Source organism: Perca fluviatilis, chromosome 23 (assembly GCF_010015445.1).
Source record: "Perca fluviatilis chromosome 23, GENO_Pfluv_1.0, whole genome shotgun sequence".
Classification (NCBI taxonomy): Eukaryota; Metazoa; Chordata; class Actinopteri; order Perciformes; family Percidae; genus Perca; species Perca fluviatilis.
Window position 1 is genome coordinate 15,544,668 of NC_053134.1, and position 72,089 is coordinate 15,616,756.

Here is a 72,089-nt window from a genome sequence, read left to right on the forward strand (position 1 = left end):
AGCCACTTTGGATTTTAACAGGTTTCTGGATATGCGTAAACATCGCTATGCTGACCTTTTCAAGAAGCTGGTTGAAGGAATGAAAGAGGGTTGCTGTGTTCGCACGGTCCAACAAGTCCACCACTGCTGGAAAACATCGTATTTTCCACGGCAACATGTAAATGGGAATATTAGTGGAATATTCACTTTCATTAGCCATGTAAACAGCTTAGTCAGAATATCGTCTTTTTTGGAATAAGGGCGAAAAACGGAATATTATGTGCATAGAAACGTAGTCAATGTTGCAGGTGTCAGGATCTAACTGATCAAAATCATGGTACCTGATAATTTTTATTTCCCCCCTGCCTTTATGGCCATGAAATTCTCAAACCTACTGCCACAGTCTAAAGCCATGTTTGTTGCCTAAATCCTGGAGATGAAAGGCTCCCATTGTGTTAACAAATCCATTAAAAACAGCTTGTCAAAGACATCCTGCTGTCTCGACTTATGTAATACATCATGTTAAACAGCATGTTTATTGCAGTTTTTCCATGACATCTTAAAATCATGTGAGAAACATGAAACAAAAGCAGTAAAAAAAGACTGAAAATATACAGCATTAATGCTTTGAGAAAAAAAGAAAATGTGTGCCGGCATTATTATTTAAAGTAAAGTGAATGGATAGTCTTTGGTCGACAAAACAGACAGGATTCTTGATATATTTTAGATACTTCATTCTTTTACTGTTGCATAACAGAGCCAATGTAGCCTTTTAAAATAGAACATTTTGAAAATAAATAGAATGGTGGAAAAAGCTGTTTTTTCCCACGTATTTTGCTCTGCTCTACAGAGCTTTGAATCCTCCGATCAGGGCAGAGATGGTATTCCCAGCACAACACTCTAAACCACTGAGCCCACCAGGGTGCCTGCAGTAAACCAGGAATAACTGATAAAGATAAGGAGTAGTCAGCAAGATCAATAGTTGAGCACATCAATGGCTAATCAAAGCTTTCACCACACAGGAGAGACTGATACAGAATGCATTTGTCTCTCAGGATAAACCAGGTGTCAGATCAGCTGGATTATGAAACCAGCTGCAACCAATCAATATTGTCACTGCTAAGACAGAAAAAAATCTACTTGAAAAAGACACACATCATATATCTGTCTTGTAATGGTGGTTCCAAAAGATAATAAAAAGCAAGAAATGAAATCAAAATTTGTAGAAGGTACATTTTATTTAGATCACATCATGGAGCATTTGGAACAAATCTCTTACAATGTAAACACATTTCTTTTTCAGTTATTCCAGTTAATTATTAAAGGGTTTCATTCAGATTTTAATAGATTCATCAACCTGACAATCTTTCAGGTGGAATTAATGGGAATCATGAACAATATTTTTTAAAACACACACCTGTGTCTCACTTAGAACATCCTAGAAAGCCATTGGCTCCTCTCATTCATATGCCATCTTCTTCCCATCCCACAGATGAGCACTTACAGCCTCTTTGTTTCCTGCCACCCCATCTCCTCTGTATGAATTCTGTTCCAATTATCTCAAGTGTTAAATCTGCATTGGGACTGGTCCTCTGAATATTTGATATCGCTAATCATACATGAGTTGAGCCACCCTTACTGTTGCTGCTACAGCTCTGCGTGAGCTTTCATTCTATATCTTTATCTGCCGTGGTATGTGGTGGCAGCAGCAAAATAAAGCAACAGCAACTTAATTGCCGAAACCACACACTGGTTTCTCTGCTTGACTAACAATCGGTGGAAATGGGGTGGTCTAGTGGCAAAAGAGACACCTGGGTAATAGAGTTGATCCCAGATGTATCAATCACCACTTTTCCTGCTATATTAGTCTTTGAGCAAGACATTGAACATTGCATACAATATAAAGCTGGGCGATATGAAGAAAAAAAATCTAATTTCATGATATTTTTGACCAAATTCATCAATTCTTGGTGCTTTCTCAAAATATTAAAGGTCCAATATGTAATATTTGTACTGTAATAAATCCAAAAATGACACCAATGCCTCATCAGATATTAAGGAAACATGTTAAACTGAAATACAATTTTTTCTGACAACAATGCTAATGTCAGTATTTTTTCTTGGAGATGTATTTGAAAGATGGAGACAGCTTAGATCCCAAAAGGACGCAGAATTGGCTTATTTCCTCCTGAACAGGTAAGGATAGCTTCAGGCTAATTTATCACAGCCACTAGGGACGGGCATTTTATGTCATTTCAACATTTGTGTACTCACATTGAATTATATAGCTACAGTACCCGAGTTGGTTACTCGAAAAAAACAATTGAGACACAGCCAGTAAAGTGATCCCGACTGGTCCTGGCTAACGCCGCCATGCTAACCCTGTTAACTGCTAACGTTACCGGGAGGACCAGGCAAGCAGCCCATGGCTGTTTACAACGTGTAGTTCAGTTGCTGGAGCCGACAACGGTGAGTTATTTTAAGCCACGAGAGGGGGGCTGTAAATCGGGAAGAGAGGACTGTGAGTTTGCAGTGTGTTTAGTGATTGTTGCCGTAATTCTAAGCCAATGAAGTGTGTTCCGTCGGCAAGGTAGTGGTATTTTTAGCGTTTCGTATTGTAATTCTAAGCCGAGGAAGTGTGCCTGACTGGCGTGTGGAGAGGACGGTGAGGTTGTTGTGTTTTTAGCGGTTCATACTGTAATTTTAAGCCGAAAAAGTGTGTCTGTCAGTTGGTTACAGAGCTCCGCGTGAGCACGGGCTTTTATGACTGTCAATATAGCCAGCATCTAACGTTAGCTACTCCGGCCATTGACATATATAAAGACTCCGCGTGCTGTGGAGTAATGTCTGGCTATGTGAGACTAGCATCTAACGTTAGCTACTCTGCTGTGCTGTGGAGTAATGTCTGGCTATGTGAGACTAGCATCTAACGTTAGCTACTCTGCTGTGCTGTGAAGTAATGTCTGGCTATGTGAGAAAAGCGTCTAGCAACATTGTTGTGAATGCTGCGGTCTCAGCCTGGCAACCCCCGTGAACTTCGAGTCTGGGCAGGAGGGGGCGGGGGAAACGACTGTCCAGTATTTTGAATTGGTAGTGCAGTAACTATTTTAACCGCTAGCTGCCAGTATTACATACAATATTACATATTGCACCTTTAACACAATGAGAGTTTTGATAAATAATCACCAATAATCACCAATAATGCCAAAAATATCACCAAATGTGAATACAATGACTAAGTGGGTAAAGGCAAATAATAAAACCAGGAAAAGACAACACTTGTGTCATATCACGATATTACGATATCCAGAATTTAAGACGATACCTAGCCTCATTTATTGATGTTGATATAATATCTACAAATTATATATAGCCCAACCCTAATGCAATATGCAATAAAGGTTATCTTTTCTGAATGTTCTGGTGTTCTGGTAGTCTCGCATTGCCAGAACTTCCTCCGCAGCACTGCGGAGGAGGGTCTGTCGAGTCCACACAGCATTCCGGTATGGGAGAAAAACATGCTCTGGTTTATTGGCATTTCTTTAAACCAATCACAATTGTCTTGGGCAGCGCTAAGCGCCGCACGGAGCAACGGCAGTTACGGTGCTTCTGCAAAATAGCCTCGGGAAGGAACTTGTTTTGGTGGAACATGTGTACGTTCAAAGATTGTTTTAGCCGTGCGGAGCAGTTAACCATAGTCCTCACAAATCAACCAGAGTTTAAAATGCCAACACAATGAAAGCAGAAGGTAATGGACATCCAGATGAAAGACATCCGTCGGAATTTCCGGCAGTACTAGACTAGTGTTCTGGTAATTTATATAATCTATATCATCTAAGTGAGTAAGAGCAGAAAAGTTTCAAGAGGTTAGATTTGTAGTGTAAGTATTAGTATTAAGTAATTCAGTTGTACCAGCTACGACAAAAAGATAGTGGGGAAAGTTCTGTGTTTGAGGCTGACTGAAGATCCACAGGAGTACAGTTCGTTGTCCTTCATGAGGAAAAGACAGTGAAAAATATCCATTTAGTTAATTAGAAGTCTGAATGAGCCATTAGCGCATAATTGAGGCTGTGAATAGAGGTTTAATGAATGGAAAATTATCATGTCATTACCCTGCCCTAGTCAGTCATGTATTCTGTAGTAAGACACAACTCATGATTGTGCTGCATATTAAAATGTATGACAGAGTTGGCTGTTGTTGGCCAGCAAACAACACTGATCGATCTGCAGGTCGTTCATTCAACACTAACTTAACTGGAGCAATAAGAAGTGAATTGCCATCTCATTCAGCACTGAGGTTTTTCCACATGGTGGGATTAAAATTAGCAGATTTCCACACTCAGGCATGCTTACCTAGCCTGGTCCTACCAGACTCTTGTACATTTCATGTAGAGTCTGGCCACGCTCCATTGACAAACACTTGTCAGACAGAGTACCCGCCTTCATGGAAGTTAACACTAACTTCCACGAAGTCGGGTACTCTGTTGAAGTTCAAAACTATTGGATCTGCCCAGAACAATCTGGATCTGCCATAACCAATCACTAACGTTTGGTCGTGACGTTGGCTTTGCATCACTAGCGTTCACCTTAGCCAACTCATTCCCCGCTAACGGAGCGAGCTGGAAAATTAAACTTTTCCTGAACCCCGTGGGGAGGAGGGCCTCAACATCATGGCTACCAACACAACTCAGCAAAGATTGTTCTTGCTCGGGCTTTAACTTTTGGATATTCGGCAGCGTTGCCACAACGGACCGAATGGCTTCGCTCGCATCTTTCTCCGCCGCCATTACGGAACTACAACTCAAACTAGCGCACAACCTCAACATCATCGTTCTCAGCCACTCCCTCTGTTCGCTGATTGGACCGTAAAGATTTGACCGGAGAAAACCCAATAATATACTGCAAACCCAGACATAGTACCAAAGTAAAATGAAAATTGAGCGGAAGTACATGTGGCTAATGCTTACCCACATGTAGGCTACATTCAATCTGGTTAGTTAAAAAATTATGTATACATGAAATAGCCTACATGCAATATCCCACCCACATCATGTTCTTGAAGTTACCTAAAGCAAAAAAAGAAGATTATTTTTTTATTATTTTTTATTTTATTTATTTTATTCATTAATTATCCAGCATCTCTTAAATTTCTAGTCTGCAAAAGAGCATCATTGAAGTACTAAAATCGGTTGTTAACTGCTACACTACATAGTGATAGTGTTGAAGTGGTGTGCATTGGGCACTAGCAACAAAGATACCCAGTATCTTATGAGTTTGGGGAGTTTTATTATTATTTTTTCACCTTTCTAAAACCAAAAACACAAGCAAAATTGTAACGAATATATTATCTGATAAATGTTTATTGTAAATTAGGAATATGTTTGTCTGCTCTAAGGTAAGTTGCTGATTTTAGTATCCCAGATAACTAGTAACAGCATTACTCCCAAGGCCAAAGACTGTCATTGGCTAACAAAATGGATGCGGTGTCAGTCAGTATAGGCGTTTTGTTAATTTTTTAACGGGGTACGGATTTTGTTCAACAGCGCCCAGTTCAACCAGCAAAATTGATGGTCATCGGCTAAAAATGACAACCCTGCTTTTGTAAACCTCTGTGTGAAATCCGTGACCCACTGGTTCATAATTACAACAAATTTCAAGTGGCAAATCTACCACCATAAACATTGTAAACTGCATAGACTCAGTAGCTAATGGGAGCGGGGCTTATAGTAAATGGTCAGTTGAGGTGGAATTTTTAAAGTCTTAAATGTATTTTTAGATTGATTGTTAAGGTCTCATCTATCTAGACACGTCAAAATGCTTAATTGATTAAGCCACAGGCATGCTTCTTTTCTCTTAAAATGGATGAGTATGAGAATTTCCCAAGTTGTTTTTCTTTTTTTTATAATGGCCCACTGTATAATCACACTCAAGGACACACACACACACACACACACACACACATCCTGGCACGTCGTCTAAACCGGCGTCTCAGTAAAGAACACCTGACTTTGTTTCTAGTCCTGCTCGTTCGCGTCTGCTTCAAAGGTATCGTTAGATTAAAGAGAGCCAGGATACCGCACTTTTTCATCTGTGCTACTGTGCAGCACTAGGCCGCTCAGCTGTTGGAATTTGAATGAGACAGATCCAGACGAGAAGACTGGTTGAAAAGGAGTCAGGATGTATGGATTTTACATATTTGTGTTTATGTGAAACACAAATATGTTGATATATGTTGATAATGTGAATAAACAGCTGTAAAGTTTCCAACAAACACCAACCTAACTCTTTCACAAACACTAATTACAGTTGCAGAACCTTTGCACTTTTTTATTTCTTAATGAACATTACCTGACTAAACCACTTTTTTATAGGCCTATATAATATTTAGTATTTTGTTTTGCTCTTTTACTCAGTTTTTTACTAAGGCTGTTTGTTTTGTTCTTGTGTAAAAGGGTTGGTGGGTTTTTTCCTCAAATTATCCTCAGTTTGACATTTTGGGACATACACTTATTCATTTTCTTGCCGTGAGTTAGGTGAGAAGATCAATACCACCACAAGCACACCAAAAATATCAAACTATTCCTATTTTTCTTTTTGGAGAAATAAGACTGGGCTTTCTGTGCTTATGTCACAGTTATAAAACACCGAAGCAAAGGCAGTGCTCCTTTGAAAAAGCTTATTCCGTGGCTGGGTTGGCTCAGTTGGTAGAGCAGGCGCATATATACAGAGGTTTATGCCTCGACGCAGGCATCCAGGGTTTGAGTCCAACCTGTGACGATTTCCTGCATGTCTTCCCCCTCTCTCTCCCCTTTCTCACCTAGCTGTCCTGTCCATGAAAGGCAGAAAAGCCAAACAAAATAATAATAGAAAAAAGCTTATTCCATTTTCACCTGAATTAATATGATATTCTCTTTTGATATCATGTATTGACGCGAGAAGCTTGCATGCAACCTAAGCCTCAATGCCTTAGCATTAAGCTATGTATTTGGTCATGCCATTGTGCTTCATACATGTATGGAAATGCAAGCCTATTTCAGCGTAGGCCTCCACACCATACCACTGTAACGGTTCAACATTAAATTATCTTTGCTATGCACATTGGGATTAATCATTTATAATACTAGGTTGACTGCAACCATTTTTTTCCCCTCAGTTCCTGTGCCACTTCTGTCAGAGGTTGCACATTATTTCAGGGAGATGGTTAGCTGTGAGAAACGGGGGTGCAGTGCTTACCTGATTTAATATTATGCATAAAAGCCCTAGCGATGGGGATGCCAGTCTGATGTCGCTCATTAATTCTGCAGCTCACTGGGCTGTGGACAGACACAGCAGATTGACAGGGGATGAGGAGACTTCACCAGTGTCTCCTTAATGCTTTGAAATGGGAGTATAGTTAAGCTTTGATGCCTCCTATCGCTAAATGGACGGAACCCCCCCTCCCACACACACACACACACATGCACACCCACCCACAGACACACATGCACACCCACCCACCCACCCTCTCTGCACCCGTATCCTACCCCCCATACACACTGTCAGTCAGTCATCCCAGTATGAATACATGAATACTGTAAACTGTAGCGACAGGGTAAATTACTCTGTGTGCCATCAAGCCACAAAATATCAAAATGCTTTGTGACTTCCTGTGAGTGTGAATATGGAGAGCAGGAGGCTTGGTTTGGTACAGCCAGGAGGCAGGTTGGGTAATTTTTCCAGGTGCAGCAATCATTGCAGTCCCATTTAATTCTCCCATGTGTTCAATTAACAATTAACATTTCTTCAAATCACTCCGTATTTTTAGAGTGTAGTGATTGCACAGTATTGATCAGTGGCAGCACTTACGTAGATGTTCCTGCATTATGTATCTTAGATTAATGACTTGACAGCCTCCGCTCAAGTTTTTCTTGCCTGACACCACAGACACACGCACGCACGCACGCACGCACGCACGCACGCACGCACGCAGGATCAACTATGTTCTCTGACAATACATTTTCTTTGCAAAGACCACATTTTTTATAGAGCAGCAGAGAGATGCAAGTGTTGCTTTTGTGCCTCTCAAATCCAAAACATGTAAACTGCTGGCCCCAGCATGCATAATGCATGCTGACACATTCAAAGTGAATCACTGAAAACTTTGTGTGTTTGACACCAGAGGGGAGGACAGCAGAAACATGATATGGCTGCTATGGTTTTTTCAGGTAAGTTTTTGCATTTCCACAGAAAATGTGTCCTTGGCACTGAAAAGGCTCAATGCATAGAGGACAAGATTCTACAGGCTCCGTTAGGCTGTACCTAGACACAGTGGTGCAGGGGCTAAATGCTAACATGAACATGCAAAGTTTGACCTGATGATGATGGTTAAGGAAAAGTCAGGAAATCACTAAACGTATGGCAATTTCTCCTGAGGAGAACATGGCACCAAACTTAATGGATCAAAGTGATGGAACAAATGACCATTGCCACGCCGAGCCATGCTGCTTGTGAGGCTAAAAATCTTGATTGTAAAGATTTATATTGACATGACAAAAGACAAGTGTTCAATATTTTTAAATCTTTTTTTTAATCAATATTGTTTTATTACAAATATCACAATGAACAAATACTGAACTGAAAGGCCTCTTCAATGAACTTTACAGTGAAAAGCAGCAGGTTTGAGTTGAAAGGCTGCAATATTATACATATTATTGACTTGTCTTTCAAGGGTAGCCACTTAATGTGAAACATTTATCAGACAGACCATACAAATTAATTTACAATAAATAGAAATAACAATAAACAATATAAATATGAATCTATTTAACATTTAAAACATAATTCACACATTCATGGTTTATAGTAAGGGTTTGGGATTGACTCATGGCTTAATTAAGTCAACAATTGAATTAACCAGGTATTCAACCACTCGATAGATCAGAGCTTTGACTGTCAAGTGAGGTAAAAGTGTTTCAAAAAGCCCTCCCAGCTCATGAATAATATGAGCTTTTGTGATAGCATAATTATATTTTTAGTGCTTTCAAATCTTCCGATGAAAGTTTTCTCTAAGTTTGTCATTTCTCAGGTCTGGCATACAATGCGGGCCACAGTACACTCAAATAGTTTCAACTCTGACCATGATGGTTTGGTGATAGAAACATAAATAAGAAATTACAATAAAAATGTTTACAGTACATTGACATTCAGTTTAAAAAAATCGTTACAAAATGTTACTGAGTTTACAAAGTGTGAAAAATATTGTATTTTCCCAATTATAAAAAATGCCACCTTTAACGAGGCAAGTGAAGTCGCTTCATATGCAATGAAACCCAATAATATGGAGTATGGAGAGACAATACATAGTGTACTTGAAGTTATTGTGTTGGTCCTTCACTTTCTTTCTGTGAATCAGTTTGAACCAATATGCTACCATCTGCTATCAGAAGCCAGTGCATTGCCAAAAATCCAGTCTAAAAACAGTGAAAGGTTTTGAATGGCTGAGGTCTTGTAATGAAAGAGTTAAAGAACTATTCAAACATTCGTAAAGTGATAGTTACAAAGTTGTCTTAGCAATACTACAGAAGTCCTCAGCAGTGGCATTTTTATTTGAATTTTACAAACAGACTTTTTTTTTTTTTACATTTAGCAGTAGTTCCTGAAATGCAGGCTACCGGATCTTAAAGTGTTCAGTATTGTATGGGTCCGCTAAACAGTTGTGACAGATAGGAAGGCGTTATGTACTTTGGAGCCCTCCGGGACTCTAGCCCCATGGCTCATCAGCTCCTGGATGGTCATCCAGTTATCCAGGATCTTTTTGTTTCGTTTCTTCATCATCTTTTTGTGACTGAGCTCCAAGATATTGATCTCTTTCCTGCCCTCAGCTCCACTGGCTGGCCCCTCCTTTAGACACTCGAGGCGGCTCTTTTGCATGAATTCCCTCCTCTTCCTTTGCTCCCTGGCTCGCGCCAAGTGCTGCTTCCTCTCCTCTTTGCTCCAGTAGCGGCCCATCTTCATCTCGCTCATAGCGTCGTCATCTGTGGTCATGCCTCCGCTCCTCTCCTCTCTGATCCTTAGTGCCCGCTCCCTCAGGATGCGGTCACGAGCAGGCCTCCGGGCAACGTAGCGTGTGCCGTCAGCCCTAACCTTGACCTTCCACTCTAAACGGGGTTCCCCAGGGCGTCCGTTCCGGTGCACAGGATCTCGACAGACACTGAGCAGACTCAGCTGGCTCTGGGAATACTCCAGGGATGAGTGCTGTTGTAGCAGCTGCATGTAGCTCTGCAACACAGAGAACATTGTTAGCACAGAACTGTCTTCAGAGGTGCCTCACTCAAAGGCGTATCAGCATTAGGTTGACACGTCTCTTCTTGATACACCTACCTGCAGTTGCCTGGATCCTCCCTGGCCTTGATAGGGGGTTGTCTGATAAGAACCATATGGAAGCCCCCTCCTAGAATCTCTGGTCCTCCCTTTCTTCTTACACCTCTCATCGTCTGCAGGCAGGGCAGGGTCTGATTCGGACCGGGAAGGGTTGCTCTGGTCTGGGCTGCTGGAGATAACAGAGCCTGGGTCTGCTGGTCTGCTATGACTAGGTGTACCCTGGGGCTTGGGGATATGGATGGGGCTGGATGGTGTGGAGGAAGCCAGTCTGAGGTTTTTCTGGTTGGTGATGCTGATGTGTCTCTGCAGAGAATGATCAGGAGATCTTTCCATACCTAGTGGTGTCGACCTTGCACTCTCCGCCGTGTTGTAGGCACTGGAGCTGTCCTTCTCTCGGATCCTGTCGATGTCTGACCGCTCCGGGTACTCGTGGATGTCGGCTAACCTGCCATGTCGCTTGTGTTCGTTTTTGGGGCTCCGTCCTGGCGAGCAGGACGCGGGTTGTGAGGGGTCCAGCTGGTGTGCCTGGCGGAGCTGGTGCGCCTGCATGATGCTCTGGCACTCAAGCTCAATGCTGCGCAGTTCCTCATTTAGCATCCTCAACTCCTGCTCCACTCCATTTTCTCCTCCAACACCATCTACGCCATCTTCATCCACTCCATGCTCAGTGAGACTACACTCTATACTGTGTCGAATTGAGTACACCCCACACTCGCCTCCATTCCGGATTTGACACTTGAGCTCAAGGAGTTGCTCAAAGCGATTCTCTAAACCTAGGATCCCGCCTCCACCATTGTGAATACTGACTACCCCTTCATGGCCTTGGCCTTTGGACAATGTCCTTGGACTCTGGGTGTTCTGTGGCACTACAGTCCCCCGTCTTGTGTGTGGATGCTCTGCCCGCCATCGCTCCCTCAGGCAGTGGGCTGGGGTCCTCCTGTGGAGTCTAGCCAGCAGTGGTTGGTGCTCTGGACTGTCTGTACTGCGTCCAAACCCACTGTCTTTGTCTTGATTGTTGGAGGAACAGGTGGCTGTGTCTGTTGTTATGTCTTCTTCACCTAGATGCTGGTGTAAAAAGACAATTAATCCTCTTCAAGGTCAATTTCATTCACTTGCAAGACCTTGTGTGTGTTTAAGTTCAGGATTGTGTTACACAGTGCATTGTGAAGGGAGAATGATCAGCCAAGTATCCCTAGGAATTATGTCCATATATGACAATTCTGCACCTTAGGATTTGTGTCCAATGCCAATGTTCAGTGCCATTGCAGGAAGCAGTATGCCCTACATGTAGAGAGGCTGAAAGTTAAGGTGGTTGATGTGTGTTTAGCAAGTCTGATTTTAATGCTGGAGACCAGCGTTTGCATCCCGTCATAGACCTGCAGTTAAAGCTTGCCCTTTCATTTACCATAACCATGATCTTTCCATAACCATAACCAGGTGCTTTGTTTGCTCAACCTTTACTAACCTAACCATATCCATGATATTTCCCTAACCAACATGTTGCCATGCGCAGATATTGTAAGAAACTTTAAAAAGATTGTCATTGAATTTAATCCAGGGTTTTGTAGAATTGTCCAATAGCAACGTTCTTGTGTTGGGGTTGGAATCCTGTGCTCTTGCTATCCTTCCTCCCTCCACACCTTCTTTTACAGTATTTAGTCTGTCCTTCCATCCTACCATGTAACCTCTCCTCCCACTTTCCCTGACACTTCTGCCTCTTTAATTGGACATTTTTTGTCTCCTGTGTTGATGCACTTCTCTCAGTTAACGCTCTCACCTCATCTCCCCTGTCAAATTTATGTTCCTTCTGCTTCCTCCTCTCCTCCAGGATCTCCATCTTCAGCTCATCCACGAGCTCCTGTTGCTCATCATCCAGCCATACCTCCTCCTCCAGCTGAAATCACAACATCTTGTCAGAATCCTGTCTCTGTGAGTGTGTGTGTGTGTGTGTGTGTGTGTGTGTGTGTGTGTGTGTGTGAACTCCAGACAATCACGCTGACAGTTCGAATGAAAGCAAAATGCACTTAGCAGGAAGGTCTTTGACATGACATAGGTTTTCAAGTTAGGGCAGGGGATTCTGTGTTGGTGTGTGAGTATTTACCTGGATTTCTGGTCTTGTCACCAGTAGTATGATGCTCCTTGCTTCTTCACTTGACAACAAGGCAACAGCTTTCTCTCTGTCTTGCACTTCACAGCCATTTATCTGTACATCAAAGACAAGTATAAATGGTCATGTTAAGAAGAGGGAACTTGTAGAAAGTCCCAACCACACACCCAAGAAAGGACCTGTAATTTTATCATCATCATCATCATCATCCATTTAACTGACATGAATGGAAAAGATGGATGTAATACAACTAACCATTGTTCTTCCAAGACACACCTTGACTAATCACATACTGACACCTTTTTCTCTCTCTCCTTCTTTCTGCACATCTTTCTCCCTCCTTTAGTCTCACACCTTTTTTTCTCAGATCTCTCCATCTGTCTTTCCTCCTTTCTCCCAACACTTCTTCCACTCCACACAATCCCTAGAAAAGGCATGGGTAGACTGCACATGCGGTAAGGGGAGTAAATTGCGAGTGCGTAGTTCGACCTCACAAGAGAGTCTGCTCTCAGCACACATCCAGACACACAATTAACTGTTCTCTGACAGGTGCCGTTCATCTTTTCCCTCACTAGAGTAATGGGGCTGTCAGAAGAAGATAATAGGGCCAGCAGTACAGCAGGCCCTGCTACCCACAATTATTCACACTACTACTATTACTGTAGTGTTACTACAGAAACGCTACAGAAAGAGAATGGAGGTAATCAGAGTGATACGTACAATATATATGGAGAGATGTTTTTTTATCCATCATGCTTTACATATGTTGTTTTCAATAACAGTCAATAGATTAATTTACATAAACTAACAAACATAAGAAATTTCTCATTTGTGTGAATGCCATTGCTCAGAGTAAAACATAATTGCTGTACTAGAGGATGATCCAGTTTGTGCTTTACTGCATGATCAAGTTCAACAATTTATTTTAATGCACTTCGTCTTAGTTTACGCTTTAAACGTTTTGTAATTTTCTATTTATCTTTTTAGGGACAACACACATTTTGCATGCATGCATAACGATTTGAAATAATATAGTGCCAAACATGCCATTGTTATGTAAATAAAAAACTTGGCATTGTGTGCATTTTCTTATTTGAAAAAAATGCATTGTAAGTGTGTACGGTACGTGAGGAGTACGTTGATATTAGAGATATGTCTAGTTTGTCAGTGCATATTGTCCCCCCCATACAAACAAAACCACACGACTCTGTGTTAAAATGGCCGTGTCATGCAGGAAAAGTGCCAGTGCACTAACAAAGAACTGAGAGACTCTTCAGATGCAAAGAGGTCTGTAAGCTGTCAGCACAACAGCACAACTTACAGACAGCACGGCACTGGAGGCTCAAATAGACTCTCAGGGTAAGGGCAACAGTCAATCAGAAGGAGGGCAGTCAGAGATAGAAGGTGTTTTCAATGACTTCATCAACTAGTTGGGTGAGGTCAGGCATACAAGTGTGTATTTGCATATACACACACACACAAATATGCACAAACAGAAAGAAATATGGGCTGAATTTCATAAATATCACAGCCATGGCTCACATAATAGTATTAAGGGCAAAAGTTGTATTCACATACTGTTCTGTGCAAAGGCTTTACAAGAAATAGACAACTTCTCATTAAGTCTTAACGAGGGACCGTTCACCTTAGCTAGACACACCTGGTGCCACTAATTGGTAAGTCTGGAGTCAAGAGTGCAACGCTTGACACTTTGTTAATCCTGTATTCAAGTGGTGAAACAATGGGCACTAAAACTGTTTTGTATCTGCAGTAGACTGGATACAGATAAAATCCAAAAGTAGAAAAAACTGTTCGTATACAAGGTTGCAAAATTTTAGCAGTATGTGTTTAGAGGGAACTACTAGGTGTTTTCACATAATGAGAAAGAGTAAGACTGAGACAGAGAGGAGTGATAGAGATGATGTAGTGTCTAGTATAACTGCGACTAAGGGCTTTAATTTCCCTGGTAAAACGAGGTGATTAAATATACATATGCTCGCCTGGACCGGAGACACCAGCTGCTTAGCTATCCTCTAAAAAGAAGTCTTAAGTCTTTCAAGCGGCTTGGAAGAGCTACCAAGGCACGTTTGTTCAACATAGAAAAAAGAAACAGGAAATAGGGGATTTTTTGTTTTGTTTTTTGTAAATACGATAGAAAACATCAAAGATAACCTTCTGCCAGTGATGTGAAAAATATTGAGGGTCAAACCTCTACATGTGAGTTCATAACATAACCTAGTGTGAATATACTTTGGTCTCTGTGTAGAAAATAAGCACCTGTAGAATTCGATCTCCTTCCTTGATGCGTCCATCTCTTGCTGCTATGCTGTTCGGCTCCACCTGCATAAAAGAACATGAAAATCAATGCTGACAGCCGGCCATTGTGTTTCTCTGTTTTCTCCACAAAAAACCCACTGATGTACCGCTCTCTAACCACTGCTCTCTCATCTTCGCTGTCAGGGAAAAAGTCAGTTCTTTTCCATAAAGTGAAGATGCTTATTTTCTCGCTGACAACCTCGTATTTTTCATATGATACATGTTGCATTTCACAGGTTCTTGGCACAGACATTTGTGCTTCAACCTGAGTTTAGTAGCTTGTGACTGACACTGACTGAGGTACATGCAAGTCCTTGACATATTAAAGAGTATATGAGTTATAAATGGAAAAACCCAACTAAAAGAGAAAAAAAAGTGTTTATGGCAAATACATGATTCTATTTTTGTTGAAGGAATTCACATCTCGTATTTTTCAAAATGCATCCCAGTGGATATGCAACAACACTACAAGCTCTCAATAGCCATTTCATACACTTGCATTGAAGATCAAGAGCGATAGCTACATGTGGAAATAGAGTAAGGAATCACACACTTCCCAATGTCGCAGCGATTTTATCCATACATACATTTTAATGAGGGGAATTAACATTTTTATCCTTTTATCAAACATACAAAAATAGATGCGTTCTGTCGGTGGGAGACTGCTTTCACAATCTGTTGAGGTTCAGCGGGTTTTGTATTAACATTCAGATTCTCCGTCTGGTTCAAGAAGAACAGGTGAAAACCAGAGAAATACCTGGCAGGGTTCACAGATTTATATACACTAGTGCAGCGCCTGTTCAAAATGTGCCTGTTCGGAACAGGCCGATTGCTTGGCCTCCTGTATTGCTGCTTGCAGCTTTCTCCAGAACCAATGCACCCCAAAATAACTTACAGAAGGCCCCTAAAGCACTTAATATGCAACTGTAGACTAATCTAACTTACTTGACTTGGCAACCAAGAGTGTATAATAAATATAAACACAGCAGTAACGTCTGTTAACTGGTGTTGATGTTTACGCAGTATGCTGTATTGAGGTCAACACGTATGTCGGGTGCAATCTAGCATCTACCCGTTATGCACTGCAGTTGTTAATATAGGAGTTAATATAAGTGTGCTGGCCGTCTTGGCTCACGCTGGTTCAGATTACCGAGCCTCCTAGTTTTAGTTTTATTATCCCTCTGCTACAGTAGTTAGCATGCATTAGCCCGGAGGGCTAATTTCACGTATTTACTTTTGTGACTGTCTTTGTCACCCTGAACGTATAGCAATAGTATAACAATAGTTCACACTGGCCTCCACGTTTACTACCATATGCCAGTGTGCTGCGCATGCAGGATGGACTTCTGGAGCACTGCCGCAGCGACGGAACAACAGAGACTTCTGCCTTTTTATAGATAGATGTAATTCTATAAAGACTGAAATGAGCTAAATATACTATTCTGCCATTTATATCCTTAATTACAGCATTCTACTCCTCATAACAGCTCTTACTTTTCAGTTCTTACCTTTTTTGTTCATAATGGGATTGAAACTGCACCTGCAGTTAACATTTTTCCTTTTTCAGTTTGTAGTGCTTAAAGCCCTCATAATTCCCTCATTAGTTCAAGTTTGTCTCGGAAAGTGCAATAATTTGTTTTCATTTAAAAAAAAGAAGGATCTCTGTAATATGCCCTCTCTTTATTTAGTGTGTTTGGTTTTGAGAGTGGGTACAGTAAATGTGTCATTTGACACACTGTGTGTGGGGAAAGAGACTGTTGTCACTCAGAGCTAATTAAAACCTTAAATTTAAACGAAAGAGGAGGAATGAGAACGGCAGGACGTGATTCACATTTCAAACCTGACTTCCTCTTTGGCCACGTGGGGGTCATTCAGAGTTGATACTGTATTTGACTGCAAAACACGTTTCTCTCCTTCCTCCCTCATTCAGTTCGACTTGCTCCCTTATTTCGAAAGTAAAGATGGAAATTCAAATGGGATTTCATGCCATCTTTTTTATAACTTCCTGCTCCAAAGAAACTGATCATGGGACCCTGAGTTTGATTTAACGAACATGCAGCCCTGTCTCCATCAGACAGATTATCAGTAATCAGTAATTGTGTGATTGGAAAATCAATTACCATTAAATGCTAAAAAGATGTTTTATGTGGTAACTATTTCTTCACCTTAAGTGTCAGTGTAGGAGGACCAAATAACGGGAACATCTGGCCCTACCTGGCTGACATAGATGCTGGTGTCCTCCTCATCGTCGGTCCTGTAGCACAGCGTCAAGCCAAGCTTCTCCTGGCTGTTCTGTCTGCACAGCTCCACCTCCTGTGTCACACACAAACAAACCAATAATGATTTAAACCAGAAATGTTTTCCCATGGTGCACCTGTTATGAGTGCACCTGTTTTTCCCAAGGGATCTGATGCATTCCAAAACCATATCATTTCAAACACAGAGTTTACCCATCTGTTATACAGAGCAGCTGAAACGATACCACCCATGGGAGATGAGGTCCAACTTGATTTTTATGCTCTACATCACTGTCACTAATCACTTTGGAAGTGTTTTGTTGTTCTGTAGTCATAAGTAGTGAGATTGCTTTAGGCAAAGGTGATCTATGTTCATTTTCTACTGATGTACAATTTCCAGGCAACCTTAAATGCCTACCTCTCTCTCTTTTATACAACACACACCCATTCATAGTTATATGCTTATGAGGACTGTTTCCTCATAACAATAACAACTACTGTACATGCCTTACCCCCAACATAACCAATTAGAGCACTGGTGCATTCGAATAAACGTTTAACATGATACATTTAAAATAAACGTTCCTCTTGGACATCATTTTTGTTGCATTGTTGCAATATAACAGGTTCTTGATTGCTGCAATTTCTCTTTATTTCTTTTAAACAGATTAGCTTATTTGTGACTCGTATCTTTAATGTTCTGGCTTTTAACCTGCATGAATTGATTTTTTGGCCACTTGGGGGGCAGCGCAACAAGCTGTAAACACAACACTGACATATTAGCACGGCTGACATGTCAGCAAACAGTTGTCTATTTACACATCCAGCAGGCACGGAGCATAATTAGAATTCATTTAGAATGATGATTGCGCTTGACTTTCTTTTTAGCTCTTCTTTGTGCTCCACCAACTCCTAACAGAAATTACACACACACCTGTACACACACACCTGTACACACACGCACGCACACACACACACACACACACACACACACACACACACACACACACACACACACACACACACACACACACACAAACACAAACACACACACAAACATAGCCCCAGCATGCGTCCTGTACATCAATGAAATGAAAGCCTGCCAGTATCAAACTAGACCCAGCATGTGGCAACATACAGGGGCAGGTCTTTGATGGCTATAGTGATGATATTTCACTGGCTGGTCCGTCCCACAGGAAATGTCTCTAAATTTAGACTGCCTCGCTACTGGCTCCTTTTGATTTCTGCTGTGTATAAAAGTAATCACATAAAGATAACTTAGGGGGTAATCTGTATTAACCCCTTGCTGCCAAATTCATTTCAGCGCTGTGAAGTTGTGAAAAGAGGGGAGTGGGGTAAAATGGAGGATGAAGGTTGTGGGCAAGAATTAAGTCCCAGCCCCCTTTTTCTGACATGGGAAACCACGATAGGAGAGATTGACAGGGGAAGTAATTAATTTCTGTGGCATTTAACCCCCTGTGCAGACAGCCCTGACCTTCAAAGGTTGAAGTGTGTTAGGAGTTTATAATATTCTTACACTATACGCTGGTCTGGACTACCCACACTCATCACCAGTTTAGTACACTGGCTGATTTGTACAAACCCTGACAGTGAAATAACAGCTACGTACAGTGGGATCAGACAGCGCTAGCGCCTTTATATCAGTGCACATTGGGTGGTACGCTGGATTACTGGAGTCCGTTATCGTTGTGTGAAGCCTACTAGTGAAGATGCGTTGAGCCATGGGTGCTTAAACTGTAGAGAGGCTCTATTAGTGATGATTGGATACTAATATGTGCCACAGTGGAGTTTAAATTATGGCACAGCGGTGATGTCAAAACTAATTTCATGTCGCTTACAATGCATTGTGACAATTGATGAGATTTATCGTCTTAATTTACAATATGTGGTTTCCTAATTTTAAACGGGAGAGATTGCATTTACCACATGTTACTAACGTATATAAGAAATGGAGACGTGATAAGAGTGGCATGCTGTCTTTTAGAGCCACATTAAACATCTGTTTGTAACATTTCAGTCTAATATGCATAGTTACTTCATGTTGCATTCAAAAGAAATGACTGCTGTGCCTAATGTTCATTGGCTCATTGTTTCCACATTGCAAATGATGACATCCTTTCAGCTGCCACTATTTTATAGTGACAGTCTTTACAGTGAAGTGATGATAATTTAGTCCGCCAGGAAAATAAGAGGTTTCCCAATGATACTGTGCTGCTGTGCCTTTTCAGATTTTCTCCTCTGTTTATGTGGTACTTGGTCTATGCAAACCTATTTGCATGGCGACTGACAAACTCAATAAACCATTTTGCTGGCAGGGTGGTATAACATAACACCAATAATGTCATCAGGGTTATCTTTCCTGGGTTAAAGACTGATTGATTGATTGATTGATTGATTGATTGATTGATTGATTGATTGAAGATTAAAGATAGATTTTTAACTGTAAACCTGCGTTACGAAATGGGGGTGTGGATGTTTAAAGATGAAGGCATTTATCATGCAGTGATAAAGATAGTATCTAGTTGCATCATGGTAATTGTAGCATCCAACGGTTTTGGTGCTTGGCCCATACTAGAGAGTGAAAGCCTGGATATCTTGGCCTGTGCTGCATTGGTGTTGACCATTCTTCATTTATGATTTATAAAGATTTGTACCACGTCTTTTTTTTCTTTTATCCCCTTTTTTTCCTTGCACTGACAAAGCTCAAAAAAGACTTTATTCTTGTAGCACCCCTTGCATACCAATAATTTTTTATTTTTGAGGATTAAAAAAAACAGTCTTTGATGTTTGGCACCCGTTGACAATCCATAATAAGACATGGTTTAATTTGATTAATTTGGCAAACAGCTAACTGGCTGCTTTTTGGCAGTCTGCTGCCGCTTCATTAACAGCACTGTGTAACCTGATAATCAAACAGAGCATTCATTAAAATCTGCTATTATTCCACATTACTTTGCCTGGGAAGTAGATATAAATATCCAAAAGGGCTTGCAACTGTTGAGAACATGATTAACTCAGATATCCATGACAATATTTTTAGTCTGGATATTGGAATAGGAATGGCTTGCTATTCCACTGTCAACTTTATTTTTCCTCCCTAACAATCAATATATATAAAACGGTTAGCTCTGAGACTCATTATCTACATCTACCGTCTGCTACTTGGCAATATTGTAGTTTGGTAGATTTGGCTAGAAGTAGCAGTAGTATTATGACAGCAGGAGTACCCATGTGGACAATCAGTTGGAAGTGAAGCTAAACCTGTCAGAAGTAACGTTCCTGGGAACGGCAGCCCTATTCTGTTCCATCCAAGAGGAAAGCCATTCATGTTTCAGTTAGATACACATGGATGGACAGAGGTAAGTGAGGACGGCTGATTTGATGTGTCTACATCTGGCGGGTGGGGGCTTGAGTGTGTGTGTGTGTGTGTGTGTATGTGTTGTAAAGCTGACTTTGTTCTGATACTACTGCTATTACCACACACAAGCCCTCCACCCCCCATCCCACCCCTGACACACACCGTAGATAAGGTAAGGCCACAGCTGGCAGCAGAGTAATCCTAATGACCCACAATGCAGTTCACTGAACCAGGAAGGACCTAATAAAGCAGGTGAACCACTGACAGTAGCAAACATCAGCCCATCACTGTCACCAAGCATGACCTTGAGGTCCACCATCTTAGTGGCATGATGCATCAGTTACAATGGAGATAATTGTGGGTAGACTGTATGGAGAAGTATTTTATTATGCAGTAGTAGTTTGGCAATTAGCAAATGTTAGCATGCTTACATGCTAAAGTAATGACGATGAACAGGCTTAAGTTATCTGTTTAACATCAGCATGTTAGCATTGCCATTGTGAGCATGTTAGCATGCTGACATTAGCTCAAAGAAGTGTTGTGCCTAAGGGCAGTGTCAAAGAACCTCTAGCATGAAACTGTCTCATCTTAAATATATCTACGTACGATATGTGTGTAATAAACACATGCTAAACTATACTAATAAAAGAAATGCAGCTGCTAATAATATTGATTTGTAAAGAATCACAAAGGGGCAGTGGTGGCCTCAGGGGTTAAGGAAGCTAGCTTGGGACCGGGAGGTCGCTGGTTCAGACCGGCAGGATAAATCTGGGTGGGAAAGTAAAAGAGCAGCGCTTGTCCCTCCCTCATTACCACCACTGAAGTGCCCTTGAGCAAGGCCCTTAACCCCGACCGCTCCAGTGGAGCTGCTCAGTGGCCAGCAGATCAGACTGTGGTTGTACTGTATGAATGTGTAACTGCGTGAATGTGACAGGTCATCGTTGCAAATGAGAAATTGTTCTCAATCGATTTACCTGGATAAATAAAGGTTAAAAAACACCAGACCAAAGTTTGGAAATGCAGAAGATAAGACTCATTAAATGATAATCCACCAGCCACAACTGAACATAATCAAATTCATTAATCAGTGCAAGGTCTTTACATTCTGTAACATTGGTCACCTAAACGAACAGTGAGTGCTTGCTTTTTACCACAAAACATTCACAATTTTTATTAAGCTTAAAATGGCTTTCTAAAGAGGGGACACAAATATTTCTGAAGGACAATGCATGATGAAAAGGAAACTAACAGCCTGTGAATGAAACCCAATGGTAATTCAACAGGGAGGCCTTTCAGACAGGGATTTTCTTTTGGTACGATTATATAAAGAATGTTCTTTCGGACTAAACCCAGGGTCTTTGCTATGCTACGCAGAACATTCTAAAGCGTAGATGCAGCTTTCACAAGGGTCAGACAATTTTCTTGTATTGTTGGGACTTGTGATCATCACACGCCAGGGCTGACCTTGGATTGTCTCCTGAGGTTGTGTATTACTGACACAACAGTGGCCTCTTGTCCAGCTGCATTCAGTCTAGTTGGAATAGCTTAGAAATCTGAAGCCACAGCAATGCCCAACATGCATTTATATTAGTAAGTATTGTGCTGTGCACATCCTGGGACTTCATAAGAGTCTGATACAGCATTATCACCATTCAATTTTTCATTGGAAAACTGAATACACTGTACGTATATCACTATCAATTTATTACATCCTTTTCCGCACCCATCAAAATATGGTTAAATAACAGCAGCAAAGGAAGGATAATGAATTGTCCAAAATTGAAAGGGTTCATCCTCTGGGGAGCATACGTGTTGTTGGTAAATTCCCTTTGCAACTTGCCCATTATGTTTTGATATTTCTGTTTTTTTTCTTCATTATTGGATAGCCAACAGTAGAGAGATGAAAGGAAAATAGGGGATATTTATCCTATGTGGACCATGACAATTTATACCAATCAAGTTATCTTGTTCTGGACCAAAGTTGTGGACATATTGACTGAAAGGCAAAAAAACATGTTGTACTGTGTCAGTACTTTAAAGTACACTAATACAGCAGGAAGATGCAAAACCGTACCTCATACTCATATTCTTCAGTCCTCTCCACCTCTGCTGGGATATTGGACAGGTACTCTGGACATTCATAAAACTCATGCTCCATGGTGTGGATGGAATGACAACTAGAGAGAAAAAAGAAGAAGAGATAGTTAAAGACCATTGATGTTCCCATATGTATGTGTCCTCGGGGTTGTTATCACTAATTCGAAATGAGGCCGATAAATTATTGAATGTCTTTGGCAGTGTGAGATTGATGTTAGTTTTATTAGATGCATGTTTTAAATGGCCTCTTTGAGAAAATAAAACAAAAAAAACCCATAAAATATTCTGATCTTTATCGTGTAACATAGCAGAACCCTCACATAAAAGTAGTTGTCTCATGTTGGAACAAAACTCTTAACAAGCAATGCAAACATCAACCAATCGCCATATAAAAGTCATGACCTCTTGTAAATTGTTCTGTGATAACTGCCTCTCCATAATCATTGACCCAGACCGGCAGATTTGTAGTTTTATAGGACAAATTGATTTCATCTCCTGCCCAGCAAAGCCCTATAAATAGCCACAGAATGGACGTTGCGCCAGAATGCCCGCTCTATCAGCCCATTGGCTTTTAATCGCCCAGCAAAAGCTTCCATTAAAGAAAATGGATGTAGCACACAGAAGCAATTATTGCATGCGGGGTTGGCTCCACATAATGATATCACAGGGACAAAGTACTTAGCTTTGCTAGAGGTTTCCACACTATGATACAACTACTTAATTACTACCATGAAATAACAGAGAACAACGGAGAAGCCTCAGGGAAGCTTCAGGTTTATTTGGGATGGAAAATGTATCCTTGTTCCAGTTTACAAAACATGAGGTAAACATTTTCAACCTATCCATGTCATCTCAGTGTTTCAGTAGATGGAAAACTTCTTGCAATGGCTACATCTGTATAGGAAGTGTTTGCCCCACCTGTCGGACAAAAGAAAGGGACAGATGTCGGGGACGGGCGGAGTAGCAGGCCGAAGCTTCGCCAGTGCCATGATGTGCTCGAAGGTAATGTCAGTTTGCGTGCAAACATCCACCACAGACACGTCCTGTTGCGTGCCGCTGTAGTTATGTCCAACAGCGTCCGTGGATCTGGTGGGGGTTCGCCGGAGAACCTGGACAACGATGGGGTCTCGCCTGATGGCCTCCACCACTGCCTCCTCATGGTCGACCTTGGAGAAGTTGCGCCCGTTCACCTGGGGGATGAGGAGACCAAAACATTAGGACACCCTGTCCTTCATATTGCATGTTAGCGTAAAAAAGATATCTGAATTATATTGTCAGTGACAACAATTACAGTATATACTGCCTCTTAAAAGAAGTGACTCTCTCTCAACTCTCACGCATTGGCCGTGAGACACACGCATTTGATTGGTTTCACATGCTCACACGCCACACCCACGATTTCTCATGCTGAAGTGTCAACCCGGACGGTCAAATGCCTGAAAGATGAGTTTATTTATAGATCTACCTGTTGAGCCACTCGTGATCGACTTGTTATGCTTTCTGAGACGGTGAGGGGTTCAAGAGCACTCCCTGTCTGTGGAATTTTCTAAATGTTCTCACATTTGCGATGCTACTTTACAAGCCATCCCAGGCGCATTTCCCCCCGAATTTCCCCGGCTTCATGTTTCCAGCATAAATTGATGTAGAAAAGGGTAGAAATAGATGAATACAAATTCAGTGTTTAATGCTTTCAACACAACACCTGCTTTCATAAAATGACCAAATACGTAAGTGGGGCACAGAGGATGAGGGCCAAACATTACTGGGCCTTGGCACAGAAAAAGTTTAAGAAAGGCTGTGATACAACACATGCACAAAATGAGCCATGATGTGTCTTTTGTCTTGCTGTTGGTATTTTTCAGTCTATTTTCTGCTGGACCTTGTGGTGGGGAAAGGCCTTGATTATAGAATGAATTTCCCTCACTGCCTAACCTAATGAGGTTTGGTCTTTGGGAGAACCACTGGTGTGTGTGTGTGTGTGTGTGTATATATATATATATATATATTTATTTATTTATTTTTTTTGGCTTTGTACGTGGCAAAATTTTGGTTGGCCCCACCAAATCTCACTGGGGTTTTTTGAAAAGTTGGCAGCCCTGGACTAGTCAGTAGAAAGTGAAAGGATACCTTGCCTCATTAAAGATCACAGCATTTTTTTTAACCCTCATTTATACAAGGACGATCTGACAGGCATGCATACTCTCTTCAGCAACAACCTGTTTCACATTCACACCTGGGAGCTTCATAGTACCTTTACACATCTCCTTAGTTAGGTGCTGGATAGGTTCCAGTAAAGTGATTGAAAGTTAAGTGCTTTTATAAAGGGCGCTTTGGCAGTAATTCTTGATGGAGGGAGCACATTGCATATTCTTCCATGTTTTTACCTACACAGTACACTTTGCCAGAAGGTTCAGACATGTTAACTGCTGACCAGCTACTCACAAATGCGCTTCTCTAACCTTTTGGCTGCTGCCAAATTTACACAGACTGTATAATATACTAGAGTGCAGCAGAGAAAAACTCTTTAATGAGCTCATTTTATCTTGTTCTTTTTTTTCACCAATATTCTTCTTCCAATCAATCTAACTCAAATGCATTATTTACACTGCATTCCTACCATTAAGCCCATTTGACGTAGACTAATAATAATACTGATTTAAGCAAAGGAGCAGCAAAGCAGTGGGGTAGACCGTACTCCATTGGGAAAATCAGTTTTAGCAAGCAGCGCCTACTTCATTTGCGAGATCAGAAAAGGTTGAGCCACAAGGGATTCAGTCGGGAAGAGATGTCACACTGACAGCTGTCAACGTGATAACACACACCTTTGCATTTAAGTGTAACCCAATTAGTTTAACCTCTGTATGCCAAGGCTGTGAAGTTCATTTTCAGCCTGTCACTTCCTGAAATTGATTGTTTGCATTGATTTCGGATGTCTGAGAGTGTCCGAGTGTTTGTCAAGGGCTTAAAATGTGGAAGCATATGCCTAATGTCAGCATCATTATTGGGAGAACAAATGAGAAAGATGAAGGGCTACATTCAGAAATGTCTCTTATACAAACCCCAATTCCAATGAAGTTGGGACGTTCTGTAAAACGTAAATAAAAACAGAATACAATGATCCCAAACGCTTATTGAGTGTTGTTAAAAGGAAAGGTGATAAACATGCCCCTGTCCCAGCTTTTTTGGAACGTGTTGAAGGCATCAAATGTGTGATTATATGAGTGATTATATGCAAAAAACAATAAAGTTTATCAGTTTGAACATTAAATATCTTGTCTTTGTAGTGTATTCAATTGAATATAGGTTCAAAAGGATTTGCAAGTCATTGTATTCTGTTTTTATTTACATTTTACACAACATCCCAACTTCATTGGAATTGTATATTTTAGCCTGGTGGAAGGGCTTAGCAGCAGCAAATTGGACAACATGTTTATATGTTTCATTTTTGATGTTGGTATAGGCCTGCTAAACCTTGCATTGGATATGTAAAGTGTTCCAATGGCTTTAAGTGCCCATCAGTCCATATCCTATCGCCATCTGCAACTATAATGGCAATTAACTTATGTTGGATGCAAACTGTGACCTTACTTGTGTGTTTGACACATAAAAGTTCTCCTCCACACATTAACTGCATTTTATCTTCCTGTTTGAATTTTAATCTCAGAAAAAGTTTAGAGAAAGTTCCACAACATTTTTTAGGTGTAATGAGGTCCAGATGGACACATTAATCTCCAATCAGAGGGAATGCCCTGGAAAGTAGGAAGTGATTGTGCGGGTACGCCTGCCTGTGTGTTTACCTGCTGTTCCTCTATTCAATGTGTCTGTTGATGAGCTAACTGGTGGCTGATTAATAGCCAGCATATGTGACAAAGACCGGGGATAATGGCTCAGAACGCGCAGGTTTTATGCGTGTGTGTGTGTGTGCGTGTGTGTGTGTGTGTGTGTGTGTGTGCGTTTGTGCGTTTGTGCACAACACACATTTTGTACATCATATAAACTGAATTTACTAAGCATTAGGGATAATTAAACCACAAATGAGGAAATAAAGAGGAGAAGACAAGTTAGAGAAGGGCATTAAGATTTGAGTCAGTTGAGATGTAAATTGGGCAAAATGATTCAGAATCAAAACCATTCTTATGTTTCATTGAAATATCCTCATTTTCTGTTCTGTGTTGTTTTTTCTGTTTTCTCTTATTCTGATATTATTGTTTACTCTTGCAAATACTGGGTAATACATAGGAATGGTCGAATGGGATCTTTTTCTTTATCTATATGTGTGAGTGGGCAAGCATGCATGGAAGCTATACGTGCAAGTACAATATCCGTACTGAGACGTGTAGATGTTTGTATTCCATCAATATCAAACACTAATTTCATTTTGATTACAAGTTCCCTTTCTCTTTACTGCGCTCTTGAGACCAAGCTGACAGAGACACAATATCAACTCATTACATCATCTGATATAACCCATGAATGCTCCACGAGAACACTAAAAATAGTAGTTCAAGGTAGTCCGTAGGGATGGCTGTAATGAACAATCTAGCATAGCCTTCATATACCTCTCAAGTTAAAGGTTACCATTGCCAATAAAAATGGTTCCCAGTAGCCCTAAACCAAGCTTCTCGTCTGTCCAAACACTCTTCCTTTAAAGGTCAAGGTTCAAAGTGGTGTGCTACAGATTTGGAGGGCAGAATATGCTGTATCTTATGTGTGTGTGTGTGTGTGTGTGTGTTGTGTGTGTGTGTGTGTGTGTGTGTGTGTGTGTGTCATCATCGATCTACAACCCTTACTGAAAATGTCATTTGTTATCGGCCCACTTTTTACTGTATGTTTGTTATTACACCTTGATACACTTATTGTATGTTCTTTGTCTTTTTTTAATCTAATCAATCCATGCTGGTCCAAAAAAGGCAGTGACTACAGAAACAGTAAAGTTGTGAAAAAGGCGTAAAAGGCTAAGACAGATTGGCTAGTTAGCCAAATACCTTAATTTTATGAAGGTAAAATAACTATTTTCTATAAGAAATGTCACTGTCGGATGACTCGCTTCAGAAGGGTTGAAAATTCGTAACTTTCCCTCATTAGCGTTCAGCTTAGATCATTGGCTTGGCTGCGTCATCCTTCCCAGCTCCACCCTCTTGTCCAAAAATCGTCATGTCCGGTTTCAAAAAACCAAGAGGGCAATGGCCAAATTGCCAAACATTATGCTTTGTAATGGTAGTCGACAAACCAATCAGTGATAATACATCCATTATTTCTACAGTTTATGCAATAAAGGCACCTTTAACTTCTAAGATCACACATATATCAAACAGCAAGGCCCTGCTACCAGCTATTAATGTCACATTTTGCTGCCTGTGATGCACCAATTACACACATCAGTGACTATACTGGGTTACTAGTGGGGGGTGGAAAAAGGGAGAAAAAATGTTGGGGAGGGGGGGGGGTTTGTTGAATACAAAGTAGAGTGATAAGGAAAGCCCAGAGATAAGTTTGTGTGTGTGTGTGTGTGTGTGTGTGTTTGTGAGTGTAAATGTGAATGGGTGTTGCGCAGAGATAAGAGCGTGATGGAAACCACTCAACCTCACAGCTAAATCTGACAGATATGGTGACATTGTGAGCAAATGGAAGCGGACACACACACACACACACACAGTTTAAACATTACATCAGCTTCCTACAGACTTAAAACAGCTCTACAATGCAGTTGTTTGCATTGTATAGCATGTTTGACCGAATAATGGCAGTATCTCATACTGAATAGGCTTACAATGGACCACGAAACAATAAGCTGCGAAAGACCCCCTGCCTATTCAACACCAACCTCGTCTGCCTCTGAGGACGCACAGCGCACAACACCAGCAGCAAGCTTTCTCCTATAAATCCCCCAGATCATGATTTTTGTGAACCTCAGCTCAATACAAGTAAGATTGTTTTTACATTGAAATTGGCATATTGTGATGAGTGAGGAAGCGCAGGTGGTGTGTTTCAATAATCTGTCAAATCTCATTTCTCTTCCTCCTTCAGCTGCATTGAAATGATTCAGGAGGCCACTCTCATGTGGCAAGAGCTCACTGTCATAAATGTCTCATTTCAATAATAAAAGTCTCTGACATGCAATATCACCTAGTGCAGCGGAGGCAAAGAAGATGATGGTTTCATAAATTTGAGTGGCAGGCTGTGCAACTGGTGGGCCATGCTCGGTCAACTGAATCGCATTGACCCTTGCCTTGTGCGGGATGAGAAAACCACAATGCCATTGATGCATGTGTGACAAGCACCTAGGGCAAGCTAGCAAAACAGAAAGGACAGGGTTGAAATAAACCTTTTTCCCTATTCTTCAAACTGTGTCTTTCCAAAACATTCTACTACAGCTAAAGTTCAACATTATACAATAACTCTAAACTATCTGACCTCTAACTAATCTAAACTAGGATTTAGAGGCAACTTCAGGCAGCTAGTTTGGTTAGCAAGTTGCCCCGTAAGTAGTTCCCTATGCAGTTAATCCAGGGTGCTAATTTCTGTGATTACTTTTGATTGGACTCACAGGCAAGTAATTTTTATAAATGATTTATCTAAAACTGAAGTTTGTTTGAGAAGCTTTTGGATGTTTGCACTGCTTGCTCTGACATTTTAATTTTTTTGTTCAGAATTTACATTTCCCTAATTTTCCTCAACAAAGGTGGCGAGTGCTATGTTTGCACCTCCCATTGTTAGCTAGTTGCTAACTTGAAAAATCCAGATTTTCTCTAAATTACATAACTTTTGAAAGATGACATTCTACTTTTTCAAACTGTAGACATCAGGGAGGTATAGTTTTCTTATAACTTTTAAATTGTGCTCTGAAGTCAAAAAACTGGGAAAAAAACTCTTATATTAGGCTACTTCTCACTCAGGCTACTGTACAATTACAGCACCTGTCATTTCAAAGGATATAGAGAATCCCTTAGCTTTGTGTAAAATGTGGCTAAGAGTGGCTAAAATATATAATTCACTACAATTATAGCCGAGTAAATGACTGGGGGTAAATGACTGCTGTCATGCTAACTCTGAGTCGAAATGCTAAATTTAACCCTATGTAACTCTCCTAACTGTTCCATTTTCTTCAGAGTTTAACAGATTAACTTCAGCGCAATAGAAAAACCCTGACTCAACTTAAAAGTGCATGAGGAGTTAGTGAGATTTCACCTCTGTTTTGCATTTTCAGCCTGGAATGTTTGTCTTTCCCAATCAGAAACTGTTCACTATTCATTGTAACGCTCCGCTGTTTTACATTTCTGTATCGCACCAATTAATCAAAGTGACAAGGTATTTAATGAGAGGCAATTAGAGTGTTAACCAAAATGCAAATCAGATAGAGAGAGTGTGGAAGGGGATGCGAAAGATGTGTGTTTGTGTTGGTAGTAGTAGTGGCAGCTTGTGATGTGCATACATATGTGTGTATTTGTGTATGTGTGTGATAAGCTATGGCAATGGGTTCAAGGAGATTTTCACTCAGTGCTCCTATTAGGACCCTTATTCACCAAATGCAGTTCAGTTTTTCCTGCCTGTGTTTATGTGCTCGTCTGCACCCATGATTGCATCTATGTCCACGCCTGAGAGTGTCTGTACAAGTTGTAATGAGTGTCCTTCACAGTTTTTCATAGACATGGGCTCCTGCACAACAGGCAAAAACAACCAATTAGTTCTGCATGGAGGAAGACCACATGACAACATGAAAGGTGGATTAAATAGCGGCTGTCGGGACGGATGTTAAGTAGCCTGCTCAGGTCAATCCCTTCTACATCACACAGTATCTGTGTTTTCTCTTGGAATCGCTCTTCACAGTTCTGGCTGGTTTTAGCTTTTAGATCTTAGCTTCAGAGGGAGCATTAAAAGTTTAAAATGTATGAACTTTTAGCAAAAGAGGGGTGTGCATAAAATGGCTTTTCACAGGCTCACAGCAACAACAGAAATCAGTGCATTTCACATGTCCCTGTTCATTAATATCTAAGTAACAGGCTGGTGTTCCCGTCCTTCAACTGGTTATCCTGCATTCAAGCCCCTCATCATGAAGCATTGGCACTGCTGAAGTGTCCTTCAACAAGATCGACTTTGCTGCTCTGCAGCTGATCATACGCTGCTACCTTCCAATGGAGGGCTAAAACAAAAGATTACTTCCAACATTTCCCAGAATTTTCAGACAATCTTCATCCAAGCCAGAATTCGATTTTGCCCCCTTTGATGTCTTGTCACTACATCATCGCTACGCCCAATTGTCCCCCATAAAATCATGGTTGGGATATCAATGCTGGCAGCCTTCTCATGTTTTACATTTTATAAGCTGTATCAGCATGTATTTTGTGAGTTAGCCAAATTATGAAGTTACTGTTTGCTATTATCTGATAAGAGAGTGGAATAAAACAAGCAATCCTTTAAAATTTTTAAATATCAAAATTATACAAAGACCAACAGAGGGATGAGTCAGTAGGTCAATAAACCATGTAGAGCTAGCTGCCTGTGCACGCCATTTTCATTGTCACGTTAGCTAGGTAGCAGTCGAGCACTGACCAACAGCTAATGCAAGTAGACAGTAAAAAATAGTTGGAATCCCTCAGTTACTCTAAGTACATTACATTAATATTTTAATCACCGTAATTAGGATCTCCAGTCATTTAGAGCTGAGCAGCAGCTTGTTCTGTCAGTCCGTAAAACTATAACATTCGCTAATGTTAGCTCAGCTAAAGTGGAGACAGAGATGTCAACAACAGCAATATTGGATATGTGACTTCAGCAGTTTGTCATTATTCCCAAAAGTGGGAAAACTACATATCCATCACTTAATATAATCCGATCGCTATCCATGGTGCTGAAATATGCTCTAAAATAGATACAATGAAAGCACTGCTCTCTCCAAGTTGTGCATTACATGCAAACATTAGACACTGTGAATGTGAGAGAGAGAGAGCTACATGTCTGTTTAAACAGTTTTCAATAACATAGTAGGTCCTTGACGCCATGTCACATTGCCATACCTTGACTTTTGCTGAAACATACCCCCTAGATGGAATACTGATGGGTCCATATGACCCCCGTGGAGTCAATACCTGACTCAAACACTACTGTTGTTTACCCGTTTCTGCATTTGAATGTTGGCAAAACAAGGTGAGATAACATGAGCACCATTGCTTAAAATATGCAACGAAAAAATTATATTAATCTTTTATGGCAACGTGTATATCTATTGTCTTTAAAATGACTGGAATGGATTTTTGATTTAATTTTATTAGTTATTTTTATTTCTCTCATTCTCCTGTATGTGGAGTGTTTTTCTTTGTCTTGCTGTCAATGGTTTATTTCCCCTTTTGTCTGGCATTGTCAATGTAAGTTAGCCCATTTAATTTAGATCCAGTGGGTAAAAAACACTGCATATTGCCAAAGCACATCAGTCTCTGTTTCTACAGTACCTGTGTGTTTTTGTGTGTCTCAAGGGTTTTCTCCTCTCCAGCTCTTCACGTCTATCTTTCCTCACCCCAGCATGACAACACCAGCATTAGAAACATGCATGCAGGCATCAGAGACTGTTGACTTGTGACTGTCATTCCAAGCAGCCATTTCTGATGTAAGTGGTGGGAAATCAAAGGTTATCATCTGTCAGTGAATGCATTAAGAACCATCTCATTTCCTGCTCTTTGTACCACTTCCACATGCAAGGCAGGCTTCCTTTCAATTAGGCTTCATGAATACAGATACTTCTCATTGGTAAAACCTTGGAATGAAACATGATTTGTCTTGTATTCTGCTTTTTGGAATTAAAATATGAGCATTTTCTTTTATTCATAAGACATCCACAGCAGCATATGTGCTAGTGATACTTTCAAGAGAAAAAAACAACCTCCTACTGTATCATCACTGAAGTAATGGAAAGCAAATGAAGTCCAATTAAAAAAATGTCTTTATGCGACTAAAAACCCAATAGCAAAAGTCAAGAGGTTTGCTTCACATTGCCTAGTTTAATCCACAATCTTATCAACATCTACTGTAGCCTTGCAGTTTTCTTCATTTTCTCACATAAAATGACAAATGCCTTCTGCTTGGTGGGCTCATGCATCATGGTAGGGACAATGTGTCTGTGTTTAACTAATAGGATCTGTGTCCTCAAGCAGCCAGTGATGGCACGGGTTATGACAAACTGCATCAACAAGACATTCATTACCCTCAACATCCTAGCAACCAAATCACAATTACCCCCATCCACGAGTGAGCATCCAGCCCCGCTGACACACTCTTATTCCTCGCACACCATGTCGGCAATGCATAAATTAGCCTTCTTTTGTCACATTGGGGGGTTGGCGGGTTTGAGAATTAGCTCCATTTGTTTTGCTTGTGATGAGACAGGGTGCACTGATGGCAGATGACTGCAAAACTTCTTTACAGACAAATCAATAGACATTTTCACTCTGCGTGCCTCTGTACATATGTGTTTGTTGCTTGGGATGTTTTTTGTTAATACATTTCACACATGTATACTTTTTATATGTGTGTATGTGCATTCATGTACATAGTTGTCCAGACTGACTAATGTACTTGGCCTGCGCTGTGCCAGGACTCTATTGTTGTGCTGTGTCCTCCCCACAGTCATTAGATCACCATTAATCTCTCATCTGCCATTAAAACAACAGTCAGTGAGCTGGGCTGAACAATACATTGGCCCTTCCTCCAGCACCTCGACACATACTAGCGATGAGTTTGAATTAGGCTCACGGGGGTCACCGATTAGAGCCACATATTTCATCCAGATGGCTGAGTTCACAAAGAGGTTATGTGTTCTATATGGGAAAGCTGAACATACATTCTCCATCCAAGCATGTTATTTATTCTTGTACTCTATTTAGCTTAAAAAGCAAGACTGGTGATATTGTTATTGTCAACAAATGACAATAACAATATGTGTAGAAAGCCTCATAGTTTAATTCTCTGTGCCATAGACCTCCAAGAAGTGTTAAAAACACATCCATGAGCCACTAGGTGACACATTCTTTTACTACCAAGAACCTGGGCACTGTAGTTTTTTTACTCAATCACACAGACACCATTCTGCTGCCATAGAACCCGCCAATGCACCAAATTTGAATTTATCCGCTGCTAAAAATAGTCCCCAACAATTGTGCTACTTTCTCCTGTTTGAGTAACTTTGCTAAAAAAAAACTGCAGTGCCCAGCTATATCATGAAATTAGTATGTCTTTTACAAAAAGCTATTTATTTTTTGACCCATTTTTTTGTTGTTGAGATTTTCTTTCAGTGGGATCCAATGAGCATGGGGTTGAGTGCCACAGACAGGGTAGAGTAAGTACTGGGAGATGGACTGGATGAATGATAGATACACCATTTAATAGTAAGAATTGAATAATCTATTGTATGTTGTATGATTATTATCTTTAGAGGTTGATCTGGCAGTAATGGTAATAGAATTTAAATGTATGTAAAATAAATATTTAGTTTGGATATGTAGTGTTTAGGAACTTGTCTCTTTAAATAGCAAAATTAACAAAAATTTTGAGTTATTTTGGGAAAAGAAACAAGTGTTCTTTAGAGTTTGATTGAGAACAGCAGTAAATGCAAATTCTTTTAAAATCCCATTCAGTTTCTGCTGTCCTTGTTTTCATTGTTCTGGATCTAAGCAACGGCAGTGCTGAGGGTAAACCGTACAGACACACTAGCAGGGGTTTAATGGTGTCATGAAACTGACACCACATGCAAACACCAGTGAAGAAACAGACAGAGATGGAACTGAGACTGAATGAACACTGATGGAATAAATCAGAAATTAGCATAGCCTCTCATCGCTTAAAGCATTTTGTAGACTCATAACTATGTAACAGAAAAACATTCCCAAGTTCATAATCTTTGAATTAAGACGGCAATCCAGATGCAAAATGATTGGACACTGAACTCAAAATCCTTTAGTAGTGAGTTAATCTACATCATAAATCAGTGGGATAATGCTAATCTTAAATTTAAAACTTATTAAGTATTCCCATGAATCTTGTTATTCACATGAGCACAGATTGGTTCAAGGCTAAAAGAGCCAGCTCCGGATGCAGGGGCATAATTAGCAAAACATGCTAAAGCTTGGAAAGTGAAAACATTTTAGTGGGGAGCATAAAAAAATAAAAGATTTACGTGCTGCTTTTTGCATAAAATTAAGTATTTTTTAAGAAGCCTGGAGTGTGAACGTTCCTTTTTTTTTTCCTCCTCCCACCAAACCTTTGCCTTTTTCATTTTAAAGTGATGCATGTTTATGCTCTCTGGAAGCACCTAACCCATTAGCATTATTCATAACATGAAGCCTCCCCAGTCCGCCCCTTTGGTGGAGAAGAAAAACGACCTCATACTCCACTAACTGTGAGCGGGCAAGAAAATGCGATGAAAAATACCTTCATCCAAAAGCATGGTTGGTTAGTTAAGCGAGAGACACACTGTGGTGCAATTTACCCCTCATTCGGCCCGCCTTAATCAAGACTGTATTGACAGTTTCAGGTAGCTGAATGTAAGTCTACAATATGACTGAGTCAACGACTAATCACATCCGCCACCAACATATTATCAGTCAGATGATTAGTGACTGTGTTTGGGTAATTTTCAGACTGTATCACAGATTGACTCTAAATCAAACCCCCATTTCTCAAAATGGGTCACAGGCCTCATTTATGAGAATCTGCATGTAACAAGGCCATGAAGCATGTTGTAATGATGATGGCTGACTAAGAACTATTGCATTCAGGAAGATGAGAGATTTTTTACTTTGTATGTCCCACATCTGATCTTTTTGAATATTCAACCATATAATTAGACAAGAGTGTCGTTCTGCAAAGTTCTGGATTGCATTCAATTTATTTATGTCCATTGTCAACATTCTTTAAATTCCTCCTTTCAAAATGTAAGATTTGGGAAAGCATTACAGTTTGGGTTACCATTATGGTTAATAAAAAAGGGGACATTATGCAAACTCCAGTCATGCATAAAAGTCACACATGCTACACACCCATCCATCACCCTGACCTCCACACACTTACTTTCCTCCTTGATAAATACATACAGTACATGCAACATGTGATCATCACCATGAGAAAAACACCAACATTGATTGTTTTTAAATTACCTTAGTTTACATTTACCTGTCTTCTGGCTATGTAAGGTATGACTTATGTATCAAAAGGCGGTAGTAGTAGTAGTAGCATGACATTGTTTTAGTACAGAAAAAACTCTTAGGGGCGAAATCAGGTTGGATGGTGGGTCAGCAAAGTGTGTGACTTTGAGCCAACATGTACGAGAAGTTGTAAAATATTTCAGCATGATGGAAAGTTTGAACGTCTGCAGTTCCATGGCAATGAGAAAATGTTATTGACTGATGGTTGAAAGCTCAGAAAAGAAGTATGAGTGTAGATTGACAAACTACAATCTCTCCCTAAACTAAACCAATTAGCTTTTGTGTCTAAACCATACCCAATGAGTCATTTTTGCAACAGACAGACAAGCAATGTAAATCCCAAAGGGGCCATCAGATCAGGAAGCGCACATATGGGTCATTTTGGAAGAGAATGCCAAATAATGTGTTTTTTTACAGTTTTTGTTTGGAAGCCTTTTTGCACAAAGTGGTTTTAAGTTCCTTCCTCCTCTCTCATTTTCACAGTGTTGGATTGTTCTTTAAGGTTTCCTTTAAACCAAAATACACATCTCTGGAGGATTTCTGCTTGAACAATTCCAGACATAAGTGAATTTTTCTGACATGACACTTTAGGGAAAACACTCAACCCACACCAAGACTGGTGTTGGAAAACAAGAGGATGAGCAGAAGATATGCCTTGAACAACGTTTGTGAAATGTTCAACAGAGAAGCATGTCATTCTTTAATTGTCTTAACCATCTTCTGAAGAAAATCATTTGCACTCATTGTTTTGAACGAGCCTGTGTTACGTTATGTACTGCCTGCACCTGCTGTAACATATTTACAGCCATAATTTATACCTAACAAGACTAAATCAAACTACAGCACAGAAGAGACAATCTAATACATTTCCGCAAACTAACAACAACAACAAAGACCCATCCACATTACTTCAGCCACTCTCCATCCTGAGGGCATTTCCCATATCAACACAAGGCTTATGGTTACACCCCGTGCTAAATGTAATCATCCCCCCCTACTATGCAGATGGTTTAGTGTTATTCTATCTGTAACTGGACTCGTTGCCAGGCTCTGAATGGGCCTAATGACTCCTAAACCCAAGTTGGTTAAGTGGGAATTCAACACCGGCACCCTGCTGTAACCTAATCTCCCTTTAGACCACCTGGACCCATGATCCACCCTGTGGGTTCAGAACACACTTGGCAGTGGCAGTGCAACAATGCATTGTTAAGCTTTTAGCTAACAGCCTTATCAAGACACACACTAAATGCTGAATTATTTCGCTTTGACAACATGCCATAGAGCAGGTGTCATGGTGGCTGTCAGAGAAAACATCATCACCGACATTACAAGCTCTAATTGTTCTCGACTCAGAGCCACTGTTCTTTGAAAAAAGCTGTAACAAATACCCCTGTCTTCCCCAAATGATTACACATGATGGAGAAATTCTTGGCATAGAGAAAAAAGAGCTGGGAAAAAAAGTGGTTTTCTTTTTATAGTTTAACTGACATTTGGTGTCAGATGAGAATTGCACATTCACTGCCAAAAAAGAAAAGAAAAATGTTATGCTAATATGGAGGATGTTAGGTGGTTTTTAAGTCTCAGAAGTTGTTTTTTAGCATTTTTTTCCCCCTAAAACAGCTAAATATCTAGGGAAATATTTTGTGCATGTTTTGTGTGTACGGTATGTGTACATTTTTGTGGTGTCGTGCAGCAGCAAATGCCTGCAACATATCCATAACACCTCCAGATGGTTCATTGTAACATCTGTGTAACCTGACAAAACATAGCCTGCAGCGTGTGGCCATAAGGTGCATTATTGGGTTATTCTGGCACAAGGTTGGCTTCAAAACATATAACAATCACCGGCTGACAGCACACACACTGAGACTAGACAAAAAGAGTCTGTCTCCCTCCCACACATGACTGACAGACGGCCTCCATCGCTAGATCTTTCTTTGCATGGTTTTTCCAACATGCAGGGAAAATGTGTGGCACCTCAGAGGGCGGGGTAATTGCCAAAGTGTATTAATGAGTCGGATAGACAGACAGTGACAAACAGGCAGGAAGACAGACAGTGGCAGTGGAATGGAACGGACTTAAAACTGTGTTTGGTGACTGATAAGTGATGGGAGGAGGAGGAGGAGGAGGAGGAGGAAAGGGCAAGACTTATGATGAGGAGAATGGAGGGATTAAAGGACTTATTGATGGCTCGTCTTTTCTCGCTCTGGTTCTCTCCCCTCATGCTTCCCTTTATTTTCTTTCTCACACCCTTTTTTCCCCCCTCTACCTTTCCATTTTTCCCTCACCCCCACCCTTCTCTTTCCCCCGTCCTATCATCTTGGCCAGGCTACTTGACCGATCAGTGAGTATGTTAATCAGCTAGAGGCTGATAACAATTGATAAGTCTTCTTGTCAGGCACTGAGAGCTTGAATGACATTTTTACACAGTCGTAAAAAAGGGAAAACACGCCATAAAGCTGATGAATGGATGGACCCTGTGTGATTTTTCCCTCTGTGTGGTACATGAATGTACACAGTATGTGTAAATAGGCATACCTCTTAACAATGCTGTGTAGTTGTGTGTACATGATTCATGTGTGCTTTGTGTGGAGGGGAGACAGGAGGAGGGGGAGACAGGAGTGGGGGGCGGGTGGGGGGGATGAGGAGTGTCATTCTGCCCACAAAAAAGGGCTTTCATCCTGGGCTTATCAGAGCCAACGCAGGGGGAGATCGTTGGCTGGTGGAGCGAAACGGCGAGTGTTGCTGTTCCCCCCTAAACGCCAGACCTGTCTTCCCCTGACTTGGTGATTCCCCACCCACCCCCACACAAACACACACACAAACACACACACATGCACTGAGCAAGAAAGTTGTGTGTGTTTGCTTACAGCCAGGCAGACAGATAACACAAAGAAAGACACCAGCTACACATGGACATCGATGTACAGAATGAAAAGCTGTCTGTCATCATCCCTGTCACTCACACGCTGCAAGGAAACACACATACACAAAAATTAATTTATAGTAAAATCAAAAATATCTCTATTCCAATTGTCCAGATTTTCAATTGCGAGCAAACACACACAACAACACCAGGGTGCTTTTCCCCGTATTAACCTGGAACTAACCTGACGCTGAATAATCACCCATTTCCTATTTCTAGTTTTGGCCGGCGACCAAAAGACGTGCTACTCACCGCGCCGATGACGAGGCCATATGCACCTCTAAATCACGCAGTATTACCGCCACGCTGTGCTCCAACAAGCAACTATAACCATGATGGAAGACACCAGATGATCTGTGTTCAACAGCAGAGTTCATTTCCATAATCCTACATTAACACTTTTTGGGGGACCCTTATCCTAAGTTTATTATTTAGTATCTCTAAAGCTTTGAAAATGTGATCATTAAACTTTTCTTTTTTTTTGCAGTAAAATGAGATAGAATAAGACTGGATTTAAATGCAAGTAAAGATGTATGTTTTGAGAAATTTGTTCCCGTTTTTGACATGCAATACAAAACTGCCATTCAAAACCACACACAAGTGTGAGAGAGAGAGAGACTTGTCAAGTCGAATTACATTCACAGGTGGAAAGGTCGAACTCACTGACCCTCACAGACAGGAAGACAAGATGTTGGGCCGAAAAAATGCAGGGGAAATGAAAAGGTCACTTTATTCAATACTTTCTTAAAAACTCCCAACAGAGAAACCGAGACAGGCAGTTCAGGATCAGTGTTGTGCCTCTCTGATAAGTGGACAGCTGATGAATCCTCCCCTGCTGGTCATCTGTAGCACATTTTAGGACCCAAAAGGTGCATGAAGACTGCAGTTATAGGTGCTATTTTTCATTTTCTGCTTTACACGTCTCTCTGCATCCTCTTAGGCCGATGTAACCGATAGCACCGACATATTCCGCATCCCTATCTGGATGAAGTCACGGTCCAGGTCTGAGGTGACCATATGGAGGTGACGGCTGTGTGGGTCTGACCACAGCTTCCCCTGCTCTGTGTGGCACTCTCTGGACACCGTAGTTGGTGACGGGAGGTGGGATGAAGGGGTGACTGTCTAGCCCCCTCCATGCTGTCTAACAGGCTGGACATGTGGCACAGCATCTGTCTCTGGAGGACAGGCTCACGCCAAAGATTGGCCTGGGTCACACACCCGTGTATGTACAAAGAGGGGGAAACAAGGTGCAACATAAAGGTAATATCTTTGTTACTGTGGTATACGTACAGTATATCATATGGAAGTTTGTGAATAATGAATGAACTAATAAATTAATATAGCCTGTATATATTCCTGTTTGCACACAGCTTCCCTGTCAAACAAATATATTTCTTGACTTAAAAATCTAAATATCAAATCGGGAGATTAGACTTTCACATACACACACACACACACACACACAGGCAGGCAGAAAGGCAGCAGTCCCTTCCAGCTCTTACACCAGAAAGTTTTTCTTGGCTTGTGTGGAGGCGAGTGGTGATGAACAAAAGACTAAGCAGCCAGTGTCTCAAGTTTACAGCTAATTAGCCAAAAGACAAAACAAATAGCTAACTTCTGCCTTGCTGGCATGCATGAGCTACTAGCTTATTTAATAAGTTAGCTAAGGTTTAGCCGAGGCATCATGGCCCTACAGGCTGATGGACTGTATTTAATGGAGACACTCCAGGTGAACAGCTACAGTAAAATCAGTGTCTAATAACGTCATTACAATCGCTACATTGATATGCAAATTAGGCGTTCATTAAAATGCGCTAATTTGCATTACTTTGACAAGGCACTGCAGGTGAACAGGATAAACAAAATAACTAAACATAGATAGACAGAACTTCCCCATTTAATGAGTTGCGAGTCATTCCCCTGAAATCTTATGTTTAAATAGGTAGATTAATTTAGAAGAAATCTACAGATGCAGCCTAAACCAAATACCATCTGAAAGTGAAATTTGGAAGTTTTATTTCCATTAGAGTAAAAGAAGACATTGAAACTAAATAGACCAATATCTCTATATTGACCACAACATGAAAAAAGTGTCCTGCATTAAACAGTAACTTCATAATTTTGATCATAGGCTCCTCATCTAATAATAACAGTGTTTCTTCATTATTGGTGCAGTGTTTTTCCTGTAAAATTAACAAAATTGCAGCAACAGCCTTTTTCAGTTTAGTGGGAAGATTCATGTTGAGGTTTTTAAAAAAAGATGTTTTGAAGTTTTATTTATTCTAATAACACTAAAATATTTAAAATGATTTATTGCCATTTGCAAAATAAACAAAACTATTTCCCTCTCCTTGGTGCAGTCGATTATTCTAAATATATACAAAAACCTTTGGTGTTTGTGATTAACTTGATGAATCCTAAAGAGTATGATTATTTTGTTGAGTTTAACTTTTTATTAAATCTATTAAACAATTGCATAAGGGAAATTAGATAAATTGGTAAGCTGAGTTGTGTTAAATAATTATTCATAAAGTATTTTTTTTTCCTTGAGCCCCTGCCGCCCAAAATGTCTGTGCACTTCCAGTCAGGGGTTTGATATATTGCCTTAAGGATAATATCTTTAAAGGCGATATATGATATATGTGAACCAACATCTGATAGTTGAACTTATTAACAAGACACACAATGAAATGAACTAGACCTGACTGAACTGCACTCAACAAGCCATGCTTTTGTTTGGTTAGAATCTTAATTAATCAGGAATTCTTCCTAGAAAACAAACAGATTACACACACAGTAGTTAGTGGATTTTGCATTGTTGTGTGATACAATAGTGCTGACTTTTTGCAACTAAAAGGACAAAAGACATGTATCCAGCCAGAGAGTGTGGGACAATTTAACACAGCCACAAGCAAAATACATGGAATGGCAATTGCTACAGCCAGAATGGAGCTCGTGTGTGAGTGTGCAGAGATACACACACACACACACACACACACAAAATCACAAATGAAACGTTGAATGTAAATGGTCTGCGAGAGTCATAAATCTCTCAGTGGCCTATGGGCAGCAGGGGTCGGGCAGCCAGCAGTCCTGTCAGAATAGTGCAGCTGTGTGAACAGAGATAGCCACTGTGGTGCCGGAGACACCAAGGCAGGCCTGCGGCATGAAAACTGGAATTGGCCTCTGAAATGCTCCGTTAGTTTTTCAAAATGGAAGGTGCTGAACAGGTCTGTTCCAAACACTATATCCATTTTGGGTGAGAAGTTATTACCATAACTCAAAAATAGCTGCAGTCCGTTTTGTTGTTTCATCCACAAAAGACATTTAATATCTAAAATGAAAAATCACCCCTAATTTTGCTGTCAGGATTGTACATAATTTCATTCAATAAAAAGTTTTATTGGAGAAGGAGCTTGCGAGCTGCTTGCTTATGGTCAGTTAGCAAGCTTGTTAACTCAGTTTTCTAACGGGACAAAAAGTTCACACAGTTAATTCAAAAAAGATATTACTCCTGTCTCCTTTCTGCAAACAATTCTCGTCTGTGGAGCTGTTTATACTCCGACAGAGGAGGGGAAATTGGATGGTGCAACATAGCTAATGAGCTACTATAGTTTCTTCCATTTTGGATTCCCTGGCTCTCCGTCCCCTAAAAGGTCAGCACTGTCACGATGGCTTGCATATTTGAGGGTCAAAGTTCACCAGAACCAGAACACTTTTGGACAGAGACTGGCATTTTGGTGCATCTTGATTTTTTGTGCCAATATTTGGACAAGGGGGGGAAGCTGGGGTTGGGTGATAAGCCAGTGTCTTTAAGCTAAATGCTAAAGAGGCAAACTTTGCCGATTTTCAACCGGCTGACACATATCACCCGGCGGACTTTTGCTCCGGGAGCTGGCATGGTTCATCTGCATGTATTGTTCGCGCTGCAGTGACACATAGCCGGTTGAAAAGCTGCAACTTTCGTTACAACCTAATGCTAGCGCAAGCTAGCTAGCTTTGTTAGCAGGGTGAATCCGAATACTGAACAAGACATTTTAGGTGACAAAATGTTACAATTAACTTTCATGAACTGAAAACACACTGTAAAAGGGTCAAAGTCTGAAGACGAAAACATGAACACCAAAAAACAAGTTTGCAGCTATTTAAATGTACACAGTGCCATGAATATGCATTACTAAGCCTCTATCCTGATTGGCAGGTAGCCATGGCAGCGACCTGTCAATCACAAATTAGCCACACTCTACATCATCCCCTGCTTTATTGTCTATTTTACTCTAAATTGGACCATTATTTACAAAATGAACATCATGCTGTATTGAAAAACACTTAAAACTAGCGATTAAGACCATAAACTCACTTATGAAAATGTTTACTCAGGTAATAAACCCAGTGAGAAGTAGGGTCATTTTCTCATAGACTTCTAAACAATTGGACTTTTGCAACCAGTGGAGCTGCCCCCTGCTGGCCATTAGAAAAAAAATGCAGGTTTAAAGCACTTTTCAGACCCGGAAGCTACACCCCCTTTTTTATACAGTCTATAAAGTCGATGTGAGAATCGACTCCAACAAAATCAACCTGTTATTCTCAAATGTCTCAGTGCTCTAAAATGAAATCACAATGGTCAGGACCAAGACATAAGGGATTGAGAGACACACAAGAATATGACATCACCAAAGTATCTAGGGACAAACGAGAGTTTACAGTTTATCCCAAAGCTCCAGTCCAGCGTCACTGTGCACCTGTTCTACGGTTTATCCCCTGCTTTTACTACAGTACAGTATCAGCATCCTTTAGTTTTCCACTGGTATAATGAGCAGGTGGTAGCCTGTTGTGCAGCACCGTTAGAAGTACAACTGAACAAAAGCACTTTTAGAATATGTAGTGTTGTGTGTGTGTGTGTGTGTGTGTGTGTGTGTGTGTGTGTGTGTGTGTGTGTGTGTGTGTGTGTGTGTGTGTGTTGTCAAAGTAAAATGAGAGAGTGGAGGAACAGATTGCTGAGAGGGAGAAAGACAGAGGGGGAGAGAGACTAATGAAGGTTATGGAGAAGGAGAACATATGAAAAAGGAGAGGAGAAGAAATGAGTCTGGAATGATAAAAGAGACAGAGGGATTGTTGAGGAGTCTCTCTGGATTTGCCGAATCCCCTCAGCCTCGGAGTTTCGGGACAAAGTCACACTGACACACTTACTGCCTGGTGAGGTCTGTCTGTCTTTCTTTCTTTCTTTCTCTTTTTCTCTCTTTCTTCTGAACTGGTAATGAGAACTGTAGGTGTTCGCTGAGTGTCACATGCACACCACAGAGCGTTTAACAGTAAGCGGGTGTGCTCGCTCACACACACACACACACACACACACACACTCGCAATATTCTTGGACGTCTGCCACAGCGCCAGGACACCTACAGTGTGATGCGGAATAGGGAGGAAACCATAAGGGCCACTTTTATGTTCTCCAACGCCATGCTTTATGATACAATCATACATATGTTGTTATGTTATGCCAAATGAAAATTGCCTGAGCTTTAGTTGTTTTTGGTGCCATATGTAAAGTCCAGTTAACTGTAAGATAAATCAGCAAATCCATACAATCTGTATGTTAAGCAGTGTACAGTCAACATGTAATTCTAGATCTGTATCAATATTCTTACTGTAACTAACTTTCGTCAAGAATGCTAATGTTTTTCCCAAAATGTCAAACAATATTATTTATCTTTATAATTTATTCAGCCACATCCTTTGTAAATGTATTTAAATAGACAACACATAGTTCATTGCTCTGTGGGTTACTATAGTTATCCCTTTGTTACAGCCAGTTTATTTAATTCACCTCAGTGGTATGAAAGGAGCCATGCCCTTCTAGGGTTTCCTTTAACTGACATGGCTAATTTTCTTGCACTCCACCCAGGCAGACAACACAGACATCCACCATCTCATTAAAGCATGGTGGAATTTAGTCAGAGAACATAATGAGTATGAGACTGCAGAGCTGGGAGTAAAAGCAGCACGTAGCAATGTAGGGTCGGGGTCGTTATAATGTATTTCTTACATTTTACAGAGCCTATAACAAGATCATCAACATCAAAATCATTGGACACAGTAAGAGTTTCTTTCCCACCAGTGCTATAAATGTACACACTTTTGACACGATTGCATATTTTAGATGGTAGTGTATGATATATTTTACATTACAAATCTAATGAACAACAGCTCATTCTCATAATGCCATCCAATGTATCCATGTATCCAGTTTCCCTGCCGTCTGTAACCGTGTAACATACTAAATGATGAATGAATCCTTGCTGCTGGTCTCACATTCGCCCGTACTGTACTTCAACAACAGAGAAAACCCAGAGCACGTGTTTCCACACAGTCAGTATTTAATCATACCTTTGCTGTAGAAAACCATGTACCAACATGTTTATCTTCTTCTGTAATTTAATTTAAAGTTCACATGAACAGATACAAACCTGTTCAAATACCACTGACCACCACTTTTTAAAGCAATCAGAGAGAACAAACATCATTTTCTTCTTTCTCAAAGAATGGCATTGGAGATGGGTTTTTTTTCAGTAGATTCACACTTGCTGACACTTATCTAATCAACACATTCCAGCCAAGCCCAATACACGATGACAAGTTATACATTTACAGTGTTTTACTACTCATAATGACTGCGCAATATGATCGTTTGTGGAGGTAATAATGAGAGTGTCAGCGAAAATATGTATTTCTTGATATCCTGATATTTCATTTCTGCTGATTAATTGGGGTAATTTATATGAATAAAAAAGTGCCAACGGTCACCGATCTACATCAACACATATTGTAAATATACCTTCAAATAAAAAGCATTAAAAAAATGTTTAAAAAAAAATAAATCACAGAAGTTGAATAGTATTTTTTGACATGACAGCAGCAGCAATGTAAAAACTGTCACATCAGGTCAGAAGAAGCAAAAAAAAAAAAAAAAGTCCAGTTCTGACAGCTAGCAGAAAGAAAACAGCAGAACACAATTGCCGGTTGTTCTTTGAACTGTATTGCTTCAGTCACAGGCAAGAGGAGCTGTGATGAATTCCCCTGGAGCCAGCGCAGGAAAAAGAGCTCAACTTGTTCCCACATCTCCTGCTGCTCAGGAGAAATAACTAGCTCCCCTCACTTTGATGGAGAGAGGAATACACACAAACACACACACACACACACACACACACACACACACACACACACACACACACTGGATCTCTGCCTGGCTGCTTGGAAGTAACTCCTTTTTGTACATTTCTCTCATGTCCCTCTCCCACTTTTCTCCTGGTTTCCCACTCAACCTGTCTTTCACCTCTTTCTCAAATGACTTTTCTCAGTTCCTTCTTGTTATCCTGTCTCACTTTAACATTTCTTGCTCATTGGAGGGCAAAATTGGAAGGCAAATTCAATTCTCAAACCATTCCTGCCATCATAATCATCATCATTGCCTCTGCTGCCGTGAAGTTTATCACAGTGATGCTTCCCACTATCAACCCCACCAAACCTCCTCTCTCGTCACTTTACGTCTCACTTACCTGTGCAATCTCATACAGCAGTTTGTAGTGTTCCTCCCGTTTCTGCAAGGTGCACAAATTGCAGCCCATTCTAGTTGTCAGGGAAACAGTGCAGAGTGCCCGCTGGAGTGTGCGTGCTGTCTACGGTGTGTGTGTGAGCTCCCCCTGGGGCGAAACACACTCGGGCTCCTCTTCCTTGGCTCCCCCACTCCTCTTTCTCATTCGTGTATCCTCAGAGATCCCCTCTGTCGCTCCGAGCGCGGGAAACACACACACACACACACACACACACACACACACACACACACACACACCCACGTGTATCAGCTCACTGCTTTAGTAGATGTTGTGGATGTAGTTCCTTCAGTTTCTGTGTGTGTGGGGAGTGTATCAGTGGTAAGATGAGTAAAAACACCTCGCTTCTCTTTCCCTCTTGCCTGTCACTCCTTCCCTTGAATCTCACTTGCATGCCTAACACTCTCTCTCTTCTTCACCACCTCCTCTTTCAGTGTGAGCCCACACTCGTACGCTCACACACTTTTGGCTGATGGAGACACACCTCCTCCTGTGGCAGGCTGCCTACACATGCCTGCTCCTACTCCGGCTCATGAATAGACAGCTTCCTCATTGGCTGTTTAAGGAAAAGGGGCTGGGAGAAGAGGGAGGGGACTGGTCTTATCTTGGGCAGGTTCAGTATCTGAACATCAGTGTTGTTGCTTGCAGGCAAAGTGAAGGACATGCTTAATGTTGTGTGTGTGTGTGTGTGTGTGTGTGTGTGTGTGTGTGTGTGTGTGTGTGTGTGTGTGTGTGTGTGTGTGTGTGTGTGTGTGTGTGTGTGTGTGTGTGTGTATTTGTGTGCTCAAGAGTGCTTCTGGTTTTTTTATCTGTGTGTACACATTTCACCACCAAAAAAAAATCCAAAGCCAAATCCCTACATTTCTATACAAAAGAACTCAAACAGGAGTTAAAATGCAAGTTAATCATGTTTCAGGGAGGGCTATTTGTCTGCACCCCCATTTGACAACTGGATTTGGCATAGAAATCAATCTCATTTGGATTCAATCAGATAGCCTTTTGCACTCAGTACAATGGTTGGAGTGGTGGTGTTTAGTGGCCTCCATAGATTTACAGTCAGAGAATGATAGTCACCAAACAGATGCTCCCTCTATCTCTTTCTCTCTCTCTGCCGGCAGTTAGACAAGGGCACCGGACTGGGTTGACACACACAGGAAGAAACACAGACCAGTATTGATTGGCTTCAAATTAGCTTCCAGCCCAACTGGCCCCTCACCACGGGGGTGAGGGGACAGAGGGGGAGTCAAGGAAAAGGGGAGAGAAGAGGATGAAAGACTCTGCGATGCTGTTAATATCAATTGAGAGAGCAGTGATGGTATTGCAACACTGTCACACCAGAAATTATGTTAAGTTGCCACAGTAAATGCATTTTGACTGTAATGCTGCCCAGTTTTCAAAACACTTTTGGACATATTTGTGGAAACATAGTCTAAGCTTTAGGGGAGTGATTCCTCATGGCAGTGGCAGTGTTTGACTGACAATCTAAAAAATGGGAGATGATAGGACATGCATTTCCATGGCCCCCCTTTTGTAACAAGCCCACATAACGCTGGTTATGTACCAGACGCTTTTCCACTGCATTGTAGGACTTGACTCTCCTGGATCTTTTTTGTTTTTCCATGGCAAAAGTTGTGGATAGTACCTGGTACCTGACTTTTTGGGGAACACCTTGGTAGAGGTTCCAAGCAAGCTGAGTTGATACTAGAAGGTGGAGTTAAAACACTGCAGACCACTGATTGGTCAGAGAGAATCATCACTAGCATGACAAGAAACTTCTTGCACAAACATAACATTTTTAAATTGCCAAGCTACCGACAATAGCGATCACAATTTTTGTATTCTCTCGTCCCAGATTCTTTTTTAAATGGCAGGCCGCATATCTACGCCATACACTGACTACGCCATAAACTAGGTACACTACGCAGTACAATTGACAAAGTGCAGATGTTCCAGACATTGCGTTCTGTATCCTGTCATATAGAAATAAACATATACATACATACATATACACCCACTCACTGGCCACTTTATTAGGCACACCCTGCTAGTACCACCAGGTTGGACTCCCTTTTGCTTTTAGAAATGCCTTAAAGTGCTCATATTATGCTCATTTCAGGTTCATAATTGGATTATGTAGGTTGTACCAGAATAGGTTTACATGGTTTAATTTTCAAAAAACACCATCTTTTTTGGTGTACTGCACATTGCTGCAGCTCCTCTTTTCACCCTGTGTGTTGAGCTCTCCGTTTTAGCTACCGAGTGAGGCATCTCACTTCTATTCCATCTTTGTTAGGAGTCGCAAATGCGCAGTAGCTAGGTCAGCACTACAAGCCAGTCAGAGCCAGAGTATGAGGGCGTGCCACGCTAGCAGCTAGGCGAGCATTATAGTTTGTCACAGCAGTAAAGGCTGGACTACAATAGAGCTGTTTGGAGCAGTTTGTGAACAATGTTTTCTGTTGGAGATGGTAAGTCCCTTTGGGTGGACTTTGGGCTTTTTTACTTTGTAAACCTATTACATGCACACAAAAAAAGATATATAAACACAATAAAGGAAAGGGGAAAAGCCAAAAAGCATAATATGAGCACTTTAATTATTTGTGGCATAGATTCAACAAGGTGCTGGAAACATTCCTCACAGATGTTGGTCCATATTGACATGATGGCATCACACAGTTTTCATTCTACCCTCAGCCTGTAGCCTTCAGCATTACAATGGGAAGCATGGAACTCAGTCACTCAATGCTTAACAAGGTATTGTACTGTGTGTTTACTCAAGTGCTTATGTTCCAAGTATAGGTTTGAGTTATTCTTTCTTTACAAGATGTCAGTACAGTTCACACTGTAGTATTATTTATTTAACAATGCAATTCATAAATTGCATTAGCCAACAGTATAAAATCTGTTATGGAACTTGTCTTATGGAGAAGGCAGATACGCCCGCTCTGCTTGACGAATAGCCGTCACTAAGACTATGAACAGAGGGTGCAGATGCGTCATCCTCCTTATCACCAGTCATGCAGGTACAAGGACCATAGTGGTTCAGTCAAGGGCGTCAGAGCACATCCAGATACAGCCCCCCAGATAACACTTAACCCTTTCTCTCCGATCTCTCTTGTCCTTTTCTGATGAGGTCACCGCTTTCCCCACCAACCTCTGAAGGTGACTTCTTAGGGGTGACATCACCGCCCTGATGAACTTTAGGGTTCTTCTATTTCTTTTGTTCTTTTTTTTTTAATATAATTTTTTCGGGCATTTTAGGCCTTTATTTCCACAGGACAGATGAAAACATGAAAGGGGAGAGATAGGGGGAATGACATGCAGCAAAGGGCAGCAGGTCGGAGTCTAACCTGCGGCCACTGCATCGAGGAGTAAACCTCTCTCTCTCTCTCGCTCTCTCTCTCATATATATATATATATATATATATATATATATATATGTGTGTGTGTGCTCCTGCTCTACCAACTGAGCTAACCCGGCCACTCTTTTGTTGTTTTGTTCTCTTCTGTTGGTCTCTCCACCTCTTTTTCAGTGCTGATGTTTGCAGTCTGAGTATGGGATTAGCAATCTTACCAGACTCTGGTGAAACTGCCACTGTGATCCGTAAACTCAGATTTGCTGACGGACACAGAGGGCTAAACATGTGTCCAGAACACACAGTCATATCCCCATATTTTCAACAAAAACGTGAAATATTCCATATCATTCCTCCACTTTTCACTGAAGGGAAAATCTGAGACGCACGACATTTCTACACAAGGTGAAATCATCATTGTGGTCATTTATCACCATCGGTTTTATTGTTCATATCATCCACTTTCCATCATCTCTACAATTTCTGCCTTCGGTTTCATCACCCTGTTCTATTGCCTCTGTGTACTTGAGACACTGGACAGATGTCTGGCTCATGTTCTCATATAAAATTGAAGAGACTCGTATAACTTTAAAGAGACGTGGGATTTGAACCCTGCAGATGAAAAATTATATGAGGAATATTGCACAAACAAAATGTACTTCATCGTCGATGATGTCTGACAACTGGACTGGCAATGCAGCAGCAGAGTGGTGTCATACTCAATACAGTCTTTGACAGATAGTTAACTTTAGGGTGAGGAGGGTTCAAACCACTGTACTGGTCATTTCATATTTTATGGTAAAGTCCGTCAGTGGGATCTGCCATCAGTCAAAGGTTAACCAAAAATAGCTTGCTGCAGGGGAAAAGTGTTGCACTTCAAAGGAAGCCTGAAACGCCACATTAGCATAATGTCCTATATGGCTGTGATGGAAAGAAAATTGGCCATTCCGCACGTTCCTCTCTGTAAAATAGAAACTTGTCAGGTGGGCTCTCTGATCCATTTCAGTGTTGAATCTACAGTAAATCTTAGTATAAACTGAAAATGTTTAAAGCAGTCCGAGTTCTAGGTACAGCAGGTAATTATAGCTGCGTGAATCCCTCACCGAAGATGTTCAAAGGCCACAGTATCCTTGACGACAGACGGAGCAGTGCGTCCTGGGTAGAGAGCGGATCTAATCAGGAACGATGATCACGCATTCGTTCTGTGCTGCCCTGCAGAATACCAACAAACTGCTGTTAAATTAGTTACAAGTGCAAACTTTTGTCTTACAAGCTTTGAAGCACATCGGCATATACACATTCTGGACACGACATAAAATACATAAAAACTCCTTCAGTACTCATTAATCCTAGTTTTATGATGATCTGAGGGTGACCTTTATGCAATGTCATTTATGATTGTTTTGGTCTCAGTTGTTGAAGTTCAAACCAGCACAAGATTCTGTTTCAGAGCAGTCGGAAACAGAGCTTAAAGCTTTTTATTACCAGTAGGAAACATGCTAATTACTTCTGATAGTAATCTTCAATTGAATGATTGACAGAGTTGTCTAGTCCAATTTGCTGGTTTCACTTGCTTATATAAAAAAATATTCAATCAGTTCTCAACCACCTGTTGTGATAAAGTTTTCTTTTAATGTGACTTTTAGATGTCATGCCATGGATGGAAAGATCAATGCAAAACAGCATCATTTCTGCTAGCGTAGACAGCTGAGCGTCTCAAAGCCAATGGTGTGAGAGAAGCCTGAGGGCGACCAACACACAGCTCTCAATAGCCATAACCCATACATTATTTAACACTCTGAACCATTCATCTAGGTAAAAACACGATTAGAGTGCTACTTACAGCACGCAGCAAAAGGCCAAGGGGAAATGATGGTATGTGATGGTAATTGAAAAGCGGCGTCCTTTTCTGTTTTTTGTTCTAGTAATTACATTGTAACTATTCATTACTGTCTAATTACTTTACAGGAGGCCAGCATTCAGATCCAATCCTCATAATGATTGTCTCTCCTCCACTCATTGTCTCCTGATCTCAATTGTTGAAGCAAAATGACTGACTCTGTGAAAAAAAAAGAAAATGCCCGAATGGCTCCACTCATTTTAATTATCAAATTACGAGCAGAGTTAGAAGAGAAACAAAAGGCGGTCAAGCCCACAAAAGTACGGAAAAGACAAAACTGGGATCCATTGAACAAAACACAGAGGGACCTTTTGTTCGCAATTTGCAGACTGCCAGTTTGGCAAAAATCATTCATTAGTCAGTTGTTGTAGAAACAGTGTCTTTTAAAGTCCAATTTTACTTGTGTGCTTTGAGCAGCTGGGCAAAGCGAGGTAGACACATGAACTCAAATTCACACGTACACAAACAGACAAAGCGTGTGATAATGAAACTGCTCAGAGCTTGGCATCAGACAAACCGTGGCAGCCATTAAAACATGTCAAATCACTGTTGAATCACTCGCTAACACTTTCTTTGTCATTGCTCCATTTAACAAGGCTATTTAGAAAAGCAAATTGCAACATTTTTTGAACCACTGTGACCACACACCCGGAGGCTGTGTTTCCCCCTTCCTTGCTCACTATTCAATATATACAGCAACTTAACCACCACAGTGCAGCATGACCACAGGCAACATGAGACCCTTATATTTTCTTTACTCAATAAGCTAGCAGCCAAACTGGCGTCTGACCAGCTGACCCCACACCACGTTGGCTGGGCAGGGTCAAGTAGCCCATAAGGGTGGAGTTGTCCTCAGGCACTGGGACACAGGTTCAGATTTCCCTCCGTAGCTTTTCTTCGACTATTTAGCAGCTTGAATGCACTCAAAATCAGGCTGTGAAGCATGAAAGACCTTTGTTCAACGGAAAGACATTTACATCTTGAAAGAAGCGACAGCTACACTAACAAAATTACGAGAAAGTTTAACTCGTCTGAACTGGTTTGTACCTTGAACTGGTTTTTGGCGTGGCTCAAGCACTGGACCGAAATACCGCAAAAACTATTGCAATAACAATTTAATTTGGTACAGAGATCCAAGGTGACTAGAGGATGAATCTGATTTTGGTGACCCCCTGACTTTTCCTGGATACAACCATAAGGTTCATAATTTCAGTTGTGAAATGTCTCCATAAGTCTAGAACGGATTGACTAGAAATTTGGTACAGACATTTGTGTTTTCACGAACATATTTTTACGGCCATTTTGAAGTATAGCAGTAGAAAAGCTTTATGAAAACAGCAAGGTTCGATGAAACTTCCTCATTGGCGCAAAACAATGTATGCTCGCTTAAGGTAGTTTTTGTCTTTGCTAAAAGAGTGTTGACAGTACTAACATTTAACAAGTCTTCCTGCATATTCTCATAACATTGCATTAATTTGTACGAACAGTATGACACTATGAAACATGGCCAATATAAAACTTGCTTAACAGAAATAAATTCCTGAATAGTAGATGGGTCAGATGGCCAAGGTGACTTGTTTTGTTTCCGGTTCGCAACCTCTACTTTTTCAACTCTGTTTACTGGCAGACCACAGCCAATGCGTAAATCGTAGCCTATACCATCAACTTCTGATAAAACTATGCTTTGCGTAGCCTAGTTTATTCGCTCTCACTCAGTTGATGGAAACGCGCCTTATTCACATTTCTATTTTGCAACTTTTCAAGCTGGACAATTGAATAGAAACACGACTATTCATGTCCACCTCAGGACAAATTTTGATGAGCCCTTCACTTTTCAGTGACACCATTAGGTCCAAAAATGTAGTTTATTTAATACTATGGTTTATGAACAAATACTACAAACCAATGATCAGCCTCAACTGTACTTGATATGTGATGTGTTTAGTGCTAATTAGCAACTATTAGCTTGCTAACAAGCTAAACTAAAATGGTGACAATGTTAAACATATCTGCATTAAACATCAACATGTTAACATTGTTGTTTTGAGCATGCTAGCATTTAGCATTTAGCTTTCATTTATTCATACTATGGTTATCATCCATTCAAATATACAAATATCAGTGAGTTGTGATCAACAAGGTTTCATTCACAGGATTGTTCCGGTGCCGCCGGAGGTTCTGCCAGATGTCCCTCATTTTCGGCTGGATGTCCCTCACCTTCCGCTGTCTCTGTGTTGGTATTCTAAACTCCAGTCGATGTATGAGGACTATGGAGAATTGCTCCCTTAGATCTATGCAGGGTAAATTGAGACAGGTAGCTAGACTAGCTGTCAAATCTGAGTTTCCTCTTGTACAACTAAAACAACTTTTGAATGTACACGTTCCACCTAAACAAGTTCCTTTCCGAGGCTATTTTGCAGAGGCACTGTTGCTCCAATTGGCTTTAGTCCCGCCCAAGACGATTGTGATTGGTTTAAAGAAATGCCAATAAACCAGAGCATGTTTTTCTCCTATCACGGAATGTTGTGTGGACTAGTCAGACCTTCCTCCACAGCGCTGTGGAGATAGGTCTGGCAATGCGAGACTACAGCATCTAAACCAAGTAGCTCATCTGCCACACAGCTGAGTCTCAGGTTCCACCCACGACCAATAGTGAGTGTATGTGTGCATAAGAGAGGTAGAGAGACATTATCTGTGCTATGGCCTTAGGGTGTAAATACACACAGGATTCCCCCTATCCGCAGGAGAGTTGCTGGGCTATGAGCCTGACCCTGTTTTGTTAACCCAATAGCATAGCTCCAATAAAACTGATTAGAGAAGTCTTCCCCTGCTGCTCCAAGGTCTTGCTGCTGGACTAATGGCACAAGTGGGCCTCTTAATCTTTCCACAACATCTGTGCCAGTATTGAACCATAAGAATGGATGGAGCACCAGGGCTAAGAGAGCACCACGAGCAACCCGAGGGAGGGGGGAAGATAGGTAAGACAGATAGGTAGATAGACACGATATAGACCAATAGTTACCTAGAATTGTCCATCTTTTTCTAGTTTCGGTTCTCCTTCTGAATACTGTGCACATCTGTCTCTCCTTTACTTGATGTAGAGCGCAGGAAGGCCAAGCCAGCTGTTCCTCTATTGTCCAGGTGCTTAACAGGATTACAGGGGGGCCCAAGGCCAGCCTCTTACACACACTCACCCACACACTTATATGCAGACTTATAGCACAAGGACACATCATACCATGGCTTTGTGGATAAGGGATGGAGCCATGCTTGGCCAAGCATGCAGATATTGTGTTATTGTGATGCGTTTAAAAAAAATAGTTGAAATAAAAACCAAAAATACCACACTGCAAAAAATATACATTGTTTTCAGTCATTCAACCCTGGTTTTAGTACTATATCTGCACGTTACTCTTTATAGAGTGAACCTGGCGGTTATACTAAATGTTTTGTCACTATGCTCTGTCTTCCACCAAATACCAATGTGATTGCATTTGGTTCAACACAATATACTTAAAGCACATACAGTGTTACAAAACAGGGTTTTAAGTGATTCAAAGAAAACAACAACGCTAACATGCTTCTGTGTGGCAGGTATAATGTTTACCATGTTCGCCATCTTAGTTTAGGGTCTTAGCATTCTAACATTTGCTAAAATCACTAAACACAAAGTAGAGCGGAGGCTGATGGTCTTTAATTTTGCGGGTATCTGGTCATAAACCACGGTATTGTTCAAATTGAAAGTTTGACCAGATGATGGAACTAGATCAAAATCCAGAGAATCACCAAAGTGATAATAATGTACCCTGAAATGTATATGAGTGTCTGTACCAAACGTCATGGCAATATATCCAATAGTTGTGGAGACATTTCACAAAAAAAACACAAATGTCAACCTCATGGCGGTGCTAGAGGAAAAGCCAGTGGATCATCAAAGTAATTTGGATTCATCCTTTCTGCATGATGAACGTCTGGACAACATTTTATGGGAATCCACCCAATAGTTGTTAAGATACAGTCGGGAAGTGGTGAACCAACCTTCCGACTGACAGACATTTCCATCCATATAGCTATGCCTCTAGCATTGCCAAAAGATGTCAGGACTAGATAAACCACTAAAGAACTTCTAACTCAGTTAGTAGGTCTAGCATTTGTTCGTAGTAATAGGGCACCTCACTCAGTAATCTGAGTAAGATTAATATATAATGTGATCTCTAGTGGTTCGCTTTTTTTTCTCTCTCTGTTCTTTGTGTTATCCTGGAAGTCTTTTAAACTGTATCACTCGCTCAGGTTGGGCTTTGGAACGATTCTTTATGCACTTTATATTGAACACTATCTGTTAGGTTGCTGTTGGTTTGAAATCAAGAGCAGATTCAGACTCACAGTTTCAACATTATTTGAGCTGGAGCTTGATTAGAAGATAGACCTCAGCTGTTTTTGATTTTCAAAATACAACTGTCTGATTTGGGCTGAAACTCAAACATTTCTTAAAGGTTTGTTGTGTAATCATTTATGGTATCAACTCTATGAATGTGCTATAATTTTTTCAAGCAAGAACTTGACTAACGTGTAAAAATCTTACCATAATTATCTTGATGGTATTAATATTTTTTTTTATGACTGGGAGGCATTAGATTTCTCCTTTGAAATTTCAGTCTTACTCTCTTTCTGCCGCCCACTCGTCTGCTTTTCCATCTTCCGCATGCACATCCTCCCATGGCGGAGCATAGCCCTTTGATTTTTATCAGTGCACCGGCTAGGTTTAAAAGGGCTTCCCTGTTGTGAATTAATGTGGCCTTAATCTGGCCCCCCACACACGGTGATAAAGCGGTGTGAGAGACAGAGCGTGTTCGGTCAGAGGACACAGGATTAGCCATACGCCACTGAGCTCGAAGTGGGGACTGCAATGTCGTGTGCTGTCTCACTTCCTGGTTCCAGCTGCTGGTGCCCCCTTTTCTGTCTAATCCTAACTGAAGACAAGCTACTGCCTGCCAGGAAGGTAAGGAACTGTCCATTGTCTCCCTGATCCTCCTTATGTCGGTATATTACGGGGCTTCATCTGGGACAAAAAAAGCACAAACACATGTTGATATGTTTTTGTACCAACCCGCCTCACCCAGAAAACGACCACATCGGTTGCTTATACAAACAGCTTAACGGCCGACGATTAACAGTTTCTTGTTAGGCGGCAACCTCTCATGCTTTACAGATCTAAGTCTGTAACGCAATAACGTCCGTGATGTCACGTTACGTCCTTCTTTTAGTAGTTTTACGTGTTTCATTTTAGGCCAATCCCTAATGTTTTACTAACCTTAGCTAAGTATTTTTGTTGCTTAAACTTAACTAGTTCAGTTTCACAACGTTTACTACGTGTTTAAAACTGTGCTTGTTACGTTACGACTATATGTTGACTTTATGTGACTTTTTACTGTACTGACTCTACTGTGGAATGCTTTAAATCATTGTTAAAAACTCATTACTTTTCTTTGGCTTTTCCTTCGAGTTAGGTTTGTTATTTCCTGGTAATTTTAAGTTTATTTTAATTTCACTATACCTCGTATACTGTATATTACACATGTTTTATTGTTGTATAAAATGTATGAGCAGTAATTTGTTGTTGTTGTTTTAACCTGTGAAGCACCTTGGTGCTATATATAAATAAATTGATTGATTGATTGATTTAAATGTTTCTGAAACTGTGTAATTCTTCATCTGATGATCATATATGGCCTGTAACAGCAAACAAGACTAAAAGTGAAAAGAACGCTATTTTTATATAGTTTTTATTAATGCTTTTGTCCGTGACGATTTTTTTGACGAAGAACAGCTCTACAGTAACACATTCCAATGGGTTACAGATTTCATGTCAAGAGAGTAGCGTTGTAACAACCGGAAAAGCCTGTGTTAGTGAGTAGCCAGTCAGGTAAAAGGTAGCGGAAGATTTCTTATAGGCCTAATTGTATTTTATAAGTTATCTTTCAGGCCCATCACAGAAAGAAAGGAAATTAAACGAAGAACAACTAAAAGCTAAAAGGGAAAGCGACAGACAACGGGCAAAATCCGAGTCACACTCGGTCGGGCTTTCAACAGATAGTCAGACAATTACGGGATTGTAAATTATTCTAAACCAACCTCAAATTGGCCTTCAGGTATGTAATATGTCTATTTCATTCATAAAATACCTTTACAATGCCCAAGGTTGAACGTCAGTAGTCTACATTTAATTAAGTCAGCCTTCCAATTAACAGCCGTTTTTTTTTTCAGTCTGTGTTTGTGTTGGCCTACTATTTTCTTTTCCCTTGTCCCCTTGTTTCTGTGGAAAGCGTCCTTGGGTTTCATAATTGCTCTATATTAATCTAAGTTATTATAACAGTGGTTGCTAAAACAAACTCCTAATGCTTCGGCTCGTGACACAGTGACAGTGATACTTTTACCCGGTTTAGCTCAAGATACATCCAGGCTAAGTTATCGTATGCAACACTTGAAATGCAACGTTGCATCTCTTAATATGCAAGTATTCTCTTAATGTAAATGAATGATTTTTTTGTCTGAGCAAAACATTCATCAACTATATGACCAGTAACTCCCAGTAACTCTAACTTTTCTTTCTCTTTTATCTAAGTTGCCAGGCAAGCAGGCAAGCAAATATCTGCTCCGGCAATAGGAAAATAAAATAAAACGTTGATCTTCTATTATAAACGCAAATGTTTTGATGACGTCAATTCCTTTACATGGCAGGAGGAGCCCACATTGAGTTCACTTTTGAGTACCTTATTTGCGCCACATTGTGTCCATACCAAAAGGGGCCCGAGCCCATGTAGTGAATAAGCACACAGTATTGATTCTGGGCCCTCTGTGACTTAGGGTTTGGCTGGCTAACTGGTAGCGGTTGGCCTTACAGTCAATATGCTCAATAGAGTGCAGATTGTAGAACATACAGTAATTTGGCAAATCCTAAAGAACACAGATCTATACTGGGTAAATCTATACAGCAGGTCAGCAGGGGACATACAGGTCTATTTTAACAAATCATTTGTCGAGTTCTTTACTCACAGTTGGGCTTATCCCCAATGCTGTTGTTTTAAAAGCCATTTTGGCCATTTTACTATATGCATTTAGCCTGCGAGATCATTATAATATAACCATTTCTCCTACAATTGTGGAGCAATGTCTGATTTGTAGACTTGTAGACTCCTTATTCAAAATGTTACAATTACGAGGGTTAAAATGTATGTATAATGCTTGCCTTTCTGTTACAATGCCATTATAATTTGATCAAAATGTAGTTTTACCATAAGTTAAATCCCACTCCTAATAAACATGATTGGGCATGTTCAGCATCACATGGTTTTCATATAAAAACTACTTAAACTACTGTGAGAGCAATGGTTAAAAAGTTCACCTTTGTTAATATTGTAGGTATAGTAGCAAGGCTCTAATCCTGTGTGTAATGTTTGACTAGTAAGTTCATCCTAAGGCCTTGCAAGATCAATTCACCATAGTCAAGAAGAGGTATGACAAATGTCTCTACAAATATTAAATACATTGTTTTGTTTTTGTTTTTGGTGGATGATGAATTTATTGGAAAAATGAGATGGACATGATTAAAAAGATACTTTATAAATGAACTGTATCTTCAGATGGTGTTATTGGTGGATAAGGCCTTTCAGATAAAGCCAGACAGATAGTTTAGGTTGTTGTTGCATCATGATAGTAATAAAATCACCAGATAAACAAATCTAAGCATTACACTGATCTGCTACCCGATCCATCCCACAATGCTTTTTATTTTATGTATTGCATCTGCTGGAGAGCCACAGGGCGTCTGGGTGGACAAATGTTCACTGTCTGTCGTTCACTTTCTTTTTAATGCTCATAATATGTCCAGATATTTTGAGACAGAACGTCTCCAGAATTATCCACACACAAATAAATGTGATTGATGGCTTGATTGACTGGGCGTGCCTTTAGCACCCTGCTGGTCCCAATGTTCGTGGAAAGTGACCAATAAAAAATTTACTGTCCCCACATTGGACATTCAACAGCAAAAAAAAAACGGCTTTACGAGGAGAAGCTGACCCATCATAGTCCAATTGAATGGTTGCATTTCATTCTGCAAAACATACGTACGCGTAACAAGAAAACATTTAGATCTTAAAAGCTCAAAATTACTAACATGAAATAGCAACAGGAGTTTTACATACTTATTACATGCGATTCCTATGATGTAAAAATACAATAAGTACAATTCAAAATCAAGCAAAAAGGCATAATAGCAAGGGCTGTGTTTTGTAAGTAACAAATAAAATGCTAAACAGTAACCATCTGTTTAGCATCGACACATACAGTAGGTCATTTCATAGATTATATACTACATGGTTCAAAGCAGCCTGAAGACAGACAGTTTGGTACACACACAAAGCTCTGACACCGGCTCTGTTATGATCACAACGGTCAAAGCGACGCAAGGATCAGATGGCCTCAGTCTTTACAGTGCTAATGAGGATTGTGGAGGTCCCCTTTTTCACAAGTGCTGCATATGGCAACACAGACACAAAACCATGTACCTCAGTGAGGATTTTCTATTGACTTTGTTCCATGACCACTAACCTACTTTAAACTCAAGGTCTAAACTAGTCTTTTAAAGGAGCGAGAGCCAGTGCAAATTATTTCATTCATTTCTAAAGTATAAACCCACACCAGAAATCGTTACAATTGAGATCATTTTTGGTTTTAGCGAAATATTTTGTCTAGAAGCTTAGTGACATAGTGGCTACTTGTTACGGCTAGTTTTAAACTGCTGTAGGCTAGCGGTTTCGCTAACCGCTCACTCGCTAACCACTCACTCGCTAACCGCTCACTCGCTAACTGCTCATTCGCTAACCGGCTGGGCCTGCACTAGTCAGTGCACTGGTCTTTTAACTCACCTTTACATTTTGCTCACAATTGTTCACCATTTTGTTGAATAAAAAGTTATCGAAGGAAATAAAGGTATTTAAAATAAAGCAGTTTATTTAAAAGATATTTTTACCATCCACTGTCTCATCATAATTGTCTGCAAACCATTGCTCTTTTGTGGAACAGTTTTTACTCCAATAAAGGAGGTTAAATAAAAGTGCAAAACAGCTAATATGATATGATAGCTAAGCTTCCCCAATTTTGGACTCTGGCTTTTCAATGCCCTCAAAGGTCAGCAACTGTCAAGAAGGCTTGCTATTGGTCAACAGTGCAAATTTAACAGTTCATAGTTCAGCAAAATTAGACTAGAATTTTTTTTTTTCTGCTGATTTAGTTCACCCCTGCAGGTGAATCCATACATTACGTTGTTTCCATTGGAATTGTTTTAAATGCTTGTGTGACAAGGATTAACACTAAAGTTCTCACAAGGATAGAGCGACAAGAACATTCACACTCTGATGTTTACAACTCTCTTTTCACCTTTATAAAATCTCTTGTTTTTCTAATACAACTGTAGCCTTGTCAGTTATTTATGATCCAATACCAAGCCATTCTTTTTACAGCCACCCTGGACACGGAAAGGCACAGAAGGTCAGAGTGTAGGTTTTTATTGGCACATACCAATGGTGAAAGTCATAATGCTGTCAAAATCATTTCACAGCATTTTAACTGCTTGTTAAAGACATATCAGCCTGTCAGATACGATTAACGCACCTGCGTGCACAGTATATGCCATATGTTTTATTCAAATTAATCTTATTTAAAAATAGTAGGGTGTCTGGCACTAGGGCCTTATTTGTTACCTCCCTCACTTGACATCATGCCGTGGTTGTCATAGCAACAATGCAATATGACAGAGCTGATGACAGAGGAGCACTAAGCGAAGATCTGTCACTGAAATAGCCTCATATGGTGGAGCCATGCTATAATGATGTGTGTACCTGTGTGTGTGTGTGTGTGTGTGTGTGTGTGTGTGTGTGTGTGTGTGTGTGTGTGTGTGTGTGTGTGTGTGTGTGTGTGTGTGTGTGTGTGTGTGTGTGTGTGTGTGTGCGCAGTTGAATCAACACACTTCTTCTGTTGCATCCACACAAAAGCCAAATCATTTTGGTTTGATTTGACCTGAGTTCTCTTCTGACCACTAACATGACAAAGAGGAGATGTCAAGTGTGTTTGGACAGTATGTCATATATTGATGGTAGAGAAAAACAAATAAGGCTTGTCTATGTGGTTGTGCTTGACTGAATGTCAGGGTCGCAGGAGTAAAATTCACCTGCACAAAGACTTCTTACAACAGTAAAACACATCCGACAAATAATGTTTGAGAAGCACCAAAACTTATTTTGTCACCTTTGCAGGAGGTTGTGTTTGGTCGCAGAGGGTCACACACATAAACACAATGAATAAGGCATTTCTTTATTGGATACTGTAAATCTCTGCATGTTGTTGATGTCTTTGCAACCAAAAATCTTTCTGGTTTTTTAGGCCAGTCACTTTTTATTTTTTAATTTATTAACTACTGTTAGAACGTGGAAGAAAATGTAATTGTCAGTCTGTAATTGTGTTCACATTAAGAAATGCGGTGTACAAGCACAACAGGCATTGTCTTGTAATCCAGCAGGGGGCACTCCTAAAAATGCAACCTGTTCCTCCGCATGTCCGGTTGACTAGTCAGTGAGCTAGGCTTTTGTTGTTCTCTGTGCTAACGGAAACTAGAGACAAATAGTGAACCAGGCTAAACAGTTATCGGGACATCTCACCATGTAAGGAAGCATTTTGGATTCCACAACATAGATGGAAAAATCCTGGAAAAAGGTTTGTTTGCTAATTTAGCAACACAACTGCCTATGTTAATTCTGCAAAGTATTTTAGGATTAGGCTGCATGGGTTGTTTTCAAATTTCTTTGAACAAATTATGTTAGGGTTAGGGTTAATTCCTTCAGAAAATGTTTAAAGCACTCATATTATGCTCATTTTCAGGTTCATACTTGTATTTAGAGGTTATATCAGAATAGGTTTAGATGGTTTAATTTTCAAATAACACCATATTTTTGTTGTGCTGCACATTGCTGCAGCTCCTCTTTTCACCCTGTGTGTCGAGCTCTCTGTTTTAGCTACTTAGTGAGGCATCACACATCTATTCAATCTTTGTTGGGTGTTGCACATGCGCAGTAGCTAGGTAAGGACAACAAGCCAGTCAGAAGCAGAGTATGAGGGCGTGCCACGCTAGCAGCTAGGCGAGCATTATAACGTGTGTTACAAAGTGACGCACGTTCATCACGGAAGAAAAGGCTGGACTACAATAGACCAGTAGTCCAGTGGAGCAGTTTGTGATCAGTGTTTTCTGTTGGAGATGGTAAGTGCCTTTGGAGTGGCCTTTGGGCTTTTTCACTTTGTAAACCTATAACATGCAAAAAAAAAATATATATATATATATATATATAACATAATAAATTCAGTCCTTCCAGAAAAACGAGAAGTTTTTTTGTGATTGTTGCGGGCAAAAATCCTTGATTATGGCACGTTTTCTTAAAAAATGCGATGGAATATGCGGGATATTTATGCAATTTTATGCGATGAAATTGCGGGAACTTGTAAAAATTGTGGGAACTTGCAAAAACTGCGGTTTGATGAAAAAGAGAAGAAAAAGTGATTCCCCCAACACCCTGCTTTTTTTAAACTTAAGTTCCAAAAATAGTTTACAGATATTCAGTCATTGCAATAAGTAAACAAATAAGATACAAAAATATATACAAATAATATAATATTAAAGTAAAAATAAAAGTAATAGTCTAAACAGAGGGAAATAAAAGATACAAAAGAGACAGACTTTCAGACAGCAGGAGCACTTAAACAAAGAAATTTGAGTAGACATCAGATATTAAGATAGCTTTCTTATTGGATACCAACTTAAGAGACTCAAAGTACATGTCAAATTCAACCTCCAACACCTGCTTTTCGATGATGTTCACGTGGCGTAATTACGTCACTTCATAACGTTCCCATGGCAACGGGGGAAAATGGCTGCTCTTGTGTGAAGTAAACGCAACATTTTTTCAACTTTCTGCTAAGATTTATGTGAGTTTTTTGCAACGAAAATGCGGGGATTATGAAATAATGCAAGCACCGCATATTTTGCACGAAAATCTGCAATTTATGCGGCGAAAGTGCAGCATATTTGACAAAAAGGCGGCCCCCGCATGAATATGCGGACTTTGGCTGATTATGCATTGAATTATGCGATCGCATAATCACGTTTTTCTGGAGGGACTGAATAAAGGAAAGGGAAAAAGGCAAAACTCATAATATGAGCACTTTAAATCATAGCCTTACTCTGGTTGCAATTCTTATTTAACTGTTACGTCAGAATAAATAAAGCACTACGACGGGAGATAGTGGTGCATCAGATCATGTGTTTGGGAAATGCTTTCAGATTTCTCTGTACCTCTCTTGTCATGAAGAAGCACTTTCTCCTTTGTTGACCTTTAGTGGTCAATTCATCAGAACGGAGCATAAGGGCATGTTAGGGTCACCCTGTGTCCCAGTGGGGGTCCTCTTCGGTCAAAAAGATCAAAATGGTTAAGAGGCTTAATCTCATGAGAGGGAAGCTTTTTAGTGGATCCACGATGCCAAAAGGTCAGTAATGTGTCAGAGTTCAAAAGGCACCACTCAACCTTTCATTCTTTCTTTTCAGCTTTCTTTCTGTAAAAAACATAATCATCGGGTGAAATGTTTCAGAAGAAAAAGAGTTCTGTCACTTCAAAAAGTTCATGTTTAGCCTTTTAGGGGGGGCAAAGGTCTGACTCCACAGATCTCTGCAGATCAAACCTCTCATCAGCCATCAATCTTGGATTTATTACTGTGTTTTTCCATTTCATACAACTCTATGTTAAAGCAACAGTGGTGCAGTGCAGTACGTTGTTTTCCCCATGTTTTCTATACAGTGCAGTCGAGTACAGGAACTCTAAAAGTATGCTGCTAACACATCCAGACATATCTGGCATTGCATTTTCACGGTGCAGCTGTAACACAGTATATATATGTAGTGTGTGTGTGTGTGTGTGTGTGTGTGTGTGTGTGTGTGTGTGTGTGTGTGTGTGTGTGTGTGTGTGTGTGTGTGTGTGTGTGAATATTAGAACTAGCTCTTACTCATCTCGCCTCATTCACTACAGATATTACCACATATGACTGCAGGGAGAAATTGCTTTTTGATTGATTTTGATTCTCAATACTTTTTTATATGCATTGTAACACAGATAAGAGAGAAAATATAGCAATACCTGTGTGAGCAATATGATGCAGGTCATTAAAAACACTTTTAAAAAGTTTGAAGCACCCAGATAAGAAATTATAAAACTGGTCCAACCTCATTGCTGAGTATCTATGTTATTTGTGTGGTTACTTGATCTGAGAGGCCATGTTTGGGTTTTATGATAATTTCAGCGCGGTCTGGCCTCGCAGCATCCATGAGTGTCTTCAAGTGCTGCAGTGGCAACCAAGACCACTCAAAGCTTTTAGAGCATGTGGGATATAAATATGAAGGGCTCTATTAAAAACCCCAGCATCCAATCCTGCCAAACATAGTCATAGTTTAATGTAGGTCTTGATAGCAGAATATTAGGTGCATTTAACAGGCCACTTCTATGCTCAGGTCTCTTTGCTTCCCCAGCCATTACCTTTTCATCACTACCTCTAATTTTCTGTGCTTTTTCAGTTATTTGTCAGCCATTGTCCATTTCTTGCTCAGAAAACTGTTGCAGCATCATTACACATACAAAGAGAGAAAGAGAGAGAGAGAGAGAGAGAGAGAGAGAGAAATAATTGCCACAACTAAAATTGAATTTAAAACCAGTAAATGAAAAGTGATACCATGTACCATGAGGTGTCATATTATACTACAGCAAAAATAATAGAATGCCTGCAATATCATTGCCCTTGATTAAATATGTCATTGTCATTGTGACCTGAGCATAGAGCTGTAACTAGATGACAATGAGTTTAATATGCAGCAATATAATCTTTCCACTGTGGTTTTGCCTTAGATAGAGCATATTCACATAGTGCGGGTTGCTATCAGTTGAGATCACTGATCTCCTAGCAGCCATATTTTACTAAATAACAGGACAAATAAGAGTGAGAAGATAATATGAGTGAGACACTTAATACAGATAGTTTTGTGTGTATTTCTGGTAAACGGTTTAGGCTGATAAAGTAGATTAACTGAATTAAAGCATAACCGCCCGCCTCATCCAAATCTCCGCTAACCTTAGAACCACCCCTGTAATTTTTAAATACTTGGTATCTTAATAGTTATAACTTGATGCAGCAGGTGAACCATCCTGTTCCAACATTTCAACAATAAATATACACCTTAAGGTAGAAAGTCAGGAATGAAATGTAATTTTATTAGGACTAGTGGCCAAACTAGTTTCAAGTAGACACCTTAAGTAGAGTGCATGTTATGTTACAAACAGAGACGGGTAAAGAATGCATTAGACATTGCATTCTGTGATTAATACTAAGATGTTTTTGAATAAACACTTCGGATGCCAAATCAGTGAATACACCTCCAAATTTATGAAAAGTACTGTAATCATGCCATTTGCTGTCTGTAACACTGTACGGTTATCACACTGTGTGTTCTGTATTGTGTTACCATATATGACTAATATCTGAACAAAGGATTTGTCAGAATCTTTGACCAGAACCAAAAGCAGACTGAGACAGACAGTTTCAAACAGTTTATTGTACAAAGAAGTAATTAGCAGACTGGCACACAGGCAGGCCACGGCTAAAAACTGAGATTTTGGTTTTAGCAAAGTAAATGGCCAGTCGTTGACATAGATTACACACACACTTGTGATACTCAACGTTCTGGCAGAGACTGGAAGTGAGGCAGAGGTATGGGACTTCAGAGGAGCTGGATGAGGATCAAGTGTGTTGATTACTCAATGACAGACAGGTGTGGAAGCGCGCCAATCAGGCAACCAGTACCACTTCCCGCAGCTTGATCCAGTGGAGAGACAGACAGGAGAAAGAAAGAGAACACAAAAAGAAAAACAAAACTAAACTAAAACACACAACTCACTCCACACACAACCAAAGAAAGAGGAACTAAAAATAAAACACACTCATGCACATACCAGAATGTGCACTGAGTGGTTAAGACAGGATTAGTACAATAGCAAATCTCTTGACCATTAAAATCTCCTTTAGAAAGTTATATGTTGTACTTAACAACCTTACTAACCACTATGAATTACACAGTGTAATAGCCAGCATAAATGCTGCCGTGTATGTGCGTGGTGTGTACAGTATGGAGACTATAAAAGGAAACATATATCGGTATGAACTGCAGAGAAAGAGAGGAGAGCGATATGAATAGAGGAGACATGAAAAAGTAGTGTATAAAGAGGAAAAAAGGGGAATGGACAGTAAGAAAGAAAGATGGACACATGAAGAATCCATTGATCAAAAGATAGGGTTGGCTTGCCCCGCTCTGGGTGAGACAAATAGACAGGGAGAAAACCATACTATACTTGATACTGACAGAGCTACTGCTGTCTGTGCCTGTCACGCTCCCCTGCTTCCAATGCATGCCAATAATCCTGCTCCAGACTGCATGGACAAAAAAAATAAGACAAGACTAGATGAAATGACACCCTGCCAGTGTTGTAGTACAAAACTTTAGCTGTCAACAAGTGCGTTGTGCCTTCTTGAGATTTCCTGATAATTTTGTGTTAGAGTGACTGTAATGTATGGGCATCCTGCTGGCTTGTGCACATTATCTCTTTATCTCTAACATCAGTCAAAATTATATGAGAGCTGTGGGAAAGATGTTTGGGAGAGTAAATGTTTCAATCCTCATGGTAATTATTATTTATCAAGAGGTTAACCCTAAAAAACTGAGTCTGCTTTATCACAACTGTGAGTGTAGTTTGATTACATTTGGTTGACATAACTGGCAATACAAGCAAACAACCCCACAATTGTCATCACACTGACTCTGTGTATGTCAACAAACTCTTATTGGTGCACGGAAGCTCGTGACATCACCTTTTTCCAACTTCAAACCAGTAACAAAACAAAAACAGAAATACAAAAAAATACAGAAATCTCTCATATTAAATAACCCAAACCGTTCCAACTTTGGCAGACATTTGTCTGGTCATGTAGGACCCTGTTGCTCACGGTGAGAAGGTGATTGAGAAAATAGGTTTTCAGGATCTTTAAACTGCACTGCCGCTGTTAACACATTTCAATGCAAAAGCTATTCGTCCTGTGCAAATGTAGCATCTCAAAAAACCTTCAATAATAAATAATGAGGTTGCTCCAATTTTCCCCTTCACAGTGTCTAATATGGATTTATGGCTTTGGTCAGAAGCCTTTGTATCCTTTCACAGGTCATAAACTGGGAGTCACAAGAGGTCAAATGAACACTGTGGTCACAGCAAAACACATCCCACACATATACGTAACATAGCTCACAAAAAAAAAAAAATATATATAGAAACCCCCCTTGCAAGTGGAACTATATACATGGTTTTGCAAGAGGGATTTAATATATATATTAAGGGGGGATTTAAATCCCCCTTGCAATACCATGGATATAGTGCCACTCAGCCAGGCATGCCAAACACTTAAATATGCACTTCAATATTCAATGGAAAATATAACGCTTTCAAGCCGGAGAGCGGAGTTCACTTCGCGGCGAAAACAAAATACTTTCATCCAGGAAACGCTTGTTTGTTCCTCAGAACAGAATGTCTTAATCCAAACCACAATCTTTTTTCCTAAACTACTCGTTTTGGCGCCTAAACTTAACTGTCATCGCCGCATGACGCTCACTTTTTCCTGTAATAAATTCCACTACATGACCCCTGAAAGGACCTACATCTGGCAGTGCCTGTACCTGGCTCACAGTCACCTGTTGGCGGCTAAACAACTGCCGCTGGCCCAGAGCTCTGTAGCGGCTAAATACAACCAGCAACTGCCGCTCAGACTTTGTTCTATCGCACTATACACTGTTCACGTTAGCGCTTTACTGCGTTTAAAATACTTCTATTTTAGGTATATAATGGTCTGTTGGTTAAGTAGCATTGATCAATTTGAGGGGGGGATACATTTAGTCTTCTATAGAAAAATACCGGTAAATACCGGTAAGTTCCGGTTTTCGCTACCTTAAAAGCGAATGTTTTCTTTGAAGTCTTATTTTGTAACTTATTTGAATGAATAAAATGCACAGAAAAAGCTTTAATAACCTGTTCAGTAGCTGTGTTAAAAACTCTTCAAAGCTGTGAAAGAATTAGACTGTTTTCGCAATTACAAAAGCTTCAAAGGCCACACAGCAGGATATGAGAAATGAGATATTGAATTTTCCCCACTAAGCATAATGAATGATTTTGTTGTATTATTTACCATGCTTTTCTGCTTCACTTTATCAGTTTGTGTTTTTCACTTTCAAACTTAGAGCCCCCATTTATTCCTCTTATTGGCCAAATAAAAGTTGGAGAGGGTAATTAAAATGGCAACATAAATTTCAATTACTGATTCCAATTATCTGAAATTGGTTTCACCTCCATCTCACAAACAATGACAAAATAAAACGAGCTCCATTAACCTCAGCACCCACCCGCACAGACATACACATTGCATATGCACACACTTTTACATGCAGAGGCACACTCCAGGAATGATATAATCTTACAAATTAATGTAATTATTACAAATATAAAATAATACAGAGCAATTTGTATGCAATCATGAGATGCTTACGTCAATTAAACAACACAGTAGGATTCAGAGGGTCGGGTACATTTTTCAGTGTCTTAGGAGAATGTAAACAAATCAAACACAATTAAAGAGAGCTGCATCTGAAATTACAGTAGAAGACCCAATGGCTAAATCTGTTAAAAAAATAGTTTAACATTTAGAGAAATACGCTTACAGGTATTTGCTTTCTTGTCAAGTTAGATGAAAAGACTAATACCACTCTAAGTTCTGTTCCGTGAATACAGCCAGCAGCTGCTTGGCTTAGCACAAAGAGTGGAAACAGGGGCAAAGAGCTAGTGTGGCTCTGTCCAAATTTAAAAGTGCAGTAGGTAAGACTTTTGCTGAAACTGACCCTATGATCCAGTAGAACTACATGAAGCAGGTAACTACAGCCTGTAGTGTGATTTGCAAAAATCCACAGCTCCCTGTTCAGATGCACCAATCAGGGCCAGAGGGGAGTGGGGGTGTCTAACTGCGTGTCAATCACTGCTCATGCACAAGCATTCATTCTCCTTTGTGGGGGAGGGGCTTAGGAGACTGTTTTGGGCTTTAGCAGAAAGGGGGGAGGGACTAAGAAGTTTTTGATGTTCAAATTTTTTGGCTAAATCCTGGATCTTCACAATCCGACCTACAGTACCTTTTAACTTTTAGGTCATTTTCCTCACTGTTCTGATAACTGGGGAGTATAGCCTGTGAGTTTTTATGATCTTTTTAAGGTGTAAAATAAATTTTAACAAAATAAATAGTTTAACGCTCTGGAAAATACTTTAGTTTTACTGCCGAGTGTTAGATAAGAAGCAGTTTGGTACAAAGACTAGAAAATGGAAAAAATATTAGCCTGTTTTTGTCCAAAGGTAACAAAGCACATCTAAAGCTCAATAAATAACAATAATTGTTTATTTTAAAAAAAAGAAATCAGTTTAATTAGTTTTTATACTGACATGGTGCTGGTAGTTTCAGTACTTGTGCTAAGCTAACTTCTAAGATAGCCAACTTAGCTTAGCACTTCTAATATAAACTGCAGTATCTTGGTGCATATATTACACTATTTCGAAGAGTAATACTGTATCTCATTAAGACCCTATTGAGAGATACAAGCATGTATGATTGTATTGGGTATACATTCCCTTTGTATAATGACCCAAAGTATTACATTTTGTAGCCAAGTACAGTGCACACATTTACTTTAAAGGACGCTAACATTAATAATGAGTGACCCAAACACTGATTTCTAACATGTAGCTCTAATGTATTCTCTTGACTATTTTTTTCAATATTCTTTCCTCAAGTTAATTTTAAAAGCTATGCTTTTTGCACCAAAATGTTAAGATGTTAAAATTTTTTTAGTCCATTCATGAATTTTGTAAGGAAAATGTGTTCTTCCATTGAACACATTTTGACAGGACTAGGTAACCTTTATTCTTGTCCTTAATCACATTCGGATACATTGTGGCACAACAGGCACATAAAAGCTGTTCCTCTGGCATTGAAAGGTATTACAGTAAATTATGTTCTATGGTCTCATATCACATATTCAAATCAATGCTTACATAGGCCACAGAGGAAAACTGCTGGTACACACTTACTGATCGATACCACAGCCAGCAGCTGTGTTAAGGGTTTGAAGGTAACATTGTTTGAGGATTCAGCTATGGAGTTGTGGAGGCTGATAGAGATTAGTGTTATTTGTTTCGCTACTTCCTTGCAGAGAGGACCTGTTGACCCTTCTGTTCAGCTGCTGATTATCTTTTCTCTGGTAGAGAAAAATATGTTTCTCATTACAAGCATTGGAGATTGATTGCGGTCTTCTTGCCCCAGAGCAGTGTGTCTGATTGGCCTGCGATGGAAATAATTGCAAGTCTTTTTGTCTGAGGAACTGGTTCTCATCCACAGGATTGTCATTCTGGCTGCCCACACCAGAGCCCAGTACTTCCATTCGTCTCAGGGTCTTCAGGTTACAGTTTTATTCTTCACTGCATATGCAAATATGCTCCTCTGAATAATACTTTCTATCTTTAGTTGAGGCAAGGGTTTTAATACTAGCAGTATTAGAATGAAAGGTTGATCTTTTTTTGCCTTACCTTTCAGTTAGTTGTATATTATTTGATTACTTCAGGCCTTATTCTTGTCTCTGTCTCACTCTCTGTGTGCTTGTTTCTTTTATGTTTGTGTGGTCTGTCGGCACCTGGAAATCGATCAATGTCCTCCTGGATCCATATTCTTCATATATGTCTCAATCTGTCTAGACTAGAGTCTTGTCAGCCAGATTGTCCACACTGTAATTTTAATTTACTATGTTGGTGTACTATACACATCTATTGCAAGTCTGTCGGCCCTTAGGGATCCCTCCTCTTTTGCTTTACGTGAAGTGTCTTCCATTTTTCCCCAGTATAACGTTTTTTTGGGGTGAGTTTTTTCCTTATTCAAAATGAGTGTCTAAGGATAAAGGGTGTTGTACTGTATGCTGTATAGATTGTAAAGCCCCTTGAGGCAAATTCAGTGCCACATAAATGAAACTGACTCGACTTGACAGAAAGGTTTTGTTCAACATCAGTGCCCCCAAAACATCTGTCTAAATCCTGTTTTGTAAGTAAAGCCTTTTAGAAAATGTCATTGCTTCCTGTCGTTTTTTTCCAGGCTAGTTAGTCCAGATGCTACCGCTAATGAAGAACTGTTTCACAAAGCTCAAGACGCACCGCAACAGCTTTGTACCTATCAGCTGCCAAAATGTAATCCATCAGCCGTGTGCCATGTTAGTTTCAGTAACAAGCTCTGCACACAGAATTTGGCAGATTACCCCATTATCTGAAAACAACAATCTCCAAATTATGAGTGACAATGTGGTGGCATAAGCAGCAAGATAAAACAATCTGTGAAGTGTGTCAGATTGTGTTTGCCATGCTAAAATG

General features: G+C 40.3%; 1 protein-coding gene across 1 annotated transcript; it reads right to left on the minus strand.

The window, feature by feature from the left end:
* Window positions 1-9,557: 9,557 nt before the first annotated feature.
* Window positions 9,558-46,621, minus strand: pdzrn4 (PDZ domain containing ring finger 4). Its single transcript, XM_039791123.1, has 9 exons — window positions 46,147-46,621; window positions 23,393-23,664; window positions 22,452-22,554; window positions 16,976-17,074; window positions 14,723-14,785; window positions 12,440-12,541; window positions 12,116-12,232; window positions 10,339-11,403; window positions 9,558-10,236 (listed from the first exon to the last, which is right to left on the minus strand). Exons 1-9 carry the CDS (start codon window positions 46,213-46,215, stop codon window positions 9,664-9,666), a joined length of 2,463 nt encoding a protein of 820 aa, XP_039647057.1. The 5' UTR covers window positions 46,216-46,621; the 3' UTR covers window positions 9,558-9,663.
* Between the last annotated feature and the right edge of the window lie 25,468 nt (window positions 46,622-72,089).

Coding starts and splice junctions, on each gene's coding strand:
- pdzrn4 (XM_039791123.1), bottom strand. CDS start 46,215: ATGGGCTGCAATTTGTGCACCTTGCAGAAACGGGAGGAACACTACAAA. Junction 23,665..46,146: donor TGCTGTATGAGATTGCACAG/GTAAGTGAGACG, acceptor CTCATCCCCCAG/GTGAACGGGCGCAACTTCTC. Junction 11,404..12,115: donor AATTTGACAGGGGAGATGAG/GTGAGAGCGTTA, acceptor TTTTTACACCAG/CATCTAGGTGAAGAAGACAT.